This window comes from Apium graveolens, chromosome 2 (assembly GCF_009905375.1).
Source record: "Apium graveolens cultivar Ventura chromosome 2, ASM990537v1, whole genome shotgun sequence".
NCBI lineage: Eukaryota > Viridiplantae > Streptophyta > Magnoliopsida > Apiales > Apiaceae > Apium > Apium graveolens.
In genome coordinates this window covers 25,580,562-25,652,650 of record NC_133648.1, presented here as the reverse complement: position 1 = coordinate 25,652,650, position 72,089 = coordinate 25,580,562, and the positions used below count along the sequence as shown (strand labels likewise).

General features: G+C 36.1%; 2 protein-coding genes, 1 non-coding gene and 1 pseudogene across 6 annotated transcripts; 3 read left to right on the top strand and 1 right to left on the bottom strand.

Annotated features, from left to right (window-relative positions):
- Window positions 1-2,327: 2,327 nt before the first annotated feature.
- LOC141709458 (small nucleolar RNA R71) lies at window positions 2,328-2,434 on the top strand. Its single transcript, XR_012570033.1, has one exon. It is a non-coding gene; the product is annotated as a small nucleolar RNA R71 (small nucleolar RNA).
- A 15,751-nt stretch (window positions 2,435-18,185) lies between these two features.
- Window positions 18,186-26,212, bottom strand: LOC141707156 (uncharacterized). 3 transcript variants are annotated; one of them, XM_074510176.1, is made up of 8 exons: window positions 26,025-26,212; window positions 22,660-22,724; window positions 22,523-22,564; window positions 21,601-21,642; window positions 21,023-21,106; window positions 19,231-19,318; window positions 18,521-18,618; window positions 18,186-18,419 (listed from the first exon to the last, which is right to left on the bottom strand). In XM_074510176.1, exons 1-8 carry the CDS (start codon window positions 26,179-26,181, stop codon window positions 18,399-18,401), a joined length of 597 nt encoding a protein of 198 aa, XP_074366277.1. In that variant the 5' UTR covers window positions 26,182-26,212; the 3' UTR covers window positions 18,186-18,398. The 3 variants fall into 3 exon arrangements, with proteins under 3 accessions (XP_074366277.1, XP_074366276.1, XP_074366278.1); XM_074510175.1 differs by having other exon boundaries at window positions 22,660-22,733; window positions 26,025-26,209; XM_074510177.1 differs by lacking the exon at window positions 21,023-21,106 and having other exon boundaries at window positions 22,660-22,733.
- A 1,407-nt stretch (window positions 26,213-27,619) lies between these two features.
- Window positions 27,620-31,391, top strand: LOC141707155 (uncharacterized). 2 transcript variants are annotated; one of them, XM_074510174.1, is made up of 3 exons: window positions 27,620-27,759; window positions 29,823-29,894; window positions 30,466-31,391. In XM_074510174.1, the coding sequence occupies exon 3, from the start codon at window positions 30,504-30,506 to the stop codon at window positions 31,254-31,256; it is 753 nt and encodes a 250-aa protein (XP_074366275.1). In that variant the 5' UTR covers window positions 27,620-27,759; window positions 29,823-29,894; window positions 30,466-30,503; the 3' UTR covers window positions 31,257-31,391. The 2 variants fall into 2 exon arrangements, with proteins under 2 accessions (XP_074366275.1, XP_074366274.1); XM_074510173.1 differs by having other exon boundaries at window positions 30,425-31,391.
- Window positions 31,392-35,905: 4,514 nt separating this feature from the next.
- Window positions 35,906-61,251, top strand: LOC141686953 (sugar transport protein 13-like; annotated as a pseudogene).
- Window positions 61,252-72,089: the final 10,838 nt, after the last annotated feature.

The window sequence follows — 72,089 nt, the reverse complement described above, 5'->3', positions numbered from 1 at the left end:
GAAGGGGGAAGTGATCCTTCCTTGTGGCTTTGTTCAATTTTGTATAATCCATGCATACTCTCCATCCTGTAACTGTTCGAGTAGGGATGAGCTCATTCTTTTCATTTTCGACCACAGTGATACCTCCCTTCTTAGGTACACATTGTACGGGGCTCACCCACGAGCTGTCAGAAATAGGATAAATGATGCCTGCATCTAGCCATTTCAGAATTTCTTTCTTCACCACCTCCTTCATGATGGGATTCAGTCTTCGCTGCTGTTCCACAGTTGGCTTACTACCTTCCTCTAGCAGAATTTTATGCATACAATATGAAGGACTTATCCCCTTAATGTCTGCTATGGTCCATCCTATAGCCAATTTGAATTCTCTCAAAATCCTTAAGAGCTTGTCTTCCTCACTACCTGAAAGGTCAGATGAAATAATAACAGGTAACGTAGATGAATCACCTAAAAAAGCATACCTCAAGTGTTCAGGTAATGGTTTGAGCTCCAAGGTAGGTGCTTCCTCTATTGAAGGTTTGAGCTTCCCTTCAGCATTCTTAAGGTCAAAAGTACCAAGAGATTCAAATGGTATGTCCAGCTTTCGCTTCCATGGAGAAGCATTCAAATATTGTAATTGCTCGTTGCTATCTTCATCATCGCTGTCAAAATCCCCCACTAAGGCCTTTTCCAATGCATCAGATATTAGCATGTGATCGAGTTCCGAAGTAACCGCAGTATCAATCACATCCACTTTTAAGCACTCATCATCTTCTGTAGGGAATTTCATTGCCTTGAATATATTGAAGGTCACATCCTGATCTTGGACCCGCATAGTAAGTTCACCTTTTTGCACATCTATCAAGGTACGGCCAGTAGCCAAGAAAGGCCTTCCCAAGATTATGGGAATCTTCTTATCTTCCTCAAAATCCAGAATAACAAAATCTGCTGAAAAGAAGAGCTTATCCACCTTGACGAGCACATCCTCAACTATGCCCCTTGGGTAAGTAATGGAACGGTCAGCCAATTGTAGCGACATGTATGTGGGTTTTGGATCAGGCAGATCCAGCTTTTTAAAGATCGACAACGGCATCAGATTAATGCTTGCTCCCAAATCACAAAGGCACTTGTCAAAAGTTAGATTGCCAATGGTGCAAGGAATGGTGAAGCTTCCTGGATCTTTCAGTTTTGGTGGTAACTTTTGCTGTAGAACAGCGCTGCATTCTTCCGTGAGAGCAACGGTTTCAAGGTCATCCAGTTTCACCTTCCTTACAAGAATAGTCTTTATAAACTTCGCATAACTAGGCATTTGTTCCAGAGCCTCAGCGAAAGGTATATTGATGTGAAGTTTCTTGAACACCTCCAGAAACTTCCCGAACTGTCTATCCAGCTTTTGTTGCTGCAATCTCTTAGGAAAAGGTGGTGGAGGATAGAGCTGTTTCTCCCCTGTATTAGCCTCAGGCAGAGTGTGTTCAACAGTAGTCTTCCTTGGTTCCGCCGCTTTCTCCTTTTGCTTAGATTCTTCATCTCTAACTTCAGCTTCGACTTCCTTTGCCTTTTCAGCATCAGCCACTTTTCCAGACCTTAAGGTAATAGCCTTGACTTGCTCTTTAGCTTCCTTCCTGCCTGGTACTTCCGTGTCACTGGGAAGAGTGCCAGGTTGACGATTGAGCACTGCATTGGCTAATTGACCGATTTGATTTTTCAAGGTCTTGATAGAAACCGCCTGACTCTTGCACAACAGCTTAAGTTCCTCAAAATCAGCACTAGTGGGTGCAGCTGTACTTCCCTGTTGAGGATATGATTGCCTTGTAGCATACTGCTGTGGTTGCTGGAATCCAGGTGGGTTAAACTGTTTACTCACTCCTTGCTGATATGGTGGCTGAATAGCATTCTGATTATTCCCCCAGCTGAAATTTGGATGATTTCTGTTATTAGGATGATAGGTCGTTGGCACAGGCTGCTGTTGTCACTGATAATTATTCACATACTGAACAGATTCGTTGACAAGAGAACACTGATCCGTAGCATGAGAACCTGCACAAAGCTCACAAACCATAGCTATTTGATTAACTCCATACGTAGCCAGAGAATCAACCTTCATTGATAACGCTTGGAGCTGGGCTGCAATAGCGGTGGCTGCATCAACTTCCAGAATACCTGCTACCTTGCCTGACGTTATCCTCTGAGTTGGGTTTTGATGCTCATTTACAGCCATCGTCTCTATAAGATTATACGCCTCAGTATAGCTTTTAGCCCATAAGGCTCCTCCAGCTGCTGCATCGAGCATGGGCCGAGATTGGGCCCCCAAACCATTATAGAAACCAGTGATCACCATCCAATCCGGCATTCCATGATGTGGACATTTTCTCAACATTTCCTTGTAGCGTTCCCAAGCCTCGCACATAGATTCTGTAGGTTGCTGCGCAAACTGAGTAAGAGCACTCCTCATAGCAGCAGTCTTTGCCATTGGATAAAACTTCACCAGAAACTTTTGCGCAAGATCTTGCCACGTAGTGATGGACCCAGCTGGTTCAGAATGTAACCAGTCTTTAGCCTTATCCCTCAGTGAGAATGGGAAAAGCCTCAACTTGATAGCCTCATCAGTCATGCCATTATACTTAAAAGTGCTGCAGATCTCGACAAAATTCCTTATGTGCATGTTGGGGTCTTCAGTTGCCGCTCCTCCAAAAGAAATAGAATTCTGCACCATCTGAATAGTGCCCGGCTTGATTTCAAAGGTGTTAGCTTGAATAGCCGGATGAAGGATGCTTGACTGAATGTCATCAATTTTAGGCCGAGAAAAATCCATAAGAGCTGGATCAGCTTGAACAATACGATCTCCCATGTTTACTGGTTCTTTCTGCTCAGTTCCTGAATCCGAATCCTCAAAATCTAACTTCTCCGGAATATCAAGAACTTCGCCTGTCTCCTCAGCTGTATCTAAAGTCCTCTTGCGAGCACGAGAACGAGTTTGCATAAACGCTTGCTAAAGTACCTGAAACACAACCGAAAAGAGTAAGTAACTACTACGTCCTAATCATTGAGTCCTAATGACCAATGATGGTAAGTACATAAACTAAACAAATACGCCGAGTCCCCGGCAGCGGCGCCAAAAACTTGTTAGGGCGAAAACACGCGCTAATATTCACGCAAGTATACGCGTTCGCAAGTAATATAGAATATTTTCTAGTTCATTCCCTCAGAGACTCAGACTAAATTATTGTCTAATTAAACTCACTCACCAATGTATGATTACTTCTCAATGTTAAGATAATAACACTTAAAATTGTTGATTAAATATTAACTATAATTAACTACTTAATTAACCACTTAACTAACACTTCAATTTATCAATAATAAAACACTCATGAGATCACAACTTCATTATTACTTCCTTCTATAGCCATTGTTATTACCTTTAGCATGTGACAGTGATGATATTAATCGAATAACACTAAACTGATAAAAGCCAACTTTCATTGTACCAATACCATTCTACTAAGCATCCACAATTAAGATAGAAGTTGAATAGTCATCAATTATGTTGAGTTCCTATATGTCTACAGAAATTGACAACACAACGATTTAAGCTCAAGTTATTCCTTTTGATTACATACGGCAAATAAAACTGTTAGAGTTACCCACTAATCATGCACAACGTACATGAACCTATGCTAGCATGGCAAGTTCTAAATCTCAAGATCCACCATCGCTTCACAAGAGATTAACACCCTATCTTATATGTTCACGACGCACATAAGAAGAATACGCACAACCAATACTAGATATCAAGCAATCATCACACACTAAAGTATTAAACAATTAACTAAAGAATTCCATAATAAATCCGTTGCAACCCCATGATCACGATTAGCCCATAATAGAACTTATCGCCATCATGGGTTCATATGAAATCATGACAAACAAACACAAGAAAATAATAACTAAACTAATTATATTAAAACAGAGTATGTCACAAAAGTAAATAAGTCAAGCAAGAAAACTAGCATCCAACGTTACAACGAAACAAGAATCACAAGAAAATATACTTCCTCTTCGTTGCGGTGTGCTAAATCGGTCTTTTTCCTTATCTCCTTCGCTTCTTGCGTAAAACACAATCTAAAACATAATCCCCTTAATACTCTCTGTGAAAACGTCTCAAATCTACCTATATAATAGTCCCATAAAACTCAGATTACATAGAAGTTGGAAGCCAAACAGAAGTAGAAGTCTAAAATAATTTATCTTTTTCCCCGACCATGCGCGGCCGCTCAGCATAGCTGCGCGGGCGCGCAGGTTGCTGTGCGGCCGCTCAGCATTGCTGCGCGGGCGCGCAGGCCTCTACTGGAAAAAATCTAGGTTTGCTCCGTTTCTTCGCCATAATCTGCCCATTCCTTTCCTCTCGCAATGGTGAACACATGCCAAGGCTTATTCTTGATGATTCATCCCCCGAAATGCACTAATACCCTGAAATGCATAAACACTAGAAAAACGCATCAAATACACAAAATACTTGATTTCAAGACACCAATTTAAGCCATTTTAAGACGTTCTAAGTGGTATAAAATGCCACTTATCAATACCCCAAACTGTCCATTAACTCTTGTAGAGCTGATTCCTCCGGTGTTGAAAAAGTACAGCCTTCTGGTAAATGTAAGGCCTTGCGAATTGTACCTGGAGTTACCACATGTTCAGAATCATCCACTTCAAAAACAATACTGGGAGTACCAGTTGCACCACCATTATTAAAATGCCCAGTCCGCCAAAACGTCAGAACTTGTTGGCTTGAAAAGACTGAAGGCTGGGTCAATGCATACCCAATTTCACTATGTGCAAGAAGATCTTGCACAAAATGCAACTCAGACGGAGCTTCATTATGATCGAGAATTGCAGCATAGTTATTTGGAACGAACTTAGCCCCATCAATGATCAAATCCCTAGGTGTCATGAGAAAAATTAAAAATTAAGAGTGCCTGTTAGGTGTTTGATGAAATGTCTGTATGAAAAACCAATGTCAAGAGATGAGAGATAGTAAAAGCAAAGAAAGAGAGATAAAGTGTAAAAGTAAATAAAAGATTGTATAATCTTCTCTCTCTCTTACTTATACTTGGAAAAAAAAACCGTTGGACACCTGTCAGACATGCAGCAATAATGAATAGTTAATGGGCACGGGAACACAGTAATCATGACTTATCACATGCAGGTTTTCAAGGAAAAACCGTTCCACTTACCCAGTAATCCCATTAATTGAGGTAAGTCAGTTTTAATTCAAAATTTAAACTGTTCCCATTTATTCAATTATTTTCACTGCAAAACCAATATTCTGAAAATAAATTTCAAGTGTGAGAATGACCAAAATAAATTAAGGAAACAAGTACTGATATTTTAAAGTCAGAACTTAATTTAGATCAATGATTAAAATGATCATCAAAACATGGATATACCAGGATTTAACAGTGCATTTAAATGTGCAAACATCTCAGAGACAGAATCTTGCAAAAATAAGAAATTTCATTAATATATTAAGAGAATACATTCATGAAATTGAAATTACATCAGAGAATTACAAGACTGTCCTAAGCTTCTAATCCTAACATTAACAGCCTTAGTCCTAGCTCAAGAAGCAGGGCAAGGCTGACGATGAAGAAAAACAGGAAGAAGAAAATAAGTTATTTCTTCTTCCTACTCTCTACAAAAAGAATAGTGAGTCTGATGATTCGCTCTTGCGGGCGGAGAGCTTCCAACCTTTCCTCCTCCAATCGCTCCAGATGGCGATGGTAGTCCATGTAAAAGAACAGGAGGTGTGTGAGAACCTCCTGGGAAACCGAGTCCCAAATCTCATCAGGAATGATAGTCACGTGCTATTCCTGCTGCCATCCCTCACGGCTTAACTCCATGTTGAAGGTCTCATAGTTTAAAAATATATTGTAGTTAACCATGATGTTGTGTATATGAGAAAAAAGAGAGTAAGTGTATGAGGAAGGGAATAATGTGTAGGCTGATGTGAAGTGTTGGTTTATATAGGCAAGAGAATGCCAGGAGACGCAAGGAAATTTAATGCTGACAGGTAGAAATAATTCTTCCTCGTCTCCCTAGACTGGGAAGACGAAAAACAGTCATTGGAAGTGTAAGACAGGGTTTAATGCGCACAAGAAACAAGTAAAAATTATTGTGCATGTACGCGTTCTACTAACCCTAATTAGATTGACTGTTAATATTCCACCCAAATATATTCTGATTTAAAAAGGAGACTGTTTCAAATTGTAACCACAAATAAGTCAAGTAAAGGATCAGAATTTAATATCAGAACTTAGACTTATATCATAACTTAACAGTCATCAAAACATGATTTCTGAACTCGAAAAATGAATGCCTATCTCCGTAATTCTTCACCCAAATTCTGATATCGATTCTTCAGATATTAATCATCAGAACGTTCAACAGAACCTGTCCTCAGAATTTATGCAATCTGACACATAAACTGTTCATCTACAAAAACATGGATCACCACAGAAATTTTCATCATTCATATGGAGTGTTAGTGTGTGCATTAAGCTAAATATCAGACAAAGAGTAAAGTCTGATTCACTTCAGAACATCTTAGAAATAAGGCATAACTAAAACTTTACTGAAAATCTGTCATTATTCTGAAGTCTACTATTGAATGAGTTCATGCTTAAGTCCACCTCAACTGTTTTGTGCTAATTTTGTGCATCTTTTTAAATTCCATTTTACAGTGGCTTCTCAGTGTAAGTGAGTCACGACTGCTTATCAGAATTTATGCTATTATCAGAGTATTTCTCCAGTAATCATAGAGTGTGAAAAGTCACCAAGAAAAATATTTATTTGCTTTTCCGATGCATATTACTTAATACCAGCAATGCACTTGGGTCGTCCCTTTCACATTTTTACTCTAGATCTCAAAGGAGTACCTGATTTTTATTTCTTTTTATTTTCCTTTTTCTTTTGATAAGAGAGGTTTATCAGCACTTAGTACATTCAACAGAGTTACTAGAATCAGAACTTAACAGATCAGAAGCATTATTCTAGTTTTTGACTTAGTAATAAGATAGACAAAGTAAACTCAACTAAGCTCAATATCAGAATTTGCTTGTGTCAATAAATTTTCACAAAAATAATTACTTCTAACATGGGATCTTTGGTGTATTGAAGACTACTAGGTCAGCATCTAGCACAGTTATCCTCATAGGATTGAATAGTCACATAAACAGACATATCATTATCATAGTTTAGAAATTCACATCAAATAATAATCAGTACTTAAGCAATTTTTCAATTAAGCACAGAATACACAAAGAGAGTAATTTTCGTAAATACTGATCATAAAGTATGATGTACCAGAACAAAACTAAGCAGATTTAGAGAAAGAACCTGAAACCATTCCAAGTTCATTTACCAATCTTGTAAAAGTAGCTTCACACAGTAGTTTTGTGAAGATATCTGCTAGTTGTTGATCTGTTGGAATAAAGTACAATTCCACTGTACCTTCATCCACATGTTCCCTTATGAAGTGGTACCTAATGCTGATGTGCTTTTTCATTGAGTGTTGAACTAGATTACCTGTCATAGCACTAGCACTTTGATTATCACAGTAAATAGGGATTTTAAAATATGTTAACCCATAATACAGTAACTGATTCTTCATCCAAAGAATCTGTGCACAACAGCTTCCTGCAGCAATGTACTCTGCTTCTGCAGTTGATGTGGAAATTGACTTTTGTTTCTTGCTAAACCAAGAAACCAATCTGCCTCCAAAAAATTGACAGCTTCCACTTGTGCTTTTCCTGTCAATTTTACAACCTGCAAAATCTGCATTTGAGTAACCTATTAGTTTAAAATCTAATTCTCTGGGATACCACAATCCCAGATCAGCTGTTCTCTTAAGATATTTGAAAATCCTTTTCACAGCTGTTAAGTGAGGTTCTCTTGGATCTGCTTGAAATCTTGCACAAAGACAGGTAGCATACATGATATCAGGTCTACTAGCAGTTAGATAGAGTAGAGAGCCAATCATACCTCTGTAATCAGTAATATCTACTGATTTACCAGTATCCTTATCCAGTTTTGTTGCAGTGGCCATGGGAGTGGATGCACTTGAACAATCTTGCATTCCAAATTTCTTCAGCAAATTTCTGGTGTACTTGGTTTGACAAATAAAAGTGCCTTCTTCATTCTGCTTGACTTGAAGGCCGAGAAAATAGCTAAGTTCCCCCGTCATACTCATTTGATATCTTGACTGCATCAGTTTGGCAAACTTCTTGCATCAGTTTGGCAAACTTCTTGCAAAGTCTGTCATTTGTAGAACCAAAGATGATATCATCAACATATATCTGAACCAGAAGTAAGTGCTTTCCATGGTTGAGGTAGAACAGTGTTTTGTCTATGTTAAATCCACTTTCCAGAAGAAACTGAGCTAAAGTCTCATACCATGCTCTTGGAGCTTGCTTAAGGCCATAGAGTGCTTTATCAAGCCTGTAGACATAATCTGGATATTTGGAATCTACAAAGCCTGGAGGTTGTTCAACATATACTTCCTCCTCCAATTTTCCATTGAGAAAAGCATTTTTCACATCCATTTAAAAGACAGTAAACTTTTTGTGAGCAGCATAAGCCAAAAATATCCTTATGGCTTCCAATCTAGCAATTGGTGCAAATGTTTCATCATAGTCAATTCCCTCATGTTGAGAATATCCTTTTGCAACCAACATTGCCTTATTCCTTGTAATTATGCCATCACTATCAGTTTTGTTTCTGAATACCCACTTTGTACCAACAACAGATTTGTTCTTTGGTCTTGGTTGTTTCTTTCAAATTCATTTAACTCTTCCTGCATTGCTTGCACCCAATCAGCATCTTGAAGAGCTTCTTCCACTTTCTTTGGTTCAGTCTGAGAAAGAAAAGAATTGTAAAGACACTCACTTGAAGTAGCTGTTCTAGTTCTAACACCTGCATCAGGATTTCCAATAATTAAGTCAGGAGTATGTGATTTAGTCCACTTCCTTGTAGATGGAAGGTTTTCTCTAGAACTGGATGCTCCCCCTTGATCCATGCTATCTTCATCAACATTTTCTGATGCTCCCCCTGAAACTATGTTCTCTGAGTTGGATCCTTCAGAATTTAAGTTTTCAGAACTATCAGAACTTGGCTTATCAGAACTTGACGAATCAGAACTTGAAGAGCCAGATATATGTTCTGATGCTTCTTGAGATGTGGTTGTATCTTGAGTATGCTCCCCCTGCATAGGTGCATCTTCCTTTGGCGTAGTCACCACAGTTTCAATAATATCAGAGTTTAATCCATCAGAGTTTGCAGTATCAGGATTTAGACTGACAGGATTTTCAGTATCAGAATTTAAGTCTTCATTTTCAAATCTCGGCTGATCATGATCATTGAAATCTTCAAGTCCAGTAATCTTCTTATCATCAAAAGAGACATTGATAGATTCCATGACCACTCTTGTTCTCAAGTTATAAACTCTGAAGGCTTTTGTGGAAAGTGGATATCCAACAAAGATTCCTTCATCAGCTTTTAGATCAAATTTGGATAGCTGTTCAGGATGAGTCTTAAGAACAAAACACTTGCATCCAAATACATGAAAATACTTCAGATTTGGCTTCTTTCTCTTCACCATCTCATATGGTGTCTTTCCTTGCTTGTTAATGAGTGTTGCATTCTGAGTAAAACAAGCAGTCTGCACAGCTTCAGCCCAGAAATAGGTTGGAAGTTTTGCTTCATCAAGCATTGTACGTGCAGCTTTAATGAGAGTTTTATTCTTTCTTTCAACAACTCCATTTTGTTGTGGAGTTCCAGGGGCAGAAAATTCCTGCTTGATTCCATGGTTTTTGCAGAACTCTTCCATTATCAAATTCTTGAACTCAGTACCATTATCACTTCTTATTATCTTCACTGAGTCTTTGACCAATTTATCTAGTTTCCTGACATGATCAATCAAGAGAGATGCAGTTTCACTTTTTGTGTGCAAGAAATACACCCATGTGTATCTGGTGAACTCATCCACTATGACCATAGCATATTTCTTCTTTGCAATAGACATGACATTTACTGGACCAAATAGATCAACATGTAGTAGGTGATAAGGCTCAAGAATTGATGATTCAGTCTTGCTCTTGAATGAAGATTTCCTTTTTTTGGCCTTCTGACAAGAATCACAAAGGCCATCAGGAGCAAATACTAACTTTGGCAGTCCTCTCACAAGATCTTTCCTGGCCAACTCATTTATATTCTTGAAATTTAAATGAGAGAGTTTCTTGTGCCAATTTCAGCTTTCTTCAATTGATGCTCTACTCATCAAACAGATTGCAGAACCATCAGTTCTTGTTGAAAGCTTGGCTTCATAGATGTTACCATGCCTGTATCCTTTCTGAACAATTTTGCCTGTAGATTTACTTACAACTTCACAGTGTTCTTCAAAAAAATCCACATGATAACCTCTGTCACAGATTTGACTAACACTCAGCAGATTGTGTTTAAGTCCTGAGACCAGAGCTACTTCCTTAAAGATGACATTCCCAAGATTGATATTGCCATATCCCAATGTTTTTCCAATATTGTCATCTCCATAAGAAATACTCGGGCCAGCCTTCTCCACAAAGTCTGATAGCAGAGCTTTATTTCCAGTCATATGTCCCGAACATTCACTGTCCAGAACTAGGATGTTTTTCCTTTTGCCCTGCAATCACAAAGACCACTGATGATTAGTTTTAAAGACCCAGACAAGCTTGGATCCTTTGGCCTTATTAAGTCTATTAACATTTGCAGCGGATTTAGCATCAGAGTTTATGTTAACATTTTTCTTATCAGAATTTACACTATCAGACTTTGAATCAGAACTTACACTAGAAGGAACAATGGTAACTTTCTTTAAAGAAGGTTTTATTTGATAATAATCATAGTACAAACTATGATATTCCTTACAAGTATAAATGGAATGCCATAAACTACCACAATGAAAACAAGGATTTTGTGGCTTATATCTAACAAACTGACTCTTAACTCCTGACTTTGAAGGTAAGGAGTTTATGTTCTTATTCTTCCTGCAAAAAGAAGCCAGATGGTTAGAACTTCCACAAGTATGACATGTTTTTCTAGGAGCATTAGGAACAGGATTATAATCATTGCTTTTATTCACACCTTCCTTTCCATTCCTATTTTTTCTAGGTGATTTTATCTTGTTTGCATTCTTAACTTCTTTCAGCTTATAATTAAGCTGCTTCTTTGTCATTAAGCCTACGTTTACTTCAGTTGTCTTTTTCTAGTTTTAGTTTGTCAGAAGTTAATTCCTTTTTAATTCTGATTTCTCATTATCAGACTTTACAGCTACAAACTTAACAGGCTTTAACTTAGATTTTTGATTAACAACTATAGGTTTAATATCTACAGTTCCTTTATCATTCTTATCCTCTCCATAACCTAAGCCCTCTTTCCAGTTTTCACTACTTAACAAATTCTGAGTTGTTCTGCCAGAGTTAGTCCAACTCCTGATAATCTCTCTTTCCTTTTCTAACTCGGCTTTTAGAGATTCATTCATTTTAAGCACTTCATCCCTTACATAGAAAGCGTCATCTCTATCTTTCTGAGTTTGATGGAACATGACTAACTCTTTTTCTAAATAATCATTCCTCTTTTTGCAAGCAAGATTTTCAGAAGTTAATCTTTCACATGTTAAAGTTTGATCTCTATAACTAATGAACATGGTTTTAAGATATCTTCTCAACTCATTAATATCATCAGTATGAAAGGAATAAGTAGTTTGAGGTACCTTTAATTTAGCAGCTTCAGAACTGCTTTCAGCACTTGCCTTATCAGCATTTGCCATCAGGGCATAATTCTCCTCACTTTCAGAATCTGAGGTGTTTGTCCAGCTTTTCTTCTTTGTGACAAGAGCCTTGCCTTTGTCACTCTTCACTTTCTTGCAATCAGGAGATATGTGGCATTTCTCACCATAGTTGTAGCATTTGACATTTGTATAATCTCCTATGTTAGACTTTCCTCCTCTACCCTCAGATTTTCTGAAATTCTTCTTATCAGAACTTGCGCCTTTCCTGGAAAACTTCTTTCCCTTCCTGAACTTCCTGTATGCAATCTTTGTGATTCCTTTCACCATAAGAGCACACAGCTTCATCATCTCTTCATCAGCATCCGTCTCAGGCAAGCTTTCAGATTCTGAGTCATCATCACTTTCAGAACTTGATGACTCAGTATCAGACTTTATGAAGAGAGCTTTACCCTTGTCTTTCCTTGAGGTAGCTGCCTTGGGGGATTCTTCTTCAGCCTTAAGAGCAACTGTCCTTGACTTCCCTCATTTCCTTTTGCTTCTTTGTTCCATCTCAAGTTCATGAGTCTTGAGCATTCCATAAATTTCATCAAGAGTTGTTTCAACAAGATTATAGTTGTCTCTTATTGTTGTTGCCTTCAAATCCCAGCTTTTAGGAAGAGCCAACAGGAATTTTAGGTTTGAATCTTCAAGATCATACTCTTTATCAACCAGTGACAAATTATTCAAGAGTTTGACAAATCTATCATATAAATCAGTCAATGACTCATTAGCCTTTGAGTCAAAGTGTTCATACTCTTGAGTGAGTATTGTCTTCCTGTTCTTCTTGATCGTATCAGTCCCCTGACATCTTGTTTCCAAGGCATCCCATATCTCCTTTACAGTCTTGCAGTTTATTACCCTGTTTGACATTACATTATCAATAGCACTAAGCAGTAAGTGTCGTACCTTAGCATCCTTAGCAATTGATGCGATATCTTCAGCAATGTAGTCACTCTTTTCTTTTGGAACTGACTTTGCTGCTTCACCTGCAACTGCAACAGCGAGCTTGGTTGGTTTGTGAGGCCCTTCCTTGATTCTATCAAGATATTCTGGATCTGTAGCTTCCAGAAACATGGTCATCCTCACCTTCCATATGGGATATTCAGATGGTCTCAATATGGGAACTCTAATAGTCTCATATCGGCTTTGAATTTGTGTCTTTGGAGGTTCTTCAGTTTTGGTGGGCTTAGTTGGAGTTTCTACTTTAGACATGATTATTTTTTGATCTTAAACTGTTTGTGTGTTAACAGATAGGCTCTGATACCACTTGTTAGGTCACACACACACTGTAGAGGGGGGTGAATACAGTGTATAGCACAATCAAATCGAACTTTAATAACTCAAGTAACAAAAAACAAACTTTATTCAAAACAATAAACTCTGTTACAGTATGGAACTGTCCTCTCTTAGTGATGAACAAATATCACGAGAGCTGCTAGGGTTTTCAATAAATAATCTTCTCGATATGATAACACTTATAGTGTAAACTCTATGTCTGTGTTTATATACTACACAGTTACAAGATAATCGCTAATTGATATGGAATATAATTTTGCTTCCTAAAATATATCAATCAGATATCTTTTCTTCCAAGTATTCTATTCTTCATAGAATTTCTTCTTCATGCATATCTCTTCTTATATTTGTCTCGATCTTATCTTCATGTGAATCAGCTGCTTTCCTTATCTGAACGTTTCCTTTAAGTCCTGATATTATCTTCTGATAAATATCTTCTGAACCTTAAGTACCGATGACTTAAGTTCTGACTTCAGTATAAGTGCTGATTTCAGTTAAGTACTGATTTGTCCTGTTTAAGTAAGATCTGTAAGTTAAACATAAATCACATTAGTCATGATATTATCAAATATATCTAACACAGTGGTTCTCCGGGTTGTAGTTTAAAGGCTTTATATTGAGTCATCAGGATATCCATTCTATTTTTCTTGACTTCAGCAGTACCTTCCAATAACAGCTCAATGGTTTCCCACATTTCCTTTGCATTATTACCTCCTAGAAGTTGATGACTCATATCTTTATCGGTCGATTCCACTATTATGAGTTGAAGACTTGTATCCAGATTTATCAGCTCCCTGTCAGTATCCGTATATTTTGACGGATCCCTGGGAGTGGATGTAGAAGGAATTCTAGCACCGGTAGTGGTAAACGATTCAGCAACCACTTCCATCCGAACATAAGGACCATTCAGTAATAACCCAACATATAATGGATTCGAAACTTTAATAAACAGCATCATCTTTTTCTTCCATAGGTTGTAATTTTCTCGATCAAATGGGGGAACCTTGATACTTCCAATTCTCTGGTTGTTAATCATCATGGCGGAATTAAAAATATTTAAGATTCAAAAATTTCAAGATTGAGAATTTTTGAAAATTAAAAAATCTCAAGAACTTTCAAGAACTTGTTTCTTTCTCCGGATCTTGATTTGTATATCAATCAACAAGCTCTGATACCAATTGTTAGTCCCAAAGTATCGTAGAAAAGGGGGTTGAATTTGATACCTATAATCTTTTTCGATTCGGTTCAAGTTCTTCTTTATATATACGGAATCAAAATAGATACAGAACAATTAGAGAAATATATTGGTTTATTAATATAAACCTTGAGTTTTCTACAATCTAATCAATCAAATGATTAGCTACAATAAATTTAATAGCATAACAGTATGTTTACAAGCTAATAAATGATCTTCAATAGAGCTTTGTAAAAATACAGTCGGTTATTGAGGAAGATTACTCAATGAATAAATTCATTTTGCTTCTATATATAGAATTTCAAATCTTTGGACAGGTGGCATGTTTTTAGCCACACAAATCAAAATATTTGTTTCTTGATTCAATGAATTTCACCAACACATGACTGGCGACCAGAGGGAATAACATTGCCCTAGATTTTCTTCTTTACTTGCGCATACAGGGATCCTGACTTACCTTGCATTTGTATTTTCTTATTGGCGAGTACAGGATAGAATTCTTTTCCTTCGTTAATAATCTCCTTACTTGCGAGCACAAGGCAAGTGATGGCCTTTGTTGACTTCCTTCTGGTGGCGACCACAAGGAGAGTTATTTGACTTATAATTATATATGTCTTGCGACCACTGGAGTGTATTTCGCCTTAGAATGATTTCCTTACTTGCGACATATAGAAAGCATTGATCCCCTAGAACAAAACCTCCAGGTTGCGACCACAAGGACAATTAATTTACTTGTGACTATTTCTACTAAGACAAAACATCCAGTCTCTTGTACTCCCTTAAATTGTAACGACATTATTTCTTATGCATGATCAAATTAATTCCTTTCTGATGTGCTGATACTTTGTGCACTGGTCTGGTTTACAAACAACTAGCACTGAATTGATTTAATTCAATCTCTTTACAATTCCGAGCTGATACAACTTTGTTGGTTATTCATTGCTTTAATTACTGAACCTTTGACCTTCAATACTTAAAATCAATACATTTCATAGATACTGGAAGTCCTTTGACATTTTATTCTTCACGGAGGCTTGAACATATTAATGAATATATTTCCATAATATGGTTACGGACTTAAAACATTAATTTTATCTTTTGATTCTTTGTATTTATCCAGTCTTTATCTTCAGGGTTCCATTGCTTCACAGTTAATATTATTTATCTGTTTATGTTCTATGTCGAGTTATATTTTCTCGGTTACATATTACGTTACATTATGATTTACAAACGTAAAACTTTATTACAATGAACTTAGAATTTATAAAACATGTCTGAACTTAGAAAATCAATATAAGTTAAATATCAAAAATACCATAATATATATATATATATATATTCTAACAAAAAGAATACCCACATTAATAATTAAAATTAGTTTTACATGTAACTCTGGCTTCTTTTGCAAATCATTTTACAAATAATAAATTTGAGAATATTGCAAATTATTCAAGTTCACCCATAAGTTGACCTAGTAATCAACATTAATATTTTATCACCCAACAACATTAAAACATTTTACTACATAATTGTATGACTCAAAAGTCATACTACATAATAGGGGTGTTCATCAAACTGCACAAACCGCCCGCCCTGCACCGCCCCGCACCGCTCCGCGTGGTTTAAACTTTTCGTGGTGCAGTCGTGGTTTGCATTTTTATCAAACCGCGCGGTGCGGTGCGATTTGCGGTTTGGGTATTTGCTCTCGTGGTTCAAACCGTACCGCACTACATATTATTATTATAATATATATATATATAATATTATTGTAGCTTTTTAATAAATAAATATATATAATATTATTGTCTCTTTATAATATAAACAAATATATATAATAAGCATTTATATAGCAATGTTACAGTTTACAATGGATGGTTAGAGTTACGTTTATTATTTTTTTGTCAATAACTAAGATAATTTGAAATTATATATGATGTATGCAAAAAAAGTAAAAATTGTAGTTCATGATTCAGGTTTATTAAAATTGTATTTTGAAGTAATATTCAACTTGGAACTTATGTACTAATTCATTTATTGATGTATTGAAAATTGTAAACCACCCGCACTAAAATTTATTATTTTATTAAATATTTTAAACCGCTTAAACCGCACCGCACCGCACCGCACCGCATTTTTGTGTTGTGGTTTGCACGGTTTAAAATTTACGCGGTGCGGTTGCGGTTTGAGAATTTGGACAAATCGCACCCGCGGTTTGAATGAGTTCCCCGTTAAGTAAGTTTGCGGGGTGTGGACACACTTGCGCGAATTCGGGTAACGGTTCAGATCCTAATTTTCTTTTCTATGTCGGTTTGCGGTTTTGGTCCAAACCGCACCACACGGCACCGTGAACACCCTTACTACATAGTTTAAAATTACAAAAGAAAAATTACATTTACCTAAAACTTGAGCAAAAATTTGAGACAACTATTAATAAATTTGAGCAAAATATTAATATATTCAAAATTTGCCTAAAACTTCTAAAACAATATTTGAGACAACTTATAAAAAATAATATTTGAGACAACTACTTGTCCAAAAAAAAGGTCCGGCATAGCTAAACTCAACTTAATTTTGAACCACCCACTAATAATAACAATGAAGAAAAGGGGATCAAATATCACTATTTGAAGATAAATATCTTTCAATATCATTTTCTGAAAATATGGCTCAAAATATTACTTTAACTCGAATTATCCTATATCGCTTTGAAAATAAGATAAAACGCTACTTCGTTTTAAAGTACCAACACCACACTACATGGGTGTAGCTTTTTACTTTATTTTTTTTATTTTTCTACTTTTTAATGTGTATCATCTTGGTCGTAAATATCACTTAATGTTATATTTTCAACAGCCCTTTTTCATATTAATATTTTTAAATTTAATGACGTACCCTAATTTAACAATTTTTAATTTTTTTGGGTTCAATAATCTCCATTTGGGTTTTAAAAATATTTAAAAAATAAACAAAAGATACATCTAATTAACAATTTTAAAAATTTTAGATTTCATCAATCCCCTTCTGGGTTTTAAAAATATAAAAAAAATATTAAAAGTTACACAGATTTAGGATTTAGAGCCTAAACTCTAATTTATTCGGCCTCCCTAAATCCTAGGAATCAAAAATGTAACCTTTAAATTACACATTTTAAATTTTGGAGTCCATTTTTATTTAATAATTTTTAACATTTTAGAGATTATCAATTCTTTTTTGGGTTTTAGAAATGATTTAAAATATTTTTTAATTAATTTAGGGTTTAACTTTTTTTTATTTGGTTTTAAAATTATCTTTTAAAAAAACAATATATATAAAACGTGAGATGTAGTGTTCTGGGTCAAAACGCTACATGATGTAGTGTATAGCGTTTTAATGCCAAATATTACGTCATATAACGTTTTGCACATTAAAAATTAAAAAAAATGAGCACGCAAAGCCACCTGATGAATCGTGTGGTATTGAAAAAATTTTAAAAAAAATACAATTTTGGATTGTTTTCTAAACGTTTACTCAATGTAGTGTTTTAAAATAATAATTTGGATTATAATTTCTAAAAAATGACATTTTAAACCATTTTTTAACCCAAAATGACATTCAGATCAACAACAAGAATAATCAACAACCAAGAATAAATAAAGTAAAAGCAATTAAAAACCCAAAAGTAATCAAGTCTACCCGAGGGTTGACTCAACACCCACCATCAATCATCCAACAACACTGCAACATTTTGGACAAAGACCAGTTGTATGACACTATGACTCTAGGGTGTTGGATTTGATATGCCCCCACTAAAATTTGTACTGAACACGTTTATACTTAACAGATAAAACTTTAATATTTACATTAAAAATGTCCCACTAAAGAAACAATATTAAAAACTTTATTAACTATTCAAATTTAACAGTGGATCGAAAACTTGGTGAATATTTACCAACATAATGGGATGAAAGTATGTTCTTAATGCACACAGCACTCGGAAGACAGGTAAAGTTACACATGACAACAAAATTTGTATAAGCGAACTACTCGGAACTTCCGCCTCTGGAACTATTCTCCTTGTAAATCACCATTTCAGTCCAACTGTCTTGCAGACTTCAAAGAAATATTAGAAATTTATTTAGTAAAATGATAAAATTACATTGCAAGAGGATATGATCCATCTGAACTACTCAAGTAGAGATATCTGAATATACCATCATTTCATGATCACCCATGATCTCTTCCATTACTTCTTTCAAAAGTTTATCAGCACTATTGGGAACAAGAGCTGCAAATACAGGAGGTTCTATGCCTGCGTATTTCCATGCAAAATTACAGTTAAAATCTTCAACATAGTCTTGAAAAAAGCAAATGGTAGAAAGATTATCAGCTTTTAGAGACACAAGACAACCAAAGAAACATATGTTTACGACAATAATATCATCACCTATACTCGCATACGTACATGGGAAATCAAATATCCGACTAAACACTGAAAAATATATGGGAAATCAAATATAAGACAACATTATCTATGACGCTATCATGTATGGACGGTGTGCATTAATGAATAGTTCAAAAGAATTCCATCAGGAAAAATAAATAAACACTGAAAATTAGTGGAAACACAATGTAATCGGTATGCATTGCACAGTCATTCAAATCTAAGCTTATCTACGATTATTTAAAGTTCACAATGTTCTGATCCTAAAATTTTAATTAGTAATATGCGAATTTTTAGCATTAGTTTGGACATGCTTCCATGAACATTAAAGCAATAAAATTTGGAGTCATGCATTACTGAAACTTGTCTCTTGAATCTCAAAGCTGATCAACAAGCTGTCAGCCTGTTAATCATATGATAAAACTAAAATATTTTTCTGAATTAGTGAAGTAATCAGTTTATAGATAAAACTGCTTATACCAAATTCTGGAAAGGCATCAATGAACATCAACATTTCCTCCCCTGTTAGGCCAGATAAAAAGCAAATTCGAGGGAGTGATGCTACACCCTGCAAAATAAATGATAAATTTTGATTTCTACTACATTAGATAAGAACTTCTACATTCCATGACCATGTGTAAAAACTTATTTCGATTACATAGTAAAAGTTTTCCTGAACGCAAAAAGAATTTTTGACCCTTCACAAGAAAAATCTCAGCTACCTCATCTAACTTCCATCCAACTTTATTATACGGTTACTGATCTTTTTCACAAGATATCTCTCTGAATCTTAATCCGAATCTTAAAGCTCGTGCTATAAATATCAAATATATACACTATGATGGGGAGTACAGCTAACCAAGTAGTGACAAAATTGAGTAGATCGTTAACCAGTATCCATATGTTACACATTAACGTTTTGGAATTTCCTCATGCTATTCTTTGTAAAAATTATTATATTTTGATTTTCCTGTAAAAGTTTAAACACCGTATAAGAGTGAAGAAACATAAATTAAAACGTTCCTCGACATGATAATGTTACCTGCAACTCTATGTGCAAATGGAGGAATTATGCTTAAGTTAGAATAGACAAGCTAAATTAGGACAGAAATTCTTGACCTATACATCATTTGGATTTCAGAAATATTTTTAAGGTGGACTTGTCAATAATTAGAAAACTTGTTGAATTCTAAAGCAAATTATCTTCCCATTTAAACAGTAATTAAAAGGCCTGTTCAAAACCAAAATTCGAACATATCTACCGTTTTACTGTCATGTCTTCCCTTTCATTACTAAAAGTAAGAACTGCAGGGACATTCTGCCTTGCAGCATAATGGTGTCATAAAACAAAAGAACTATCTCCGTACTCAAGCCCGTGCCCATGAATCCATGATGTGACATATATTGTTTATTTTCAGATGAGGCCACGTTCCCCAAAAAAAATTCTCGATTAACCGTGTACTAAGAAGAATGTGATGTTTGAGTTTTATTTCTGTTGCAAATTTGATTAAAAGATTCAGATCAAAATTAAATAGACTGCTTTAGCCATTAAAGCAAAACATGGGTCAAAGTTAGTAAAAACACTCTAAAAGGTGGAGACTGGAGAGGATATTAATGATTGATGAAGGTATGAGGTATCCCCTGTATCGAGTAGATAACCAATAAGATAAAATGGTGTCAAGTGATTGATGTTTTAACAAGTTCTAATCTCTAAAGCTATGTCGGAGACCCATGCTCGATAGACCATGAAATAAGCGTGATTGACTTAAACATCTACATCATTCTGTTCATAAAGTATCCCCATGTTATTCGCAAATAAGTCAACCGGAAGTCGGAACATATAGCATATTGATACAATTAATTGGAGATTTGGCCAGTCGTACTGCATGACCTATGGTAAACATTACCAATCTATCCTTCCAAAAAGTAGAGACTGGATACCTTACTGAGAATCTGAACTGCCCGTAATTTTCTAAGCCGCTTGAGCAATTAGTTTGCTTTTCAGTGGCAAACTGTACTACTCTGTCATTGTAATTATCAATCCTCTAAGTTACGATTCTGTCCATAAATATCCTAAAAGCCAAAAAGTATGTTACTAACAAATTGTTTGATAAAGAAGATTATGCTAAAGTTTTTAGATTCACTATGAGCCTTTAGTTTGGCTAGGTGGCAAATGAGGACTCTTTTTCTGGCATGAAGTAACATCTGGTACTAGCAATATCTTGTATATAAGCGAAGTAATAGGAATTTACTAGAAAACATAAAAGGTCACCTTCACAGCTTCTGGATTGGATTGTTTAGTATTGATAGCATCCCAAAGTGAGCCGCTAATCATGTCTTCAGTGCAAACAATAATCTGCAATATTATTTCACTACATTCCGCATAAGGACTGTAGTCTTCAGTATTTACTCATGTAAGTTTCAGTACAGGCATTGTTGACAATTATCAATGTGGGGTAAGGAAGATGGAAGATCAGATCTTAACGATCTCTGGAATATCACAAAACTACTAGATATAAATTGGCCTCATTAAATAGATAAAATAGTGGCAAAAATCATCGAAGTACTGTTTAAAGTTTCTTCAAATTGGTAATGTTGACTTTTTTACCCATCAAAATTTCTCAGCATGCATAATTGCATATAATTCAAACTTATATTTAGTGGTAAAGTTATGGAAACAGAATAGTATTCAAGATATTTCTAGTATATGAGATAGAAAGGTGAACTTCTGTACATCCAGAACTTTTCTTTAAATTCTGGAAATATGATCAGGTGGGAATGCAAAGTAACAGAATAGAGAATGTTACGAGTTATTACAAACATAAGGAGGGAGGATTAGAAAGCTTATACCTTTAAAAATTCACCTTCCAACTCTTTAAGTAGCATTTGTACCTATAAGATGGACAAATAAAGGTCTAGTTCAAAAAGGTCACTTAGTCAATGAACTATGCACATTTGTTGAATAAGCATATTTTCTACATTAGACAGATTAGAACTTAGTTATTTCTAAATTACGGGTGGACATGATTCCATATGCATTTCATATAATTTACACTCAATGAACTAGGCCTTTTCCTAAACAATACTGTTTAGTAGTTACCACTTAATTATATTTTCTACAATAGGCAAATTGAACTTCTTATACTAATTATCTTTCTTTATTTAAAAAGCACCTTGTTAAAAAAATCAAACTGCAACTCAAAATAATGGAGAAATATCCAAGTTAAGAACTATAAGATAGTTAATATGTTAATTTTTGCAATTGAAGAGAATAAAACCCTCGTAGCATCTCCAACAGTCTCTAATATAAAAAAAATTGGCTCTTAGTAACTTAGTATATACTACAACAACACTCCTTTTACTCACCCTTAAAATATTTTATTGTTATTAAAAGTACCTTTTATTAAGTAAGAGTACAATGGGTAGTCGAGAGAGAAAGGGACTTTATTATAGAAAAAACTTTAGAATGGGTGGTAGCCTCTTAAAAATAGAGATAATTTGAAAAGCCACTCAGAATCGCTTGGAGCAACATTTTAATCCAGCTTCCTCAAACTCATACTTAAGAGCCAAGTTAAAGAGGCTCTTAGAGATGTTCTTACTTTTGGTACTAGTTTTATAGATTAAATCTCACATACGCTCAATTACATATAGGGATAATATATTTCATTCACGAAAATAATGCAAAAGATGGCTCTTCATAGATAATAACAATTTCTCTAAATCAATTTCCACAAGTGGTGTAGAGTCATAAAATGGCAATACACCAAGTTACCTTTGCAAATTCTTCCCTTTCAAATCCCAATAACAATAATGCCTGTAAAAAACAAAATAGAAAAGTGGGATTAATGATCTCATTAGGTTGATAGGTAACACCGGTAATGGCTGGAAAAAAAACTAACCAAAACTTACAGGTGGACCAAATATAGGATCTTCAGCATTTAGAGGAACAAACTTTGAATCTTCGGTAAACTCATCTGGAAGTTCTAAATGTAAAAGAACACAAATTTAATGTAAATTTTTAGTAATTTTTGAGAAAACCAAATGAATTAGAATAATTACTACGAAAAATCATAATGTAAAAATCTTGTTTTTTATAATAAACATATAGGGGAAGTTCATAGAACCTAAAAGTCCATTAATCTCATTCCATCCCACCATTAAATCAAAAGTCGCAAAACATAACTATATTAACTGTTAGAACTTGTGGGTAAATTGCAGGGCATGGCTAAGGAATAAATCAAAACTGAATTTTAGTGCTTATATGTGGATCACTAGTAGAACCTATTAAATCGTATATGTGTGTTAAGAAAGTATATAAAATGAAAATAAGTGTGCTATCAAGCTGGGAACTACTGCAGGGTAATGAGCACTTAGAGGCTAAAAGAGAAAACTTATTTATTTGCTACAGCCTACAAGGACACAAGAACTGCGTTAAGCTGGACAACCCGAAGAGTAGGAAATCCGTATTTTTTCTGCTCACAGAAATGCACTGCATCAACTTGATCCACCTCATATTCTCATGTGTGTAGCAGCCACCTTGCTTCTCAACCCATGTTATCACTTGCTAAAGTGTGTTCAAGCTTATATGGGCTGCATGAAACTTATAATGTCTTTCAGTAGTGGGGTTCTATTTCAATGACAATACGATATGAGTTATGCAAGAAATGGGTGAAGAAAGTAGAAAAAATAAGGTTAAACAGAAGACAGGAAACCATTAATATGACTTCTTGTACATACACCAATAAACAACTCCATTGGTTTTGCTGTATGATTAGTGAAGAAATTAATAAAAAATAAATAAAATTATTAGTAAACAGTAAAAGAACTTCCCAGGATCCTTTATATTCAAAATCAACCTCTAAATTTTGTTCAATCCTTTTGCTAAATGGTTCCTTCAGTTTCTTTAACAATTAGACTAATGACTGGCAGGGTAAAAGTAACACTTGAAATGGTCAATAGAAAATCAATTAACTTATCGTAAGCACAGCTCCCTCCACTTATATCTGTAGGAAACAAACATTCCCTGCTTCGAATACTCGGTGAGAGGACACCAACCCTAACGCCAAACTAAACGGTGCTTTACATACAAACAAATAGAATAAAAATAACCAAATTGGTGTGGGAGGACTGAAATTCTAGACGCCTCACTAGAATTAGTTTTGATACCAGGTTAAGTAACCAACTCATCTAAAATATTGAGTTGTTAGAGAAAAACCCTAATTGGATGACATATTATTCAACACCCACCAAAAAAAATCAAAACATTTTACAAAAATATTTAATATCAATGTTGCACCCTCACTCAAGTATTCATTACCCATAAAATTACATCCATTTTGTCCATAGCTGCATTTACATCATATACTTCAAATAAAAATAATTATTATTTACAAAAATCGTCCTTTGTTAGCTACAATTTCATGAATAAAACCTAATTACAAATTTACTTCCACTTTACTAATTTCAAATAATTTTTTAACCCCAAAAAAACTTAATATACCACTACCTTGACTCTTACCAAATAAATATACACAGAGCCATTCAGCAAAAAAATTATACAGAGCCGAGGTCCCTCCCTGTACGACCAAATTCATATATCCGAATCCTCATTACTTCCCTGTTGGGATTTTAATCTAAATTATATGTTTAAGTTATTGTTTTATTTATTTGAATAAGTCAAATAAGTAGCACTAGGATTAGTACGTGGATCAGTAGTGGAAGTAGTAGTCAGTTAGGTTTATTAGTGGAGAAATAATAGGAAGGAGATGTTGGTTTAATGCTACCACTTGTTATTTTAGTTCTATTTAAACTATCACCTGTAATCTTTTATTTGATGAGAAAAATATACAAGTTTATTTTCTCTGGTGAATACCAAATATACATGTACATATATAAATTATAGTTTTATATCTCTACACTTGGTATCCGAGCCTATGCTCCTGCATGGTGGCTATACTCTTGTTGAATATGAAAACCCATGTACTTATCGTTAGTTATGGGAGCGGTCATTTTGCTGGACATATAAGTGCATACGACACTCATTCTTCCTCTAGATATGGTAATTTGAGTTATCAAAATAAGCTTTGTGTGTTTCAGGTATCTAAGTTGTGATGCAGGTTCAGCTTGCACACGAGTCAATTTCCAAGTGGTGCCAGATGGGCAAATAGGAATATCTTATGGGAATCAAGCTGTATATGTTGCAGTTGAAGATTAGCTTAGGAGTAAGCATAGGAGTAAGCAATTCCTCTGCTAGTGGAGAGCTAAAATCTTGTGGTGGCGAGGTGGCGGATTCATAGGAGATAACTATGATGATGAACCAGCTTTGTTATAGACAGAGGTAGTGTGCCAGACGGGCAAATAAGACATGCTAGACGGGCAAATAAAAGGCCAGACGGCCAAACAAAAGGCCAAACGGGTTATGTTGAAGTGCCAAACGGGCAGAAAAGTTGAAAGCCACACGGACTAAGTTAAAAACCATACGGGTTGCTAGTATTTGTTGAGGAAAATTTAGATTAAGGGGGAGATTGTTGGGATTTTAATCTAAATTATATGTTTAAGTTATTGTTTTATTTATTTGAATAAGTCAAATAAGTAGCACTAGGATTAGTACGTGGATTAGTAGTGGAAGTAGTAGTCAGTTAGGTTTATTAGTGGAGAAATAATAGGAAGGAGTTGTTGGTTTAATGCTACCACTTGTTATTTTAGTTCTATTTAAACTATCACCTGTAATCTTTTATTTGATGAGAAGAATATACAAGTTTATTTTCTCTGGTGAACACCAAATATACATGTACATATATAAATTATAGTTTTATATCTCTACATTCCCGAGTCCGCGAATACTCAATTAAACTATTGCATTAAGTAAAAATGAGAACTTAAAACTCTTTACATTCATCCATTATTCATAATCCTATATTTTGGTAAATTGTACAACTAAGCCCGGTGATTCGTTCTCTAACAAGTAACAACTAGTCACCGGTTGGAAGTTAGCATGTAACACGATTTTAGGTGGAGCAGACTCTATATATGTACATAAAAACTATACAAGCCGAATGCTAATTAGTGTAATTAACATTTGAAGTGTGCATAACCCGCACAAATCATTAGAAAACGGGATATACTTGGTATGTTTAATTTGGTTACGGACGCATTAAAAAAGCCAAATGCTAAGAAGTGTAATGTAATTATGTAAATGGTGAAAACCACATTTGCTAAAAATAACGACTAACAAGAAAGTTAAAGAGGAAAAATAAATGGGTGAGAAAATAAACCTTGAGAGGATGCTCTTGGGAGAAGCGTGGGTTTAAATACATGGGGTGTGTTGAAAATAGATACAGATGATGGTACAAAAGATTTGGGTGAGTTGGAAGTGTAATGTTTTAGAGAGAGAAGGGAGATGAAGTTTTGAGTGGTGAGTGCAGATGCCATCGTCACAATTTCTATCGTTTTGTTTGTATATTTTGGCTTTATAGCACCTGGGAGTTTCGGTTAGGAAATAGAAACCATTTGGTTGAGTTAATTTATGATCTATCGGACGAATAATTTATTTAAATTTAATAAAATTGATCGATTTAAAACGATTAATCATTGATTTTAAAAATTCGGGCAATTTTTATAACCATGATTGTAATTACGTAACTTTGAGCATGCTTATAGAAATCGCCCACTTTTTCAAAAATCGTTGATATCGGTCAAAAAATATTTGTCTAATTTGACCGATTTTCGATAAATCATCAATAAATTATCTGATTTTTAAAATCGCCGGATAAATCGCAAAGTTAAAAATCAACCGAATAATTCTGATTTCCGAAATTTATAACCATAAATATGAGGCTTATTTATTTATTTTTATGGTGAAAATTTGTTTTCAAATTTTATATTTTGAAGTTTGTTTTTAATTCACATTTATATTTACTTTATACAAAACCTAATTTTAATTCAAATCATTTTAGAAACTGTAAAGAAAATTTGTAACTTGGATCATTGTTACCAAAAAAATCCCAAAATTAAATTTTTGATTTGTTCATTTGTAAAAAGTATGTTTAAAAATATTTAATTTTAACTATTCACACTTATTTTATTAAAAATTTAAGAGTTTAATGCTCTTACATTCGTATGTACCTAAATTTCGTGAGTGTAAATATATTTTTAATATGAATGTATGGGATATTTTTATACCTAATTAATTTGATTAAAAAAACTAAAACTTCACCGCTAAAAATATATTATATATTTATATAATTTTCCTAAATACATATTTATGAATTTTATTCTCAAATTTTAGTTACATATTTAGATTATTATCTATCTTCGATAGATAGTTATACTCCCTCTTTTGTTAGTTAGTTGGCCTTCTTACTTCATACTTCTTTGGTGAATTGTTTACAAGGTCTTATTCCTAACTTTGATCTTATTTTTTTTAATAATACTCATTTTTTTGGTGAGGGTTGTATATCGCACAATTTTTTTAAGTTATTTATTATAACTTCACGTGAGAGTTTAGCATTTTTGATTGTTAGAACAAATATTAAATACAATTCATATGTTCTAACCCTCATAAATATTGAGTCACTCATTTTTTATTTGAGAATAAACTTTTTATAATAATTATTAACATCAAATATGTATTTCTCTTTTTCTTTGAGATGAGCTAAACATTTCTCAAAAAATATATTTATGAAATTTCCGTATACGTAGACATTTTTAAAAGATTTATATATTAATAATATAACTCAATAAAATATGTGAATATTAATTGTTAATTTTCCTACAATAAATTGATATATTTAAAATAAAAGCAAATAAATAAATTGGGACAGGGGCGTAAAAAATTTCCATGACCCGTAATAAATCTTGTTTTTAAATCTTGTTTTTAACAACCCTTCTAAAAGGATTAATTATATCGCAGCAATGAGGATACAACCAATCTGAGAAGACTAGGTTCAAGAACAATCATCATAATCTTCTCTCCATCTCCAGACCCCATTTGCTCTTCAACAATTCTCTGTAAGTTACCAATCCCAACTGTTTTTCATCCTATACACCATGATTATTATGCACACATGTTTTCTACTTCTGTTTGCAATTAAAATAGCATAATCATTTCAAGAAAATAAAAGCTTTGATTTTTTTCTTTTTTCTGAAATGATAGCTTTTCAAGTTTGATATTTATGTCTTTCTTTTCTTATTTAGTTGTAAATTGACATGTTGTATTTAATAAAGGTTTTGTCTTTCTTGGCTCTTATGTCAAGTTTGGATCTTTGTTGTAGTATATTAACTAGATGTCATGGAAAATTGCGAACTTTTTTTAACTGTAAATCATATTAATATGGAAAGGAACTTTATGCTTATATCTATAGGAAGTAGGAACAATTTGAAATTTATAAGGTGTCAGAATGGATTTCTCGAAAAATGGAGACCTGATATGTGTGTATGTAGGGATTGCGGGATTATATTTTATTTGTTTGATGAATTTGAGAGGCTGGGTTGAATATACAGGGTAGAGCTGAATTTTACACTTGGCATGCATTTTGTTATTCACAATCTAATTCCGGTTTCATGTCCATTCTACCCCCTCCATGTTCCTATGTATGTTTTCTTTTGAGGATCGCTGTGTATAAAAGAAGTATCAATGAAAATTATTATGGTTAAATTTAGTTGAATGTGGAAATTGATGGAAAGACGTTATTGTTTTATTTTCTTCTGATTTGGTCGCTATACTTTTTGTCAGAATGTGCCTTTAGCCTACAGGTCACTGTGAATAGTCACGTATTCAACAGTGTGATTAAAAATTTCTAAATAAATTTGATTTTTAAAATTTTCTTTCTAAATGAATGGTACCCTTAGCATCCTTTGTTGAACATTTATACTGATTATTGCATATGGTTTTTAATTCATTAATGCTCGGAATGGAATGAAATGAAAATTGTGGACAAAATTAAAGGGGAAAGAAAGGATGTAAGAGGGAAGAGCAAACAAATATTAGGGAGTGTGAATTTGCTATAATGAAGTTTGCAAGGAAAATGAGCAGAAAGAAGAATGAAGCATTTTTTTTTAAAGTGGCGGGTTTGACCTCTAGTTTAGATTGCTAGTAAAGGAATGGAGGAAGGCATGAAAAAATTTGTTCCTTGAAATAAAATTAACATAGATTTCAATCCACTCCATTCCCTTCCAATTTCATTCACCCCAACTTGGTCTAAGAAGTTGCTTGTATCTTTGAATGGTTCAAGGTTTTTACACTAGGTTAGAATTAGAATTAGTACACTATCACTTTTTAGGAAATTTAATGTTTTCCTTCAAAATATCTGAAGGGGTCTTCTCTGTCGGAGTGCATCCTAGAATCTTAGATATTTTCTAAAGACTCCTCAATTTTCAAGTAAGATTATGTTCAATTATAAGAATTTGGCTATGCACAAGTAATAATATATAACATTACATGGTTTTTACAGGATGTATTTGTTTTGTGAATTGCACTGCACTTAGTTGGATTTAGGCACTGTGTTTTGTTTGACTTGTTAAATGTCTTGGACATTTGATGTGGTGAGATTTGCTTCGTTCGGTATATGATGAGACAGCTTATTTATCCTTTGCTTTATATGACAAGGTAGAATCAATTAGGAAGCTCGCTAGATATCCTTTGCTTTTGGTTGACGATACTTTCACGGATGAGGGGAGGCTTAACTCTAGGACTTTGTTAGTTTGTTGATAAATTTTTGTTAGGCCTTGATCCACAATAGTTTCCTCTGCATCTCATTTTGTGTAGCCTGTACGCTCTTCTTTGAACATTGTATATTTTATCGGATGCAATTCCCTTGGGGTATTGTCTAATCTTCATTAATTATTTTTTCCTGAAAAGAGTGGAGCTGGTAAGTTCCTTCTGTTGTTGGTCTTATGGCATCCGTGTTGGGAACAGATCTATTTATTTCATTTACTAACTAATTCATTCAAAATGTTTGATTTTGTTCATCCTTTCATGTTCGAAGCTTGTTTGCAGAAGATTAGTTTGAAGCTTGATAATCTGTTCGCTACTTTGAATATCAAATAATTGTTGTCCATCTAACGTTATGCAGGTATTGTTAGTTTGTCAGAGTGCATCTCTACATCTATATAACCTTGCCGCAGAAGTTATGATCTATGTTCAAGTAAGTTAATTGTGACTATAGACCTGACTAAGTTCCTTAAAAGTCTCCCTGGTAAAATTGTGCAAATTAATAAAAGAATGATTTTGCAATTAGAGGCAGTGATATGCTGTTTAACATGTCCTTAGTAACCGAATCTGCACGAACACCATTTTTGTAATTAAATTATTGACCTCTTCCTTACTTTGATGATTCAAGTTTTGGTAAACAATAATGTATAGTACGGCCTTGTGAAATGTGCTCATTTTGTGCATGGTCCTTCTGAACAAATTTATATTGATCTTTTGAGGCAGCAAATTCCCAGTTGCAAAATATTTCTGTCTAAAAGTCTAGATGTAGCGGTGATGAATATTTGAAAATGAAGTGGCCATATAAAAAATAAAGCTTAAAAATCTGTGATATTCTATTACATCTCTCTTGTTATGTTTCTTGTTCGTGAAAAAACTGTAGTGATGCTTGCAAATTTCAAAAATCCCCTCTTTGTGTAACCAGCTGACTCTTTTATACATTCTGCTTGATTTTTGGCAAATCAGTGATGAATTATTTTTCTCCAACATGGATGATATCTCCACAGTCGACGGCTTTGTGGAGATAGCTGAATGCGTAGCAGAGATGATAAAGTACTTGGCAAATGAACCCTCTGTGGGACTTTTCTATGTCCAGCAACATACTCAAAATTCGGTGCCCAATCTTGTTAGTCTTAGAAATAGTGTGGAGGACAAGTCTCGTGAGATGACACTGCATACAGAAGATTCAGGGGAATCTATGGTCATGTTGAGTTCAATGAAAGAATGTGGATCTCCCATTGTCGACGAGATGATTAGAGACATTAAAAATTCTTTAACTATTATGTCTTCAAAGCAGCCAAAAAGGGGCTTGATTGACAACCCAAAATCACTTTTTCAAATAGGAAGAACTAGCTCTTGGGGTCCAGCCACTTGGGGTCGTAATGAAGTTCCATTAGAACAAGAAGCTGAAAGTAGTAGTAGTTATATCAGTACCGTTTTCAAGTCAGCAAAAGAAAGAGCTACCAGCTTGAAATGGGTTCAGCCGGATTCTGATGGATCAGTACATGGGCAGGGTGAAAGTCTGCCATCTGTTCTTGGTAAAACATTGCAACTCATTGTTCCCAGCACCTCTTCAGCAATGCCAGACATAAAAATTGAGGAACCACTGCTATCAAGTAAGATTTCTAATGGATTACAAGTAGTGTCTGCGGCTGGGGAAGGCTTGTCAAGTAATTTATTATCCTTGTCGAAAAGCTTTGATGAGTTTAAGGCTGAAAGAGAAGCTAAACTAGAGCAGTGGTTAGAAACAAGCGATCAAGATGGTCAGTCGGGGGAAACAAATGCAGAGAAAATTTAAACATGAAGAAACTGTTACAAGCAGCAAATGCTTGGTCTGTAAATAACATTGCCGTCTTATGTTCTTTTCTCATAATATAAGCTAAGATAATACTCAAATCTTTACTTTTCCTACAAGAGTAAGCTTTACAGGACATACATGTTGCTGAATACGGACTTTTTTCCCGAAGCTTTAGCATCTCAGTGTAGTTTCTATAATTATTTTTTACATGTCATGTTTGTAATAGAGATTTGATTGTTAAGTTCATGATTCCAACTATCAAACTTTGCTCCAAGAGTTCAGGTAGTAAAACAGGTTGACCATCACCTCATTTCAGTCATTAGTATAATCTTATTGTTGTCATGTTTACATTTTAGATAACTGACTGGTTCACTCTTTGTTTATCATGAATATATTTGAAGCTCTAAAATATTTACATTACTTTCTGGGAAGAAAATGTATTTGATCGATTAATGACCTAAACGTTGTATGTTTGATTAGCAATTCTTCAGAATAACTAATTTAACAATAATCATATATACAGATACAAAAATATATTTGACTATTGTCAGTTAAACTTTTGTTAACTTGTTAACCAAAATGTAATTGATTTAAAATCACCATTCTAATAAACAAAAGTCACAGATTGCGTCAATGTCAAATAAATGCATCGATATCAGAATGCAAATAGATTGATATTCTGAACAGATTTACACGTAAAGATAATGTTATTTCCTTTCGAACTAGATAATCAGTAGAGAGTTTATTAGATTTTTTCTTCTTTTTATATAGTAAATAGTAGATACAATTGACATGTAGTCAAATAAAACAGACAAATGTCTGACTCAAATAACATCTGATTATCACAGTTTTTCCTGTAAATTTCACCCAGCCCTTGCTCTCCGGAAAATGATTGTGCAAGAGTTTGATCCGGGAACAGCCGGACCAACTCAAGTGAAGGAGTTGACGGCAGAAATTGCCGCCGACCCCTCGACCTTCGATGGCTGTGAGCTTCCCAAGCAGTCGACGTTAAAGCCAAAATGTTTGTTTCCTCCACCTGAAGGCCCTCCTGAGGATCAGCTGGAGAGCTTGAAAGATACAACGTCAAAGAGACAAGAAGAGAAAATACGTCTCAGATCAGCGTTTTAGAATACAAACCTCCAGAGGTAAGAAGGTTTTCTCAAGCGACATGAGACTACATTTAGACTAGAAAGAAAAGCTAAATGCTCAAAATCAAGAAAATTTGGAAGAACCAGAAGAACCAATTAATTCAGATGAAGAGCTAGGACTGCTAGAACGTGAGACTCGGAGGCTGCAGGCCAAACTCGAGCGAAAGCGTGAAATTCACCGTCTCCGTCGAGAGCTCCAACAAACAACAATACAAAACAAAGAGCAAGATGATGAATTTTATGATGAAGACGATGATGCAGAATATGAATATGAGCCATCGACAGAGTTGACCTATTCACAACCACGTGAACGTCGATAGCGGACAGTGTCATCCGCCAAGGTTTCGCACCAAACTGAGTCCACAGAGTCCATATCACATGAAGAATTTGCCAAAATGCAAGAAGAAATCGCCCAAATGCATAACATCATCAGGAATCAATCAGGATTCGAAATTGTCCCTGAAAGCCCTTTATTCCTCGTCCTCAAGAAAGAGCGCATCGACAGGACATTAAAAACCCCATCCCTCGATCACTTCGACGGATCTTCAGACCCGTTGGCATTTCTCAACACATTCGACGGACGAATGGCTTTCTTCGGCCACTCTGAAATCGCCCGTTGTCAGTTTTTCTCTACATGCCTTCAAGGCACATCACTCCGATGGTATAACAATTTTCCTTCTCGATCCATCGACTCATGGGCAACCTTAAAAAGCAAATTCCAAGCCCGGTTCTCCAGTAACTACAAAGTCATCAAGGTCACAGCGTCTTTGATGACAATGCATCAACGCTCTGGTGAGAGCCTTCGCAGCTTTTTAACCCGATTTAGGGAAGAGATCGCCGAGATTCCAGATTTAATTGAACAAATGGCCGTCAACTTCTTAACAACAGACATCGATAAGTCACGACATGGATTACTCCTAGAAGAAATTTTCGAAAAAAGGCCAAAAACTCTCCAAGCAGCATTCCAAATTATCGAACATCGTATGATGCTACAAGAAGTAGTGAGCTGCATTCAGTCACCCCGACGCTCTTCAAGGCATGAACGTCGTCGTAGCTATAGCCCGCGATCTCCCGCGCGAGAAAGACGCCATGAGCGTCGTCGATCACCTCCACTACATGTGGATGATCGCTTTCCGAGGGAAAGAAAGGAAAAGGACTGGCAGCCCCGCACTCGACCAGAAAAAGAGTTCACACAGAGAAGACAACAATTCTGGAAGTTCTAAAGACAGAGCTAGACTACAGACCACCGAGGCCCATGAAGGTCGGAAGACACCCCAGTTCCAGATATTGCGAGTATCATGAGGATACTGGTCACACTACAGAACAGTGCTTTCAACTTAGCAACCTCATAGAGGGAAAGATTCGTCGGGGACAGTTAGTACATTATGTACAACAAGAAGACAATCCTAGACGTCACCATCGAGATCAAGAGGATCGGGTCATTGACGTCATATTCGGGGGAATAGCTTCCGGAGGATTCTCTCACAACTCCAGGAAAACATACGCTCGAGAAGTCTTCAACGGAAATCCCTCGACAGTTAAACGCCCTCGTGCGAATCCGACCCCGGTCATTTCCTTCTCCGATGATGATTATCATCTGGGGCTCATCGAGAGTCATCAAGATGCTCTTGTCATCACAATCCAAGTAGGAAATAATACTGTGAAAAAGATGTTGGTCGACAACGGAAGTTTTGTCGATGTCCTTTACCATCACGCCTTTTCGCGAATGGACATCGGAGATCGACGGCTCAAAAACTCTCGAACACCGTTGTACGAATTTACCGAAAATGAGGTCCATGTGGTAGGAACCATTGATATGCCAGTTCTCTTTGGCTCACCACCTTGCCAAGTTTGGAAAGTCATTAAATTTCATGTGATCAGTGCTTCCTCCAGCTTTAATGCCATCCTAGGCCGCACTACAATCACTGCCCTAAAAGCAATAACTTCAATCTCCCATTTGAAGATGAAATTTCCCACCGACTTCGGCGTCGGAGAAATGATTGGAGATCAGGCGACTACGAGACAGTGCTACCTGACAGCAGTTTCCCCAAAAAAAAGGGGGAGGATAATCTAGGAGTCAACCAAATACTCGAGATCGACCCTCGCGACTCAATTGAATCTACAAATCAAAATTCATGTTTCCCTGCAGAAGAGACGGAGGAGATCGAAGTGGTCACCGGCAACCCAACAAAGACAACCAAGGTGGGAAAAGGACTTCCTGAACATTTGAAGCAAGAGATCATTAATCTTGTTAGAGAATTTGCCGATATCTTCGCCTGGGACCCGAAAGACATGCCAGGAATTCCCGAGGTCATCGCACGCCATTCCCTCCACATCAACAAAAACATTACTCCAATACGGCAAAAACGTCGAATATTCTCCGACGAAAAGAGGGTAGCTATCGATCAAGAAATTGACCGACTTCTCGAAGCTAAATTCATCGAACCCGTCCAGTTCCCCACATGGATCTCCAATGTCATTTTGGTCGAGAAACACAACGGAAAATGGTGAATGTGTGTCGACTATTCTGATGTTAACAGAGCATGCCCCAAAGATTTCTACCCACTCCCAAACATCGATCAGCTGATCGACTCTACAGCAGGGAATGAACTCCTTTCCTTTATGGATGCGTTTTCAGGGTACAATCAGATACAAATGGATTCTCATGACTGGGAGCAAACGGCATTCATTACTCAAAGAAGAGTGTTCGGATATCGGGTCATGCCCTTCGGGTTGATTAATGCTGGCGCAACTTTTCAACAGATGATGGACACAATATTTGGCTCGCATATAGGGAAAAACATGTTAATCTATGTCGACTACATGATAACCAAGTCCAAACTCGTCGTTAACCACTCACTTGATCTTCATGAGACCTTTGAAAATGCCCGGAAGCATAACTTGCACCGCAACCCTAACAAATGCTCATTCGGGCTTACATCCTAAAAGTTTCTGGGATTTTTGGTCACACAGCGAGGCATCGAGGCCGACCCCGTACAGACAAAAGCCATCCTTGAAATGGATGATCCAAAATCCATCAAAGACTTGCAAAAGCTAATAGGATGCATAGCAGCCCTGCGAAGATTCATCCCGCAATCGTCCAAAAGGTGCCTCTCGTTCTTCGCCACCATAAAAAAGGCTTCAAGATCAACACCATTAGAATGGAACGATGAGTGCAAATCCAGCTTCACGGAACTCAAAGCGTTTTTAACAAATCCTCTTATCCTTACTAGGCCAATCTCAGGCGAAGCTCTGCGCATTTATCTATCGGCATCCGACGAAGCAGTTGCAGCCATCCTTGTCCGACTCGACGAAGGAAGAGAGGTTTTCGTGTACTACATTAGTCACTCACTGTGCGATGCTGAAACTCGGTACCCTCAGGTCGAAAAGCTCGTGTACGCCTTAGTCATTGCAAGCAGAAAACTCTGACAATATTTCCAAGCAAGGAAAATTCATGTGTTAACAAATGCGCCGCTTAAAAGAATCCTGCACAAACCCGATATGACAGGAAGGCTCGCCGCATGGACTATCGAACTAAGTCAGTTGTACATCGAGTATAAAGCACGAACAGCCATAAAGACTCAGGTCCTCTCAGATTTTGTAGCAGAATGCCAATTCAAGGCCAAAGTGTCGGGTCCCGAGGAAGCCCAACTAAGGTCGTGGCTGTTGTTTGTTGATGGATCATCGACCTCGAATTCTGGTGGTGCGGGGATAATTCTTATCAGCCCAGAAGGGTTTAAAGTCCAGCAAGCCCTTAAGTTCGAATTCCAAGCGACAAATAACGTGGCTGAGTACGAGGCATTAATTGTGGGATTAAAATTAGCAACGGACCTCGAGGTAGATATTATCAACATATTTGGCGATTCACAACTGGTAGTTAAGCACATAAGCGGAGAGTTTAAGACTCACAATGAAAACATGGTTAAATACCTTGCAATGACACAAGAGCTGCTCAAGAAATTCTCCTCCTGGAAATTCTCAAATGTTGATAGAACAGAAAATCAGTGGGATAATTCCCTCGCCAAGTTAGCCTCATCCAATCTGAAAATGAACCTCGACCCGATATTTGTTGACAGCCTGAAATCCCCCGCTATCGACACATTGATGGTCCACAACATTCAGAGTAATCTTGACTGGCGAAGCCCTATCCTCGAGTACATCCTAGAAAACAAACTTCCCATGGAGAAAAGTGAAGCTCACGCTATCATGTTTAAGGCAAGGAACTATTGCACGGTCAGCTCAGTGTTGTATCGACGTGCTTTAACTGAACCACTTCTCCGATGTTTAAGCCCAGAAGAGGCCGATCAAGCAATCCTCGAGGTTCACATGGGAATATATGGCGAACATCTCGGGGGAAAGAACCTAGCTCTTAAAATCATGAGACAGGGGTTGTATTGGCCCACACTCTGAAAAGATTGTGAAAGTTACGTCCGCAAATGTCAGGCATGCCAACGACATGGGAACGTGAGTCATCGACCCACAACAGAGCTCAACTCGATACTCGCCCCTTGCCCTTTCTATCAATGGGGAATCGATATCGTGGGGCCCTTCCCAAAGTCTAAAAGTCAGTGTCAATACGCAACAAAGTGGGTCGAGGCAAAACCTCTCTCCAAGATCAGAGAAAAAGAGATGATTAAATTTTTTATGAAATATGTGGTGTTTCGATTTGGAATTCCAAGGATTTTAGTCTCGGATAACGGGACATAATTTGTAGGCGCATAATTCGAAAAAGCTTTAAGCGATTTGAAAATCCAACACATCAAAGCATCGGTTGCATACCCACAGGCCAATGGCCTTGTAGAAGTAACGAACAGAACCATCTTACAAGGATTAAAGAAAAGAATAGAAGACTTTCCCCGATGTTGGGTTGATGAGCTCCCTAATGTGCTATGGTCCTACAAAACAACTCCTCGAAGTGCAATAGGAGAAACTCCTTTTCGTCTCACGTACGGCATCGACGCTGTTTTGCCTGTCGAGATTAGTCTGATTTCTCTGAGGATCGAGGTCTTCGATCCTTCTCTCGCTGCCGAAGGATTACGCTTTCACAATGACTTACTTGAAGAAACAAGAGAGGAATCTAGGCTTCACATGATCGCACGGCAGGAGAAGACGGCAAGGTACTTCAACAAGAAAGTCAAAAATAAGCGATTCGAAGTGGGAGACCTCGTCCTTCGAGACTCCGCCGCATCACAGCCAACAATCTCAGGAAAATTTAAACCAACATGGGAAGGCCCATACAAGGTGTCGAAGGTCATCAGCACAGGAACCTACGAGCTCTCGTACCTCGATGGTCAACCAATTAAGAATGCCTGGAATGGTATCCACCTCAAGAAATTTTACCAGTGATTAACTCTTTATGTAATGATTAAAACTTTGAGGCCGTAGGGCCCTACCAAAAACCAACCCTCGATGCAATGAGGGTCGTTATGAGATCCCCATCGAGGGAATTTAAATTATGAAAGCTTACAAAATTACTTTACGAAAATGTCATAATTCATTCTCTGATTCCTCAAAAAAAACAACATAAGTTGGATGTATCCCATTAGACTCCAAGTGCAAATAACATATGTACTCCCGAACGACGAGTAATAATCGATCCCTTCACATGCAAAATATTCTTACACAACAATTAAGCACTACGCAAACAGACTCAAAAATAAACCAAAGACAATGCATCCTAGTGAAATCCAAGTGGTACGTAAACCTTACACTTAAAATTCCTAACACGGAAAACTTTAGTAGACTAACATAAAAATTACCAAATAGATAATCGAATATCATAAAAACGTCTAAGGCCACCAAGGCCTCATTCAAATTACGATAAACAATGTAGCATCAATCAAGAAACATCGTCTTACAACAGCAGAAACTTAAAATTCAAATTCATACATCATCTACGGGGCATTCCCCGCCTTCAATTTTTATCGGTCGGATCATCGGGCTGCGAAGCAGCGAGGTCAGCAATGTAATCCTCAAACGAGTGCCCCATGGTGTCTACCCCCGCCCCTCCTTCTAGCGCCAAATGATAAGCCTACAATATTATTATATTGTTAACTATAATTTTAGGAGATGATCTTTTTACTTTAATTTGCCAACCCCTTCAAATGAGGTTATTTTTATTAAATTAAACTAAAATTAAAGTAAAGAGATCATCTCCTAAAATTATAGTCTTAACAATATAATAATATTGTAGACTTATCAAGTTACATTAGAGTGCAGATAGTTGTACTTATGGCGAAAGGTTTCTTGCATTATGGCATCCACTGGTGGCTTATGTTTGGTTATGGATATGATGTTGGCATTTCAGGTATTTACTTCAATATATAGATATATATTGAACACAATATCACACAAACACTGTCTGAAGCAAGGGTGCGGGTGCGCAGGGCGGTGATACAGGAATTTCGGCAAAAATAAAAATATGGGTATTCGGGTGCGGGGATACGGTAAAAAAAAATATATATTATATATAATATTATAGAGATATCTATGATCCAAAAATTGTATTTTAATTAAACAAAATAGTCAAATAAATAAGTTTAACATCCTGAATAGCAATACAGAATTCAACATTTTTAATAATTAAAAGACAAATAACTAAAAAAATAAACAAACAAGTTGCCAAACAATACACAATTAATCATGTTTATACAATTGTACAAACAAAATAGTATATACAAATAAAATAGTATAATAATATTAATTAATAAACAAATAAACAAAAATCGATTTAACAAATATATTTAAAAAAGTAACAGTGGTCTTATTCCTTGGGAGCAGAGGAGCTCACGTTTACACACACAAACACCTCACGTAGACACACAAAAAAAATACAGTGTATTATATATACATACAACCTATACATACAACTAGGAAGCCATAAAAGTAGAAAACTCCTTTAGTGCGCAGTGCTCCAGGGGGTTGGCACACCCCTGCTTCTTAATATTGATCTCCTTTAGTTTTATGAACTCAAGACTTCTTAATGTCTGAAACAAATGTGTTAAATGTGTGTACATATTAATCTGTTGATCATGATCCATTCTGAGAAAAAAGAACTATAGGGTAGAAAAAGTATGATCACCTCTTATGATTAGAATATGTGCATTTTTCCGTTATGGAGTTTCACTTTATTAATGCAGGTGGTGTTACATCAATGGGTGGTTTCTTAAAAGAGTTCTTTCCTGTGGTATATAAAAGAACTCAACAAACTGGACTAGAAAGTGAATACTGCAGTAAGTATTACAAATACAATAATCAAGGGCTCCTGTTAATTACATCATCACTCTATCTAGCTGCTTTAGTGGCGACATTTTTTGCCTCTTATACTACAAGGAATCTTGGCCGGAGATACCCCATGCTAATTGCCAGGATTTTCTTTATAGTTGGTGTTATACTCAGTGCTGGAGCACTTGACCTGACCATGCTTATTGTTGGGAGAATTGCACTTGGCTGTGGAGTTGGTTTTGCAAATCAGGTATTAGTATTAGCTTGTCTTATGTGATATTATTATCTTGTCTTATGTGATCATTTAACATAGAACAAACTCTGTTTTAAAGACTATATATTGTAATATACATATAATTACCAACTTCAGGGTAAATAACTACAAACTATTCAATTATTCCTTGTAATATTCATAGATACTTAACGATGTTATGAAATTCATTTATAAACTCTACTAAAACTTGATCTTACATGATGAAGTCATGGTTTTTGCATGATTTTGCAGGCAGTTCCACTGTATGTTTCAGAGATGGCACCTACAAGAATACACGGAGTACTAAATATATTATTCCAGCTCATGGTCACAATTGGTATACTTTGTGCCAACCTTGTCAACTATGGGACATCAAAGTAAGCCTACAGTACTTGTCCATGCAAAAATTATTAAAGTCTGCCTTAAAACATTGACTTTTATACATAACATAGCCTCAGTTTACCTCTTGTGCACATTACTTGTCCACGTGTTTTTTTTAGTGGTTTATGTATCTGTTTCTAAGCACAGTCTCTAAAATTTTGGAAACTACAGAATCGAAGGTGGATGGGGTTGGAGGGTATCATTAGGATTAGCTGGAATTCCAGCACTCCTACTAACACTAGGTTCTCTCTTAGTTTTTGATACTCCAAACAGCCTTATGGAGCGTGGCAAGTTGGAAGAAGGAAGAATAGTTCTAAAAAAGATTCGCGGTATTGAAAATGTTGAACCTGAATTCAGAGAGCTTGTTGAGGCCAGCGGTGTAGCTAGAGAAGTTGAACACCCCTTCACGCATCTTCTAATGACAAAGAACAGGCCACAACTAATAATAGCAGTTTCCCTACAGGTAACAATAGCACACGTTTAATTTAATCCTCCATTTTTACTTTGGTAATTAACCATATATAATGTACTTCAAATTTTGACAGATATTCCAACAATTCACCGGAATTAATGCAATTATGTTTTATGCACCTATTCTATTTGAATCACTTGGTTTCGGATGTAATGTTTCGTTGTATTCAGATGTGATCACAGGTGGTGTCAATGTGTTGTCAACCATATTATCAATCTTTGTCGTCGACAAAATAGGTAGGAGGAAACTATTGTTGGAAGCTGGATGTCAGATGTTTGTTGCCCAAATATTAATTGCTATAGTGTTACAGGGGAATTTGGGAGCAACAAAGTCTGAGGTTCGTAGCCGGAAACAAGATCTGTGATGGCGGTTCTTCGTCGGAAAAGTGAACAGTAATCGGTGGATCCGATGAACAGTATTCGTCCGAAAAGATGAACAGTGTTTGGTGGTGGTGATTATTGGGGGATGAGATTGCTTAGGGTTAGTGGTGGCTCCTTTGCGCTCTCGCTTCTGACCCCTTACAATTTTCCTACGTACCCCTATTTACAGGGGATCAAGCCTACATAGTTCTTGGGGAACAAGAAACCTAATGGGCTTAGATTTCTTATCCCGAGGCCTAGTAGGAAACCATCTTCTACTAGCTTTAGGAATGTCCACCGATGAGGCCCAACCACAAAGGCCCAAGGCTCGTCCGCGGCTTCGAGACTTCATGGATAAGGCATCTCTCTGGCCAAGGAAAACCCTCCGCTACCAGCTGTTTCTCTAGTCCATGGATGCAGGTATAGCCGTGGTTCACCCCAAATATTGGACGCATCCTTGTCCCCCGATAAGGAGCCCCTACCAGATTGCAGGACAAGTGATTCCAAGCTTTTGGGTGCAAAGTGCAGGATACTCCAAAGTCTCCCAACGAGGACACCCGTTGACTACAGAGACAGAGCTCCCAAAGCACATACCAGATTTCACCCAACATCCCCAATGAGGACACCCATTGACTACAGGAGGAGGCCTTCAGTCCAGGCATACCCCTGGAGGTCTCTGACCACGGACACCGCCTTTCCTATAGATGTGCTACAGGAAGGAGTTCTTCAATAGAGTACCTGCATCAAATAAGTTATTAATAATGATCTCCATCTTCCTTGAATCTTCCAGAGAACCTGGCCAAGCAATCATATTTCAAGTCTTCACAAGGTCCTTTGTTCATTTAGGGCGCGCCCTAACGTTTACCATAGAAAGAGATTCGATCACGAAATTCCCCGCATTTCCTTAATAACCAGGCGCGCATTCCCATTATGCTAAGGGCGCGCCCCTTCATACATGGGATCAAGTGACAGCAACTTCTTCATCAGCCATCAAAATATAGGGCGCGCCTTTCATACACACAGGGCGCGCCTCATTTCCTTCCGCAAGGCAAACAACTTTATCTGTTCCTTGATTTTAGGCATTCCTTCCTCAATTTTGACTACTTTTATCAATCCTAATCTGAATATTGTTTATACCAATTTTTGGGCATAACAACTACCCCCTAAATTCCATATGCCATTGAAAATGGGATTGGAATTTTTCTTCATCTTCATCAAAATCTGTATAAACAAATTTTCCAATACCTTTTTACAGGGCGCGCCCTAAACATGGCCCCTTCTAGCTTTCCTTTAAAATTCAATACTGTCATGATAACAAAATACGACGCGCTTTCATGAGGGCGCGTCCTAGGATTTTCGAATGATTTAAAACGGTTACCCTTATTCTTTGGGAATCGTGATTGACGTGATTGATTTTGACAGTTGTCCTCTTTTTGCTATAAATACAAGTCATAATCAGTCACTTTCTTTTACTTTTACTCCCCCCCTTTCACTTTCTCTTTATATCCAAGAGCTTCAACCCCAGCGATACTATTTTGCCCAGAACCGGCCTTCTCTGTTATCATTCTCCAAATCTTTTCCGATCAACTTCTTCTCCATTCGAAAAGGTATGAAAAACTTCTTGTATTTCTGAATTCCGTTAAGTAAATCACATTGCATGTCATGTTACCTTTTCATCTTCCATTTCTTGAATGTACAAGTTATAGTATGTATCTATATATACATAAATGTATATATCTATGTTTGCTTATTCAGATCCTAAATCATAGGGTAATCAATTTCAAATTTGTATTTTTGAGAATTTCGACCGTTGGTATCCTTATGCCTTAAAAATCATTACTTACAATCTGCGCATGACCATCTGTGTCCTTAGAATCCGCCAGCAACTTCGGACGCGCCCTATCTTTAGCTTCTTATAATCTGCGCATGACCATAACAGGGCGTGCCTGTTTGTAGTTAAACACATCCTTTAATATAGACTAGGATTTTCTTTATGGCGCGCCTTCTCATGATAAGGCTCATCTTTTGTTTTGATAGGATAATTTTAATCCCATCCTTTTTGTTGGAGCATGATATCTTTTCAATACCCTCCTTTCATTGTCCTTTAGGTTTCCTTCTTTTTAATTTCTGAACTGGGCGCGCCTTCAATCTTTCTGAATTTTCTTGACAGCTGCAAAACGAGGGCGCGTCCTCTCCTTACCAATTTGGGAATCTACTCGCCTCCAAGCACCTACGTCGAGCCTCAGCCTCCAAATGCCCACCATACTCCTGAATTTCTTAACCGGGTGGCACGCCTTCTTCAAGATTCCAAAAGAGGTACCCTGATGGCGGAGTCTTCAAACAGTTCTTACACAGACAACATTCCTTTGTCCCGTAGACATGGGAAGCAAAAACTAATCCAAAAAGAAAGATCCCCAGCTCCTACTAGCACATATTTAGACGATGACGACTAGTTCGAGAGTTTGAATGATGACAGATATAGAGAAGTTGAAAGGGGTATCAACGTAGACGCAGGGCCATCCAAAGTCTCCTATAGGGCTGTTTCTCCAAGCCTATCTCCACAAAAATCACAGGGCACGCCTACTTCTCCTATTTCTGAGGGCGCGCCTGAAGGAAATGTATCGCCCCTTCGTGATGAATTAAATTTCTTTAATGAGGACTCCTTCCAGTTTTCCACTTCTCCTGAACCTTCTCCAATCCCCTTCCAGCACTGGGAAGTTTTTGACAGTGAAATAGACTTTGACTGGAACGAATTCGAACCATGCAATGAAGCAGTGAAGAAACATTTTAGGAAGGAGCATGGAAAACTTTTCTGCGTGGGCATGTCCTCAGCCTGTTCAGATGAGCAACTAGAATGGCTCATGGAGTTTTATGATATGGAAGGTGAAGGGTTTTTAGCACATAAACGCAACGAAAACGTAAATTTAAATCTTAAAAAAACCGAAACCCTCCGCAGGATCCATGCGAAAAATAATATTTAATCCGTAGTTCAGTATGTTTACCTTAAGAAACTTTACGTTAATGGAAAGATGGAGGTCTTTAATAGCGATCCAAGAACGATGAACGGAAATCCCTAGCAGCTGCTCCTCAAGTGTGAAGCACTCCACCGGTATCCACCAAGAGTACAATGTGATGGAGGAGGAAGAGGTTGAGAGAATTAGTTGCCTCCCTCTTGTTCTACTTTAGAATTAGGGTTAATTATTTGGGTTTTTTTAGGCAAATAGGGTTTATAATAGTATATTTATAGGCAAAATTTTCAGCTGAAAATTTTCCATAAAATATTATTATTATTAACCATTTAATTGATTATTCTTATTAACCAATTAACTAATAATTAAAACACCTTTTAATCATTAATCCCTTTTCTAAACACTTTAGAAAAATAATTCTCTCACTTGATTTAATTTCCAAAATTGAATTCTTAATTAATCATATTAAAAATTAATTAAATATCATTTAATCAATTATTAAATCTGCTAATTAATTATTTATTTCATAAATAAATAATTACCAGCCATTATTAATTAATTCATCCACCATTAAATCATTCTCTTTTATGGTGTGACCCTGTAGATTCAATATTAAGCCGGTAGTAGAAATAAATAATAATAAAACTATTTTATCATTATTTATATAAATTCTCTAATTAATTAAATATGATTAATTAATAAATTAATTATATTTATTCTACATCGTGAGGGATACTTCTCAGCATATCGCGACAATCCGGATAATACGAATTCACTGCTTAGAATACCAAGAACCTATTCAGTGAGTAGTTACCGTACAATCAATTCCTTCTACCCTGCAATGTCACGATTAAATACAAGGCATGGAACTTGTGTCAAGCCTATCTTATTTAATCATTTGCTTTCCCATTCACTATGTTTAGTTCTATTTAATGTAAATTAGAAACTCCTTTCTAATTTCATTTAACCTGGCCAGAGAATCCTGAACTAGCATAAGTGGATCAGCATTGAACATTCTCTTCCTTCACTGAAAGGGGTAGATCCTTTATTGATCATACATTATCTTATTGTACAAATTCCTATACCCAGTAGAGCCCTTATAATTGTCCCTGGAGACTAAGAACTAAACCAAAGCATAGTTCAGTGTACACAAGATGACTATGATAACCTCAAGTCTAAGGATACTTGTACAACTATCACTATGTGAACAACTGCTGACACGTGAGTGAACTCCATCAGTTGTTCAACTGTGTGAGTCATGTTCAGTGAACTTATTCTATAATAAGCACCTACATACTAGCTATAGTGTCACCACACAAATGTCTATGAGAACAAACATCCTTCATAATGAAGCAAGCATAGTATGTACCGATCTTTACGGATTACTAATTACCAGTTACTAATCCTACGACCAGGAAATATTTAAGTTTAGAGTTATCATCTTTTAGGTCTCATTATTATGATTTCATCATAATCCATAAAAAGCTTTACTCTAAACTATGGTATATCTTATTTAAACACTTAAATAGATAAAGCCCGCAATAAAACCAAAACAAGTCTTTTATTAATATCAATGAAATCAAAACAGATTACATAAAAGTTATTCTTAAATCATCATACATGATTGGACTTAGGACACATCTCTTTCAGAAGGCATATGGGCGCGCCCTTTAAGCATGATGCGCCCCCATATTTTCAACTATGGGAGGAACTTCAAAATCCCTAGAATGGTAACCAGCCCTAAGCTGGTATCTTTGGGTATAGGCGCGCCCTTACATCCCTATCTCAGGGAAGTGATAGAACTCTATGACGTGGCTCCACTTCAACTCTATCCCAATAGTTACAAATTTATTATGGCCCTGTTCATTCTCTACACGGACCTGGGTTTTCCTCAACCTTCAATGGCTGAAGTCACTTATTTCTTTAACCTGAGAAAGTCTGACCACGGGTACTACTACTTGGTTGTAGACAAGCAGTATAATAAGAAAAGATTTCTCCTCTGGCAACCTCGGCCATGAAAAAGGCTGGAAGGAAAACTTCTTTTACTTGTATGATATTCCCAGATTAAGGATAAGATTCAACAAGTCACCAAGTAAGGGCGCTCCCTTTCTTTCTCTTTTCCCTACATTATTTCTATGTTCCTTTTTCCTTTTTTACATACTTATACTTTTTCAGACAGAGCAGTGGCCAAACCACTTAAGGGCGAGCCCAAAAAATGAGCTGAAGCCCTTCTCAGAGTGGCTGCTGACAGGTGGAACTTAAAGACCTTAGTCACCCGGACCAATTTGATGCAAGTCGGAATTCTTTCTGACCAAGTAGGAACGAAATGTAAATACGTAAAATTCAGGAAAGGTGCCCCTGTTTCCCGTGTCATTGACCTAGATAGTGAAGAAGAGGCTGAAGAAGAAGAAGATGAAGCAGAAGATAGCTCTTTTTAAGGCCAATATCCTTCAGGTTCAATTATTGCAAAGTCTAAAGGCGCGTATTTCTATAATTGGCGCGCCCTAGCTTCCTTTCTGTTAGCTTTTGTATTAGCATACTAGATATAAATTCCTGTTAATGTTGTTAATCTTTCCGCCCCTTAGGGCGCGCCCTTTCACTCTAGGTGTAGCACTTTATACATATTTATCAATGTTATCTTTATCAATTGACTTTATTTATTGCTTTTTTCAGCACACCTAATTGTCACGTTTAATTAACATGTTCTATATTTTATGCAGAAATGGCTCCTCCAAGAATCCCCAAATCCTTCGGGGCGCGCCCTGGTGACAAGCCTAAGCCTAAGCCAAAGAAAGATGCTACTGCAGCACATGCATCCATCCCAAATCCAACTCCTATTCCTCAAACAACTCATGTCCTGAAAAGGCCCGTAATTGACCTCACGGATAAACAGGGTGCGCCTAAAAGGCATAGAACAGAGGGTGCGCCTTCGGGCTCATCTGCTGCTTTAAATTCCCTCGGCCCCATAGGCTCCCTTCATGTTTCAGACGAAGAAGTGGAACAGTGGCAAGCCATGGACTTGGAAGAGGCCACTCGTGCTTCTATAAAAGCATCCTGCCAGTTATTCGTTCACTCCACCCGGGTGATGGACAAGCTTCTTGAAGAGAGGGCGCGCCTCGAGAGGCTGCAGGGTGATAATAACATTTTGAAGAACACCCTTAAAGACAAGGATTTTCTGTATGCCAAAGATATCAAAGCCAAGGACTCTGAAATCTCTTCCCTCAAGGAAGATGTGGCCAATCTTTCTTCTCATCTGGAGATTGCCAACAAAAAGGCTAGCTCTCTCCACACTGAACTTGGTGGAGCCAACTTGAGGATTGAGTATCTTGAGGAGCAACAGAAAATGGGTTGGCCTGATGAGAAGAGGGAAATGACTGATGAAGCATTTGCCAGTGGTTTCCACTTCTACAGGATTGGTTTTGTGGCCAATGACCCTGATTACACTTTTGAGAAGTTTGGGAAGGAAACGGTTGCTGAGATGATAGACTTCAAGAAGGAGCATGCTGCTGAAATCAAGGCGAGGAGGGTAGAGCTTGGATTAGAGGAAGAAGATGAGGGCGCGCCAAGAGAGGAAACCTCTAAGGATACTCCTGAAGCTGACCATACTGTTCCTCTTCAAACCATTCCCCCAACAGACGAGTCTCAAGGCGCGCCCTGATTTATGTTTATCCTTCATTCGTACTTAAGTTTCAAATACTTCTGAGGAGCCAGCCCTCTTTTGATGTTGTGCAAAGTTGTACGACTTATTTTTTGCTACTCTTTTTCCTTTGCGTTATGACATTTCGTATGGCTTAATATGATTTTATCTTTTTCAGTATGCATAAAAATTTGTTAAGGCACTTCGACTTTTTATTGGCCATTTTATATTTCCAAAAATATGAGACTCATACTTTCATGACGGCGCGCCCTTATATCATGTTTCTATAAATCTTTAGTCAGTTTGTTATGATTTATGTCACTACAGGGCGCGCCCTTTAATATTTACTTAGCACATTCGTTTATGTTTTTCATGTCATTGAGATCTATAGACTCCTTTCCCGGAGCATGAGGGCGCGCCTTATTTCTTTTATAAATAATAATTACTTTTTCTTATCAGCGATTCCCTTGCGATAATTTACTTAAGTGTCAGCCCAATGGTGCGCCTTAATCTGGAGGACTTTTACCTTAGTTTATTTGACTAGCCATACACTTTTATTTCTTCGTCGTCAGTTTTTTAGGCGCGTCCTTTCATGTATGCATACTATGTTATCTTGATTATGAAATAACAATTATTCGATAGGGCGCGCCTTAACAAAGGGCGCGCCTCTGGTGTTCTTCAAATGAAAAAACTTTCATGCCAAGCAGATAAAGCAATTTGAAGTAACTTCTTTCTTTTATTGATAATGCACTCTAGTGTACAAATTACACCAGTCCCATGGCTACTATGCTCTATGGGGAAATTATTTGAAAATTTTCTTCCTTCTGCTAGTTCCAAGGTTCGCAGTCACATGTACTACCCCCTAGGCTAGGAGGAATTTATTTGCAACTAGTCTATTACATAGGAATTAAGCATGAAAATGAAGGGGACACAGCCACACCCTACTGATAATACTTCCATAAATGTTCCGCATTCCACGCTCTAGGAATAGGTTTACCATCAAGATCTTCCAAGCGATAGGTTCCCTTCCAGAGTATAGCTTTGACCTTGTACGGTCCTTCCCAATTAGCTCCAAGCACCCCGTGCTGAGCTATCTTAGTGTTAGGCATAACCTTTCGCAACACAAGATCCCCAACCTTAAACGGCACGGATTTTACCTTTTTATTAAAATACCTTGTGATTCTCTGCTGATATGCGGCAAGCTTTAATTGAGAGTTTGTTCGGGCTTCGTCCAACAAATCCAAGTGAAGCCTCTGGTTAATGTAACACCCCCAAATCCGGGGTCGGGGATCCGGGTTGTTACGAGTTCCATTACCTTTAATAACACCCAATCTTAATAAACAATCAACTACTCTGTACTGTGACCCCACAATAAACACACACACCACAAGTTATAGTCTCAGAGATGAATATCCAAAAATAATCCAATTAATTTTATTCCACAATTATAAACCATTACACCTTAAAAGGGTTTCTGAATAAATTTACATTTCCTTTGCCATTATTACAATTCATAAATATACAATAGTTTGGTACATCAACAGTTGAAAGCCTAGCCTATTGGTAGATCCTACCTCAGCTATAGCGGTATCCACGCCTACAGGAAACTGCGGAATGTTTCCTATCCGCCTGTGAATTGGGAGCTTAGTCATGTTCATCTTTTCTATCTATTATTGTGTGATGAGAGAAGAAAGCAAGGGTGAGCACCAAGCTCACCGAAATAATATGTATAATATTCAACAATATCTGAGCATTCTCATAGTACTCATAAAAGTCTTGGTCAAAAAGAAATGAACCAAGTTGGATAACTTAACGCGACCAAGTCGCAAAATATTCAGTATATATGTATTATACTTTTCAAAATCTTTGAATCCTCTCCCATGCATAATATACATAGAGTTCCAGTTTATAACTGTATAAAAATATCGTTGCAAGGTGATCTCATATATCTAACCTTGTATCAACGTTTATCTGAAAATCTTTGTCAGGCATAAGATAATCATTAACTAGATATAAGTTTAAAAGATGAAGTTATAAGATACTCCAATATACTTATATCTTTTCCAAATACTACTTGAACTACCACCGTTCAAGTTATAATCAGTTTCAAAAGTTCATCACATAGATGAGACCACAAGATAAGACTTGAATAGATTCAATCTTTGAATTATCATTTGAAAGAATGAAGTTACGAGATACTTCATTAAGTCCCGATATATATATATATATATATATATATATATCCATATATATATATATCTCATACTTTTCCTGAAAACCTCTGTCATGTAAAGTATGAACAGAGTTGCAATATCCAATAATTTGGAAAGGAAAAGAATTTTGGCATAAACCCGATATTGCTGATCAGGCAAAGATACCAATAAGTAACCTTTTCTACTAGTAGATGGATGAATCCCCCACCGGTCATCACCCTGGCCACATAAGGACCTTGTGCTGGACCGCCACCTGGCCTCTTACGCGTTGATGGACTGCCACCCAGCCACTTACACTTTGATAGACCGTACCCCGGCCTGTCGCTTATGCCGACTCAATTAGATGGGCTTACTTCCCGAACGTTGGGTAAGTAATCAATTCATTTGTTTTCTCAAAACAGCAACCACGTTGCGAATGTAAAATGCACCACAGAGCTGGATCCCCCAGGTTTTGAGCGAGTATTTAAATCCCCTTTGAAAGGAAGATCTTAAATATAAAAAAAATGAGTTTTGGGGTCCACTCTAACTTTAATAATCATTTTGAAGACTCGAAACATTTTTAAGAATGTTTGGAGTACTGTTGATTTATTAAAATAAATCAGTCCCGATATATTAGAAAATATCTGAATATTATTATTTAAATAATATTCTCATAAAGATAGTCCTTATAAAAATAATCGAAGTAGAAGTTTTAAAACTTATACTTGAAATGGATATTAAATAACCAAAGATATACTTATATGAAAGTACTATCTTTATTTAAATAATCGAAAATAAGTTTGATTATCGAAACATTATTCTTTAATAAAATAAAGAATATTATTAAATAATAAGCGGAGTCATAATACCTCGAATGAATACTATAAATAATATTCATTAAATAAAATAAACGGAGTCATACATCCTCCAATGAATATCCAATTAATAATCATTAAATATAATAAACAGAGTCATAAGTCCTCGAATGAATATTCAAATAATATTCATTAAATAAAATAAAGTTATCGAATAAACCTTATTCGATTAATAGTTTGGAAAGCTATAACCATATATATATAAATATATATATATATAATCTACTCGGGATCCTCGACTCCCGGTTTTAGAAAATGTTTTCACCTTTGGGTCCCTATACTAAGGGTATATGCAAATTACCGCTATTCTCTAGCATAGGTATTATCAACTGAACCAACAGATATATATGGCAAGAATACGAAACAGACATGCATATATATACCATATCAGCATGCTTCAATATATCGCACATTTGCTAATTAACCAACATGCATCTATCGCAAGATAATGCATATACACATATACATCACAACAACAGTATAACGGATAGAAAACTTGCCTGAGCGACTGGGGGTTACGAATGGCTCGGGACGAGTCTGGTAACCTATAAACAACAAGTAAGTTGGAATTAAACCAAAGTCACTTGTAATTCTATACTCTACCCAAAGTAGACTCTAACGCTCGCTTTGCGCTTACTGATTCTCTTAAGTCACTCGAGTACCCTCGGCTCCACCATTTTTAATAATTTAACCATTATGAGTTTTAAGGCGATTCCTTTGCGAGTGTCTTACCAACTGCCTAACACTCTTACCATAATTGTTTCATACACTAATTAACCCATTTTGGTCTTTAACCTATGTTTCAAAGTAAGGCGAGGGGAAAAGTTTCGTTCGCGAAACGCCGTTACTTGAAACGGTCGTTTCTCCTAAACCGTGCATCGGAATCGAACGAACTACATATCAAAACGAAGCTCCTAACATGAGCTATCTAAACATGGAAATGGTCATAATATAGCAGGGAGTTCTCGGGTCAAAATTTTATGAACAAAAGCAATCTAAAGTAAATCGGACATTACGACGGCTATGTTTACGCGATTTCCCAAATTTAAACCATACAAAAACCATCACAATTCAACCTCAACCCATTCATACAATCAAAGTACATCCTTATCACATCATAACAGCCCCAATCAATTTAATATTAACATTTATACTTATGCCTAAGCTTGAATTTAACTATACTTAAGTTCTTTTAACCAAAACAACAAGATTCACCATTCCATTTCACTACCACTCCAACCCAAACTCTAAACCACAAGCATTAAGCTACTATATCACCATAATAATCAAAATCATCTTATTATACAAAGGAATCTAGGGTTTTGAGATGATATACCTTCCTTGAAGTGGTGGGAGTAGCTAGGAAGCCTTAAGAAGCCTTGAGGAGTCTTAGGAAAGCTTGGATCTTAAAGGAAAACAAGAAAAAATCAAGTTAAAAACTTTGAAATCACTATTCATTGTCTTCTTCATTGATTTATTGAAGAAGATTGAGAATGAATGGGGTGCTTAAACTCATGATATAGTCATAACTATGCATAAGGAACACTAGGGAATTATCTTACCAATTTAGGAAGCCTTGATCTTGAGTTTTGAATTTCTTCTTCCTTTGCAATAGTAAAAGCCGAGAGCAATGAAGAAATAATGCCTTGTTTTTTTTTTGTTTTGATGAAGAATGAATTATTTGGCTTGGTTGGTTGTAGTTTTGTTTTTGTTTTAGTAAATTACCTATTTGCCCTTGATTTTGTGTGGTTAATAATCCACCACATATCCTTCATTCTTATGTCATGCTTATGTCATGCTATGATGTCATCTTTCCCTCTTTGTCCTCTTCTCATTGGTTGGGTGACATCATCCTCTCTAATCCCTTTGATTAACTTCCTAATTGTTTGCCTAATGACCGCTGATCTGTTATACGGTTCGCTTAACTTTCGTTTTCGTTTATCGTTTGAGGGATCATACCCGGGATCTTATTACTTAGGTTCCCTTAACCTTTCTCAATATATTATATTCCTTTTATGATCCTCTCTTATAATCCTTTAATTTAAATCCTTTTTATCCTGTTACCTTATACTCAATTCTTTCCGTATCTAGTGGATTTCCGGGAAAAATCAAAGTTTTCGGAATTGGATTCTGGTGATCTTTACATACACTTATATACCATGTAGAGTACTAATAAAATCTCAGAATATCCATAACAGAACCCCTACATAGTGTGGCATGAAAAGTTTTCTCATTCAGCTAAAACACTATTCACAAGGGTGACAAAAAGTTCAAAATTTTGGGGGTTATTACAGTTAACTTCTGCATCTTCCTCAACAAACACGTCTCTCCGGAGGGATCCAGCTCCTACCTTCACGGGAACCATGGCCTCATACCCATAAGTCAGCAGAAATGGGGTTTCTCCTGTAGTCGATCTGGGAGTTGTATTGTAAGACCAGAGGACCATGGGCATCTCCTCTGGCCAATCTCCTTTTTTCTCTTCCAACTTTGCCTTCAAGGTATGTTTTATGACTTTGTTTATAGCCTCCGTCTGACCATTACTTTGCGGATGATAAACTGTGGCAAAGTCCTTCTTGATGTTCAAGTCATCACAAAGCTTCCTTAACTCTTTACTATCAAACTGCTTCCCATTATCCGAGATGAGTTTGTAGGGGATACCGAACCTGCATACTATGGAATTGAAAACAAAATCTCTTATCTTCTTTGTTGTGATCGTGGCCAGTGGCATGGCCTACGCCCATTTGGTAAAGTAGTCCACAGCCACCACGGTGTATTTCACGCCCCCCATTTGCTTTAGGCAACTCTCCAATGAGATCGATTCCCTACATGGCAAAAGGCCAAGTACTTGCCAATGAGGTAATGGTAGATGTCGGGGCATTGGAATAGTTGGCGAATCGCTGGCAACGATCACAAGCCCAGACAAAATTGAAGGCATCTTCTCTCATAGTTGGCCAGTAGTATCCTTGTCTGAGTACTTTTAATGCCAACGAACCACCCCCCGAGTGATTGCCACAAATCCCTTCGTGCACCTCTCTGAGAATATAATTTCCCTTTTCTGTATCCACACAATATAACAATTGCTGGTTGAATCCTCTCTTGTATAATATCCTGTCATATTCAACATACTTTGCAGCCTGGTACCGAAGGCGTCGAGCCTGTAGTTTGTCTCCTGGTACAGCTCATGTCTGAATATAGTTATGAATGGGGGTCATCCAGCTTTCTTGCGGGATTTCTTGTGTCTAAAATACCTCTACCTCTGGAATACTCGGGATTTCCTGGATTCCCAAAGGGATTTGTCCAAGTTGGAGGTTGTCCATTTGTGACCCCATCTTGGCCAAAGCATCCGCATTACTATTTTCTTCTCGCGGAACGCTTTCTAGCCTGGCATTTTCAAATTTCTCCAATAGGCGTTGCGCACATCTCATATATAACTCCGTCCGCGGTCCCCGGGATTGGAAACCTCCGTTGACCTGGTTCACAACTAATTCGGAGTCACTCCGAACTATCAGATTCATGGCCCCCACCTCCAGGGCTAATTTCAGACCGTTGATCAAAGCTTCATACTCAGCATCATTGTTAATGACATAAAACTTGAAATGGATAGCACTCATCAAACGGTGCCCCTCCAGAGTGACCAAGACAATCCCGGCACCTGATCCATTGTTGTTCACGGCCCCATCGACATGTAATATCCACCAAGGGTGTGGGAGTTCCTCCCTTTTACCATCATGAAAATTTCCTTGCGAGGAAGGTTCCGCCAACACTATGGCCTTGTCATCAACTTCAGAATCAAACTCAAGTACGAAGTCAGCCAGTGCCTGTCCTTTGATTATCGTGCGAGGACAATAGTCCATCAAATTTTCCTATATCTACCGCCCATTTTAACATTCTTCCCGACAATTCCGGTTTGTGTAGAATATGCCGAAGCGAATAAGCGGTGCGAACTTCTATTCGGTGAGCCTGAAAGTATGGTCTTAACTTTCGTGCTGCAAGAATAAGAGCGTACACCAGTTTTTCCATGTTGGTATACCTGGTGTCCGCATCCAGCAACCTTTTACTCACATAGTACACGGGCCACTAGTGGCTTGCTTCTTCCTTCACCAACACCGCGCTGATAGAGTATTCAGATACCGCCAAGTAAAGAATCAATATTTCTCCGTCTTCCGGCTTGGCCAACATTGGAGGATTTCCCAGCTGCTCTTTGATTTTCAGAAAACCCTCTTCACACTCAGGGGTCCACACAAAATCCTTCCCCCTTCCTTTGATTGCCTTGAAGAATTCCTTGCACCTATCTGATGACTTTGAGACAAATCGATTTAAGGTCGCAATCCTTCCTGTCAGGCTCTGTACTTGTTTGACGCTGGTGGGAGATTTCATGTCCAACATAGCCTTAATTTTTGTCGGGTTGGCCTCAATTCCCCGGTGGTTGACCATGAATCCCAAGAATTTCCCTGATTCCATACCGAATACACACTTCTGAGGGTTTAACTTCATCTTATACTTTCTCAGAATATGGAACATCTCAGCTAAGTCGGCGATGTGATCTTCTGCCTTCTTAGACTTTACAAGCATATCATCCACATACACTTCCATCGTCTTTCCAATCTGCTTCTTGAACATTTTATTTACCAATCTTTGATAAGTGGCACCGGCGTTGATCAGACCAAATGGCATTCCAATATAGCAATAGAGTCCCCTATCAGTAATAAAAGAGTTATGTTCCTGGTCGGGCCCATACATGGGAATTTGATTATACCCGGAGTATGCGTCCATGAAGCTAAGCAAGGCATGTCCTGTCGTGGCGTCGACCAACTGATCAATTCTTGGCAAGGGAAAACTATCCTTTGGACACGCTTTATTCAGATCGGTGAAATCCACACATGTTCTCCATTTAACGTTGGGCTTTTTTACCAACACCGGGTTTGCTAGCCACTCTGGGTAGAAGGATTCCCGAATTAGTCCGACGTCCAGGAGCCTATCTACTTCCTCTGCTAAGGATATAGTTCTCTCTCTGCTTACGGCCCTGTGCTTTTGTCGAACCCCTTTATGCTTGGGATCGATATTCAAACAGTGGCACATTACCTCTGGATCAATTCCTACCATATCAGAATGGTTCCATGCAAATACGTCAAGGTTCGCTAAGAGAAATATCGAAAGGCCCTCCTTCAACCTTGGTTCCAACTGAGATCCTATTCTTAAAACTTTACTTGGATCTTTTTCGTCGACAGGGATTTTAATTGTATCTTCTGCTGGCCCCATCTTCTCCGTTGGCATTGGTATCCGGGGATCTAGGTCGGGCGAATCATGGATTTCATTGTCCTGTAGAGAAGGTGCATCCCCTTTAGGAGGAGCGTCGACTTCTTTAGAAGGCGCGCCCTGCATCGCAGGGGCATCAACTTCCTTGATATATTTCACGGGCAAGGGCACTCCTTCAGGAAGAAGGGCATCTACCTCATGCTCATCTTGTTCGAGGTTTCGTAAGACTTGGAATCTTCCTTCTAATCGTTCCCCATTGAAATCTGCTTGGATGATGGTGTTGGAGGCCTCCTCTTCTTCCAACATCTCAATTCTGATTGTGTCTTCCAAGAACAACGTTGTTGCGGGAAGCCCAGAGGGACGCTCATCTTCTTGCTCGACATAATAATGGACTCGGATTTCCTCGATCGGTTGCTCAATGCTCTTTTCTTGATCATCGTCTGATGTATCTTCGGCGTGCGAGTCTTTTCTGAAGCCTCTCATAGCCTGCCTGTAGTACTCCCGAGAGTCATACTGAGAGCCCTTTATACTCCCCACCCCATTTGGCATTGGAAATTTGATGGTCAGGTGGTGGATTGAAGTAATAACCCTCATTTCCCGCAGAAAAGGTCGTCCCAACAACATGTTGTGGGACGATTCCTGATTCAGGACCTTAAACTCGAGCATCTTTGTTACCGACAACGAGCTTTCCCCCAAAGTACATGGCAGTCGAATCGATCCCATGGCTCTAACTCCCGTGCCAGAAAAGCCATAGACCCCCGAATCTTCCCCCGACATATCCTGATCAGGTAGCCCCATCTTCTTAAAAGTGTTATAGTAGAGGATATTTGCCGAGCTTCCATTATCCATGAATGCCCTATGGATGTTTTTGGTTTCGATCTGGATGGAAATAACCAGCACATCATTGTGGGGGTGATGCACCCATCGGGAATCTGCTTCTCTGAAGGTAATATCCAAGGACTCGCCCTTAAATACTTTGGGGGGTCGAGTTTCCACCCTATGAATGTCCGTGAGAGGTCTGAACCGAGCTTCCCTAGCATATTTTTCCAAGGCTCGGTTACTGCATTCCATCCCGGGATCTCCCCCGTAGATTGTTCGGATGCTGCCGTCCCTGACGAATTTATTTTCCTCCAGAGCATCATTGTTCGACCCCCGCGGGGCTCGCCTTTCTTCTTCCTTTGCTCTGTAATCCTTGTGCTTCCTTACTTCCTTGACTACCCATTCGCCAAGGTATCCTTCTTCGATAAGCGCTTCGATCTCATCTTTTAAATGTCGACACTCATGCGTGTTATGTCCAGATGATTCATGGTATTCACAATACATTTTCTTGACTTTGCTTTGCCATGATGATAAAGCTCCAGGCTTTCTAAATAGCCCTATGTTTTTGTTTACCTCGAAGATATGCTCGATTAATGTGACCAAAGGCGTGTACCGGCTTGTTCTGTAGTCATAGTTTGAGGGAGGACTTCATCCCCTCCTCGTGTTCGCGATATTCACCCGGTCTGGGCTCCGACTGTCCCTTCTATACCTTGGGCTTGTAAACCTATCTCTCTTCATTACTTTATTTCTCTAACTTGTCTGTGAAGTCGGTTGTACCTCTGCCAGAGATTGTTCTAATGGCTTTAAACAATTCTGCCAGAGCAAAGACATCTACTAGAGTAGCCGGGTCTTTTCCTTGTAAGTGCTTCCAAAAATCCGAACCAACCCTTAATCCTGCGATTAAAAAGCTTTTCAGGGCTTCGTCTGATGCCCCCCTCACGCCGGTAGATTCAGCGTTGAACCTTTTGAAGTATGACGTCAAGCTTTCATTTTCCCTTTGTCTAAAATTGGCAAGAGTTGTGACAGAGGGCGCATATCTTACTGCAGCTAGGAACTTGGTTAAGAACAGAGTTTTCATCTGCTCCCAGGAAGTGATCACTCATGGTCCGAGCTTTTGAAACCACTGTTGGGCGCTTTCTCTAAAGGTTTCCGCCAAGAGCCGGCATCGAGCCAAGTCTGGGACTTGGTACACATCCATCTCTATATTAAAACGACCCATGAATTCCACAGGATCAGAGTTTCCGTGGAAACGGAGATCGCTAGTAGTGTTGCGATACCCGGCCGGCAACTGTGCCTCCCTTACCGCCACCGAGAACGGGGAAGGGATTTCAGCTGTGGCCGTCACTCTGCCTTCCAGGTGGTTAAGAAGCCTTTTTAGATCTCCCACATTAAAAGTTCCCACACCCAGAATAGTCTGCATTTGAGGCTGCGGACCTTGGGGTTGCAGTGGAGGTACCTCTACTTGGTTCCCCCCTGGAGGGGCTTGCTGCTGGTTCGTGTTTTGGGCGTCTTCGGGTATCACAATTACTTCGGGGTTTTGACCTTGATCTCCCCCCTGATTTTCTCCATGACCCCGACCACAACCTCGAGCCGTCCCGCGATCATAGTTTTCCACATCTCTGTGATCATTATGTTCCGTATAGTTATCGCTGTCTGCTCGATTATGCCAGCAGGAATCAATGTGGCCGCGGTAATTGTTGCGACGGTATCCATCTAAGTACCTACCTTGGCCTCCACCTCTTCCCCTCCATTGAGGCCTTCTCCAACGATCGCTTCCATACCCACGACCATATCGATCCAGTGATCTGCGAGGAGGAGCTCTCTCATGATCGCAGTACTACTTCTGATTTTCCTGGGAATTCAGGGGCATACGCGTTGTATCATGGGGCATCACATCTCCACGATCAGCTTCTTTTTTCCATTCAAGCAGCAACATTCTTAAGTCATCATTGCCCAAGAGGATCCCCAAGCGATCTTTCAAAGCCGCGAAGCCCCGTTGACGATTCTCCGGCATCGACTCCGCCTGTCGGCGTTCCTCAAGACTACGTCTGGACCGGTGCGGATGAGTGGCTCCCTGGTTATCCGCCCGCAGGATTTCCTGACCATCAGCATCTTCCTCCATTAGCTCGATGATTGGGGACGTGTCATTGGAATAGTCCAAGCACCGTGGGGTTATCGGCACACGCCCTCCTCCAGTGCGTTTGTGGCCGGCTGAGGCATCTTTATCAGTCATAGGTGCTTTTCCAGGTGCATGAGTTGCACGGTTGCGGCGAAGGCCCCTCATGGTCTTGCGTCGCTCCACGATGCTCAACCTTGAATCGAAGCCATTCAAAGCATCGCCCATGCGATACAGTTATTCCAACAAGTCGGCGTTGCTGATGAGCACATGAGGCTGTCCCCCAACGTCCGGAGTGGGACGATCAGTCATTGGTGGAATGTAGGGTTCATGTTCATAGCCGTGATCAGAATCTTCCTCAGAACTTCCGTCATAAAAACTTCCATTACGATATTGAGACATCCTTCCTCATAAATGCAGATCTTGATTAGCCCCTCCTTCTAGCGCCAATTTGTTGATGGAGGAATTTGGGAGCAACAAAGTCTGAGGTTCGTAGCCGGAAACAAAATCTGTGATGGCGGTTCTTCGTCGGAAACGTGAACAGTATTCGGTGGATCCGATGAACAGTATTCATCGGAAAAGATGAACAGTGTTTGGTGGTGGTGATTATTGGGGGCTGAGATTGCTTAGGGTTAGTGGTGGCTCCTTTGCGCTCTCACTTCTGACCCCTTACAATTTGCCTACGTACCCCTATTTATAGGGGATCAAGCCCACTTAGTTCTTGGGGAACAAGAAACCTAATGGGCTTAGATTTCTTATCCTGAGGTCCAGTAGGAAATCTACTGGAAACCGTCTTCTACTAGCTTTAGGAATGTCCGCCGATGAGGCCCAATCACAAAGGCCCAAGGCTCGTCCGTGGCTTCGAGACTTCACGAATAAGGCATCTCTCTGGCCAAGGATAACCCTCCGCTACCAGCTATTTCTCTAGTCCGTGGACGCAGGTATAGTTGTGGTTCACCCCAAATGTTGGACGCATCCTTGTCCCCCGATAAGGAGCCGCTACCAGATTGCAGGACAAGTGATCGCAAGCTTTTGGGTGCAAAGTGCACGATACTCCAAAGTCACCCAACGAGGACACCCGTTGACTACAGAGACAGAGCTCCCAAAGCACACACCAGATTTCACCCCACATCCCCAATAAGGACACCCATTGACTACAGGAGGAGGCCTTCAGTCCAGGCATACCCCTGGAGGTCTCTGACCACAGACCGCCTTTCCTATAGATGTGCTACAGGAAGGAGTTCTTCAATAGAGTACCTGCAACAAATAAGTTAGTAATAATGATCTCCATCTTCCTTGAATCTTCCAGAAAACCTGGCCAAGCAGTCATATTTCAAGTCTTCACAAGGTCCTTTGTTCATTTAGGGCTCGCCCTAAGGTTTACAACAAAAAGAGATTCGATCAGGAAATTCCCCACCTTTCCTTAATAACTAGGCGCGCCCCTTCATACATGGGGTCAAGTGACAACAACTTCTTCATCAGCCATCAAAATATAGGGTGCGCCTTTCATACACACAGGGCGCGCCTCCTTTCCTTCCGCAAGGCAAACAACTTTATATGTTCCTTGATTTTAGGCATTCCTTCCTCAATATTGACTATTTTTATCAATCTTAATCTGAATATTTTTATCATACACACAGGGCGCGCCTCCTTTCACCGGAATTAACGCAATTATGTTTTATGCACCTATTCTATTTGAATCACTTGGTTTCGGATGCAATATTTCGTTGTATTCAGATGTGATCACATGTGTTGTCAATGTGTTGTCAACCATATTATCAATCTTTGTCGTCGACAAAATAGGTAGGAGGAAACTATTGTTGGAAGCTGGATGTCAGATGTTTGTTGCTCAAATATTAATTGCTATAGTATTACGAGCCAAGCTTTCTGACAACACCAACAACCTCGACAATCCAACTTCAATATTGCTAATAATCATGATATGCATATTTGTGTCCGCGTTCGCATGGCCATGTGGGCCATTAGGATATCTAATTCCTAGCGAGACATTTCCACTTGAGACGCGATCAGCTGGACAAAGTGTGACTGTTTGCATGAACATGCTCTTCACTTTTATCATTGCACGGTCCTTCTTGTTCATGCTTTGTGCTTTCAAGTAGGGTATATTCTTGTTTTTCTCCGGTTGGGTTTTGGTCATGACCATCTTCACAGGCATTTTTGTTCCGGAGACAAAAAATGTACCCATTGAGGAAACGACAGCTAGAGTTTGGAAGCAACAGTGGTTGTGCATGATCTGCCACGAGGAGATGCAAGATCTGTTGAATGGTGTATAGAGATCTTCATGTATGCTGATAATGATCTAAAGGCTGATGTATGGTTGTGTGGGACTCGTTTTACTTGTTTGACAATTCTTGGGCCCGTTGAAATCGATAAATTTTGAAATAAGGTAGTTATGTGTTGCACAACATGATGATGTTGTAATGCTGCTACACTAGTGCAACTCGTATAGTTTAGCTTTGTCCTTCGATATGTAAACTATTTTTTTTGATTATCAAGCAGGAAATTCTCCAAGGATCCGTGAGATACTGAGATTTAATAACATCTCTTTATATGTCAAGTCAAAAACGAAATTAGTAACATCTCTTTACCTGTTAAATCAAAAACGAAAGTAATTTATTTTCATTTCAAATCTTAATTTTTATCAAATCAAAGTGTTTGAGAAATATTAAGAATTTGGATTTTGGATTGGTATTTAAATCCAATGAAAAATATAATATCTTGGAAATTTTGTGAATATTTTGTAATATATTAAATAAAATATTATGTCTTTATCTAATTTAAAATATTTGTCGCCATGATTTAAGATGCGGTAGTTATTATTTATCGTACCGTAGAGATCAAATTTTTTTTTGAATTTTTGTTACGTGTTTAAAATGCCATAATATAAAATTATACGTAATTTAGACGCGTTTTTATTAGTGTTTTTATCGTGGTACCTATTTTCTCTCGTTCTGCGTGCATTTGCATATGTTATATTTGTTTTTGGGGTTTACTTAATGTAGAGACAAATTCAGTTCATCAAAAAATATCGGACCGGGACCCTACCGGGACGTCAAAACCCACAAAATTCATATTTTTATTTTTGTAAAATCATGGAAATTTTAAAGATTAATTATCGTTGCATTTTTGAAACATTCGTGATTTTTGTGGGGAATTTTGGCATATATATAGTATTTATTTAGAAATAATAATTTCAAAATTATTCCCCACAATTATTATTTTTGGACCTAATTATTTTTTTGAGGGATAAACCTTACATTGATTTTAGGGATATAATTTTTCTATAATTATAAATAGCTAGTTTTAAATTTTTAATTTCATAATTATCCAAAATATTCTAAAAAATAGAAATATCTGAAAAATCAAATTAGGGGTTAGGGTTCGTTATGGAACAAGAATCGATCGATTGAAGGTCTATGAGAGTAGCCCGTTTGCAATGATTTGTATCTCAAATCAAAGCACTTGACGAGGCTGTTAGTTTAACACCAATTTCATCGAATAAAGTTCCGTATTTTGCAAAATCGATTTTCGTAATTTTGGCTTGAATCGAGTCTTTATAACCCTGTTGATTTTCCAGTTTAATTGATTGTAAATATGGGTTCCTGTTGATGTTAGAGCTTATCCATGTGTGGAACGTAATGGTTTGATTGTTGAATTGTTGTAGTCAAATAAAAAATCTTATCAAAAAATTTAATTAGATTTTCGAGTTTATATGTTGATTGGTTGATGATTATAACGATAGAAATAGTTTCTGTGAAATCTAAGTTTTATTTTCGTATGTTAAAAATCATTTTTGGTTAAGATGGTGTATATTTCGAGTTTAGTCGGAAACTCGTCGTTGGTTGCGTTGTTCTTGACCAGAAAGGACGAATTTGACTCTTTTCTGATTGTTGGTCATGTGAATATTATTGATGAGTCATTCAATTTGATTGCAAAAACTCGTCAAAACGAGTTGATTTGGTCGAGAGCGGAGGTCCCGGAGTTTGGTCGGGTTCTACAAAGGACCACCAGAATCTGGGAATTTTTCCAGATTTCTTGTGAGTTCTTGAGAACTCCGATCATCATCCCCATTACTCCACCCTTTGATCTTCGTGCATAAACCTTATCCCTGTTACTATTTATGCATAATTGTTTTTAAGAAAATAATTTAAAATTCATTTTAATTTCAAAAGAATTCATTTTAAATTTTAAATTTATTTAGTTATTTATTTATAAATATTTAACTGAATTATTTAATTCCAGAAAATTATTTTCTTTTATTATTTTCAAAAATATAAATTTAATTTGAATATTTATATTTTATTTTAGTTAATTATTTATTAATTTAATTCATTCAATCAATCAATTTTATTTATAAATAATTTAATAAAATGTAATTATTCATAATTACGTTAAATAATGTTTTAAAAATTATTTTGAGGTTTTAAAAATTTATAGAGTATTGAATATTCAATCAATATTATTATTAATTGAAATATTCTTATTTTATTAATAATAAATAGGTCGTTTATCCGTTTAATACGAAATGAACGCATATAGACTCAGGAAAATATTTCGCTTCTATTAAAAATACTTTCCGTTGTTTATGTTTCAAGTCGTTCTTAATCGGATAATTTACCGAAAAAGTCATATTTTGACTCGATTTCGATCTTAAAGGTACTGGTCTGAATCTTTTGGCGATGTGACTTAAGTGTTACATGAATTATGTGCTTACATGCTATGTGGAACATATTTATCTATTCTAACTATTTTAAATGCCATGAATAGATTTAAACGTTCGTGTACACTTTGAGACGTATGGTTACATCAACTGAGTTTTTTTTGGTTATTTGAAATGGTACTTTTGGATTATAGAACTGAAAAGCCAGGCGTGCAGTCCGCTTATAGATAAACTTGAGTAGCCAGCGGTTATAAGCTGAATTGTTAGTAAACAGTCACTATTGGAAATTGGCTAATAGACATCGATTGTTGACTGATGTCTGAAAACTTTTTCGACCGATGTCTTTGTGGGTGTTGTTAAAAATCACCACCTTAGACATCGTTTTCTGGCCAATGTCTAAGATCATATTAGACATCAAATTTTTAATAATTTATGATATTTATTGCTCATTTTGCTCATAACTAACATGAGTTTTAGTCTTATATCGCTATATTAATAGTATTAGAGGTACTTGAATATATAGCTGACATAGTATATATTTACAAAAACATCATTTTTAGAAAAGAAACTGATGTTAAATATATCTTAAACATCACTACTCTCTGTGGATATCGATGTTAAAATATAATATAGACATCAGTTTAAACCGATGTTTAACTGAATTTAAAACATCGATTTTTTAGCCAAAGTGATGTACAATATCATATTAGATATCAATTTTTTGTATATATCTGGTATCTACTCAACTATTAGACATCAGTTTTGCTTTACAAACTGATGATTAATTATTATTTAGACATCACTAATAATGCATTAAAATTACCAAAACTAAATCATATTATAATATAACTAAAGTTGAATTTTTCATTAACAAAATAAATTCAACGTTTTTACATAATTGAGTAAGGAAGACTTGCTCTATATGAGCCTAGATCCCAATACAAAATTTTATTACATTATTTGCAAAACCAAACAAATAAAATTAATTTCTAAAACAATTCATTTGTAATGTATTCATGAATACCCTTGATCTTCAGTCGCCTGTATATATGAACAAATTTATCGCGTGAGTTTATAGCTCTCAACATCTCAAAACCTTGAAGCTGCAAAATGACATACAAAAGTAATCAAAACACATATAATAAGAGAACATGGAATGACTAATTTATCCCTGTATTTCCTGTATTTTAAATTAATATAAAAGAGATTGTTGGGTGGAATTGAACCCGAGTCTTTACATTCACAAGCACATCATATTACCACTACACCACACTGTTAACTAAGTTTTTTATCATACACATAATATGTGAGTGTCGTAAATAATGACAATTTATTTAACTTTAAACAAGATTACTAAAATATTAGTAGAGTTAGTTTTAAACAATTGAATTTGAGATATAAAGTTAAGTATAGTATATAAACGAATCATTCCCATATTTATTAAACAATTTTTAATTTGAAAAGTATGTCTCTTACATTTTTAATATATACTTTTTAATAAAAAATAAATTGTACATATAATTAATTTTTTTATATGTTGAAAAGAGACACACTTACATAAATAATATATATGTGTGCTACATATTTAGATAAGTTATAATTAGCGTATTTCGATTTATTTCGGATTCAAAATTAGAACTTGACCCATTTTTCAAAAAATACTCGAAATTTGACTAAATGACATGCCCGTAAATACCACGTCACTACCTAGGTTTAATTTGAATTACGAGTTTGACTGGAAAATCTTACCAACAAAGAAAAGTTTTGTGATATCTTATGTTGGTAAAAATTAATATCTTTGAAATCTTTATAGAATCAAGACAATTGATATTATGTATCAAAACTACTAGCTTCAAAATCAGAATTTTATCCATTTTGAAAAAATACTCGAAATTTGACTACATGACCTCGCTGAAAATACATCATCACTATCTTAGTTTAATAAATTTAAACTACGAGCTCAGCGATAATATCATATCAATAAGGATAGATTTTATAATATCTCATATTAATAAAAATAATATTTTGAGGTTTTTATACGATCCAGTCAATTGATATTATGTCTCAAAATTATTAACTAACAAGTTTTACATTATTACATCTGGAATTTGACCCAATATTTAAATATATTCAAAATTTGACATGAGATGTCACAAGCTCCGTCAAAACTACGAAGATATACTAAATCGATTTATTTATTAATGTTTCACTTTAAAAAAATTAGGTTTAAAATATTATTTAATAATAGTGAATTTATAAAGAGGTGCTCCTAAAGTCCTATTTTTCATTCACTTTAGAAAAAATTAAACTACAGCTATAAAGTAAAATTAATAATTTTCATTAATATGTTTTTTGAAAATGGTAAGAAATTTGATACTTTTTCATAAATAAAAAATAGTTTATTTATTACATTATTTAATTAAAGATATATTTATATTCAAATATTTGTAAGACAAATCTTAATTTTTATATCATTCAATTTGACATTGTTATTATAAGTAATCATATAAATAAAATCCATATTTTTGTGGAGTACTTAGTGTCCAAAATCTTAACTTTATATTATAATACAATCTAATGGTTCAGGTTTTATGTTTATAATAATTTAAAAACTAAAACAATAAACTACATGATATAAACGTGTGTTATGATGTTATATCATTAATGTCACCAAGTTGAATATTTACGTGTTCTATAACGTGAATACGTATCTTCTTCAAACTGATCTTGTTCTATAAAATCATATATTCTGCAATGTTAATTTGTCAAATGTATGAGATTTGCAAGATACTTATTAAAATAGTGATATTTGTATAACATCATTTACATTATAATACGTTTTATAAATTTTTTTATACTATTTTATTTACTGAACATATATGAACTCCCGTACTAAACTAAAAACAACGACTCAATAGAACTAAACTCATATATATATATAAACTTGAAAAATTATAAAATTCAATATTTTGAAGAAAAAAAATTGGCAATAATAAATTTACAAAAAAATATATTTAGTGTTGAAAAATATTGTAAAGTTTTTTTAAATTATTTGAAAAAAGGTTAAAATTATAATATATTGTACTATTTGATTTAATCCATGTTTTGCTTTTTAAATAAAAAAAATTAATATTAGTCAATATTTTGAAAGGATTAACAAGTTCAACAAATATTTAAAAAAATTCCTCAAATTCAAATATTTAATTTTAGAAAAATAATATACAATGTTATAAGTTACTATAAAAAGAAATATTAGAATCATAAATGAAAGAAACATTAAAATGATTTGAATGATGATATTAGTACAAATTTATCTTCAGATTCTTGGAAAAAAACTTCTGAATATCAGTAGTTAGTCTTGACGATATATGAATTGTTTTTATATCAAATCCATGACTAATGCTTTGTTGAGTAAAAATAGATATTGTTTGATTGTCAGTGCTACTACGACTACGATATATAAATAATTGTAATATTTTTATTAGATCATTATAATTTTTGAATAATCATAAATACATGTTATTTGAGTAATTTACTGAATAACAATTAGACATATACATGACCAAGATATCTAACATATAAATAAACGAGACCAACATAATTTTTCAAAAATATAATAAATAATAATTTACGTACATACACACATGCGACTTTATCTTTACTAATATTAAAAGATTTAACTTTGATGGTGTATTTCACAGTTATTGATATATATACTAGAAAAAAATAACAAAAGTCTTTTATGTTTTAAAAATAAGAATGATCAATTAAATTTAAGTTTTTTTTCAACGTGTTAAAAACTAAATAGATTATGTCAATTTTAATTTATGAATTGACAATAATCCGATATCTTATAAAATTAACTTTGTATAATTGATAGGATTAAAAGCTAAATCCACGGCCGATATCAACTTTAGTTAATGAATTAAAACATTAACAATGATATTAAATCAACATAAACGTTGAATTAAAGAAACAACATTTTTCTTAAAAAATGAACTTATACTAATTGAAGTGTAAATTCTACTTTGTTGAATATTACGATTGCAGGTATTGACCACTTTAATTATGCATTACTAATCATTTTAAATTAAGTAAGATAATTGTAAATTATTAATGACTTTAGTAATAAAATCTCTCATTACTCCGGGTTTGTTTGAACAAAACTCAAAAAATTTACTCGACTCTGCAATATACTTATATGTTAATTTTTAGTTTCTTTTTATATACATATTGACATTTGATGGATTAACTACAATCTTTTTCTTTTACACGTACAGTGACTACCCTGCTTGTATTTATTTAGTAAATACAAATTACACGACACAAATAAGAAAATATGTATTATAATTAATGAGATATATTAAAAACGTTATGAACGTTATTAATATTTTACATGAAAATCATACACGTTGATAGATACTCAACTTGTATTTGATATATTTTAGACATTATACAATATTTATAAATAAGAAAACCATCAAGAATTTTACTAATATAATTGTATGATTTACACAAAAATCTAGAGAATGACATGTGCCTCGCACGGGTTATTATGTTAGTTTAACAGAGTTGCGCACACACACACATATTGCTAATTCACATAGATATAACAATTATGAGTACATCAAATGTAGTGACATCATTATAGATAACATTAACAGAGGGACATTTACTCTGAGAGATATATAACTAACATTCAAAAACTAAAGAAAACATATTTTTTTAAATAAAAAACCTTATTTTGTAATTCAAAAAGTAATTTGATGTTATCTTTAGTAAAAGTAATTTACTCTGAGTGGTTTGTGAATATAAATAATTATATATCCAACATCATCATAGAGGTATATGTCTTGCAGAATGGTGGAATTAAACTATTAGTTCATAAAACCAAACATGTGGACAATACTAGACTTTAAACATGTCTTTCTAAATTACTTCATATTCTGAAAAGGAAGTTTAAACAGTTCAAAAATTGCTAATTATATACATAAATATCTAACATAAATAATAAAATGACCCTTTTAGCAAATTTTAAGGAGGATGGGGCAGGCTATGGCATGGTGCATTTTTCCTTCTACAGGCTAAAGACAGAAAATTAAAAATAAAAGGGTACTCAATACGCAAATTAAAACAGGCTGCACCAATGGTAAAAATAACATATATGTGATTGCAATTGCATTTAAGTTGTGCAATGTGATCAATTAGTTTAACGCTGTATTTAATAAACATTAATAATCACTCTATCACGAGTTTAAATAGTGGAAGAATCGGTACCATCTGTATCCGCCCTTTTACTGAAATTACATGTTGACTCTCGGTTTATGCTCGAGGTGTATTACTTTATGTGGTATCTCCAGCCATTGATGTCTCAGGGTAAAATTGATATTGTTAGCACCACGGATTTCAATCTCCAGGGTTAGACATACAATTAGTGTAACGCCCTCCAGACCCGGGTTATAAGTCGAGGGGTTACTAGTTATTCACCAAACTTGTACATTCTGAATAACAAATAATAAAGAAATATATCTAAACCCCTTTAACATTAACCAGGATCTTTTTAGGTTGAAGTATGAAAATAAGAACCACTAACTACTTTATTACAAACCAAATCAAAAATCTTACAACTCTCTTTATTACAAACCATTGTCTAACCAGTTTTGAACTAATATCATCTTTTATTCAAACACACACACTAACTATCTACACCCCACCTGTTCGGACAACTCAAAGCTTTCTTCCTAGATTGGGATCAACACATTGGGTATGAGAGGATCCCGAGGCTTGACCCGCTTCTTTACCACTCGAGTCCTGATGAGTTTCATATTCCTTCTTAACTGAAAACAATAAGGTGAATAACAACAAAAAGGGGTGAGCCAAAAATTGCTCAACAAGTCCGCAAAATATAAACAATGTTAAAGCAGTTTAAATGAAACGGTAATTTGGGTATATCTGCAAAGATATAACCCCGCTAAAATAGAAAGAAGGTCATTGCTGGCGAGTACAAATAAACTAAATTGGACACAAGTTCGCATCTATACCCTGCTGATCAGCCAGGATACAGTGCAGATCTATATCCCACTATATAGATCCAGTCGGCCACCCAGGCACTACGGCCCATCTAAAGGATCCGGTTATGTCCCGATCCTTAGGATTAAGTAAACTTAATCCCCAAAAATATCAATATCCATTCCATGGAATAGCAACCGGAACAATTGGTATGCTTTGATATATTCTAATCACCAGAATATATCAATATATGTGAGTAATAATTGGAATATGAATAATAAATTCAAAGAAAATGAGACATCAAGAATCGAAATGAATATAAACAAAAGAATAACAAGCGTGTATCAGTATTTATGAACAAGAATCAAAAGAGTGCAAGCGTGATAAGAATCTGGAGAAATATCACTATTCTGAAATTAGAATAGGGGAAAAACTTGCCTTCTGCACGGCTCACTTCAATTATATCACCTTCGTCCATCACCGATTCAACAGGCATTGCTGGCTTAGCTTTTGTTAGAGAAATAGACTGATTTAGTCATTTCGTACTTCAATTGCGTTTTGGACCGACTTCACATCATTCACATTTTCTACCCATGCGCTTATGATTGACTCGTATATTATATATTAGCAAGACTCGATTAACCACATAATACACGTAAACACATAATCATTTTTATAGTTAAAATAATTTTTTTAAGAATCAAAATCGACTCGCTGATCGCTTAACCGATCATTATCTAACTCGTTCCCTATTTTTTCGGAATTTATCGGACTCGTCTTGGCACGCAATTTGTCTTATAATCAAATAAATAAAAAGTTCAACTAATTCCTAGAAGAAATTAGGTTTTAATATTATTTTTAATGAAATTATTTCATTTTTTTGAGTCAAAGGACTTTCGTTTCGCTCGAATCGTACTAACGGTCTATTTAATATCAATTAAACACAAATAATTCAATATAAATAATTATTACTGATTTTTAAACCCTAAAATAATTTTTAAATAATTATTTAAGAAAAATCAGAACTGAAATTGATTTTTCTATAATTTTTGGAATTAAAATAAATTTATTATGATTTATTGAAAATTATTTGATTAATTATCAAATTAATTAATCATTTTTAAATAATTAATAAATAATAAATTATTAAGAAATAATTAAGAAAATAATTAAGTCTGATTTTTAGAAAATATTTCAGAATTATTTATAATATAAATTAATTAATTAAATAATTAATTAATCAATTTATAAAATAAATAAAAATGATTTTATAATTAAAATAAAATAAAAGTAAAAATAATTTCTAGATCAATTGTCAGAAATCAATCCCTGACAATTTCAGATGAAAACCGGGTTCTGGAAATGGGTCAAACGGGTTGGATTCCGGGTCATGAAGAACATGACCGGAATTTTCCAGAAACCGACCACCGGAGCAGATTCCGGTGGGCCAATTTCAGGCCAAGAATGACTTGGTTTGGATCGTTTTTCACATGGTTTCAATCCCACATCAATTGAACAATATAACTCCGGCCAAAACGAACCAAATGCATCACAGAATCTCCATCTCCGATCACAACCGACATCAACTCCGGCCAAGAATCGAAATCACAGAATCGTACATGAAATTAAATGTTCTATAGTGCAAACTGAAGCTAAGAACATATATAATCGAAGCCCTAACATTTCAAAAACCAAATATTGTGATTTGAAAATTGGACATAAACCCAAATAATCGTGAATCACTATCCCAGAATCGTTTTTGCAATTCAACACCATGAATCGACTGTAAATCATCTAACAAAGCTATTTCAATCATCAAAACATCATAATAACCCTAGAAATCAAAAATCAAAAACTACGAATTAAAACATGAAATTGATGTTAGAAACGGAAAGAACAGATCAAAACCTTCGATTTGGGTACTTGAATCACACGATTTGATGTTGTAATCAGTGAGAAATCACGGCTTGAATTCCTGGCCCAACCTTGTTCTTCCCGACCCGATTTCAGAGAATTTTGTGAATTTTTCTAATTTTTAATGATTAATCATAATTAATTAAATAAAAATTAGGCTATTTATAGTAGTAAAATTAATACTCCTAATTAAAATTAAGGCCCTAATTCTACATCTTTTGAAATTAATAAGCCCCTAATTTTATAATTTTTTAGTATTAAAATTTAATTTATAAATATTTAATATATATAATATATATGCCAAAATTTCCCAAAAATTGTGAATAATGCAAAAATACAAAGAAATGGTATAAATGAAAGTCCTATAATTTTATAAAAATAAAAATGTGATTTTTGTGGGTTTTTTAACACCCGGTGGGGCCGAGAAAAGTCATTTTTCGCAAAACGGAAAAATTTGTAAAATATCTAAATGTTCAGAATAATGCGATGGTAAAAATCGTTTGATGAAAAATAAGGCCCATTGTTTTA

Bases quoted from the DNA above. Each gene is read 5' to 3' on its own strand.
- LOC141707156 (XM_074510175.1), bottom strand. From the start codon at position 26,181: ATGGCATCTGCACTCACCACTCAAAACTTCATCTCCCTTCTCTCTCTA. The intron at 22,565-22,659 runs GTAAGTTTTGGT...TGTTTTTTACAG, and splicing joins ATCCTATATTTGGTCCACCT to GCATTATTGTTATTGGGATT. The intron at 19,319-21,022 runs GTGACCTTTTAT...TTTATTTTGCAG, and splicing joins CCAATCCAGAAGCTGTGAAG to GGTGTAGCATCACTCCCTCG.